Source organism: Microtus oregoni, unplaced genomic scaffold (genome assembly GCF_018167655.1).
Source record: "Microtus oregoni isolate MIOR12 unplaced genomic scaffold, Mior012 000047F_ref0000412, whole genome shotgun sequence".
Taxonomy (NCBI): Eukaryota; Metazoa; Chordata; class Mammalia; order Rodentia; family Cricetidae; genus Microtus; species Microtus oregoni.
In genome coordinates, this window is record NW_024543221.1 from 1746422 (window position 1) to 1818217 (window position 71796).

The 71796-nt window shown below is 44.7% G+C and overlaps 1 protein-coding gene and 1 long non-coding RNA gene across 6 annotated transcripts; both read left to right on the forward strand.

Annotated features, from left to right (window-relative positions):
• Positions 1-39612: 39612 nt before the first annotated feature.
• Zbtb18 (zinc finger and BTB domain containing 18) lies at positions 39613-48051 on the forward strand. 5 transcript variants are annotated; one of them, XM_041635299.1, is made up of 4 exons: positions 39613-39931; positions 42049-42131; positions 44400-45087; positions 45200-45342. In XM_041635299.1, the coding sequence occupies exons 2-4, from the start codon at positions 42119-42121 to the stop codon at positions 45207-45209; spliced, it is 711 nt and encodes a 236-aa protein (XP_041491233.1). In that variant the 5' UTR covers positions 39613-39931; positions 42049-42118; the 3' UTR covers positions 45210-45342. The 5 variants fall into 5 exon arrangements, with proteins under 5 accessions (XP_041491233.1, XP_041491228.1, XP_041491230.1 ...); XM_041635294.1 differs by having other exon boundaries at positions 39615-39931; positions 44400-48051; XM_041635296.1 differs by lacking the exon at positions 42049-42131 and having other exon boundaries at positions 39616-39931; positions 44400-48051.
• A 7486-nt stretch (positions 48052-55537) lies between these two features.
• LOC121435948 lies at positions 55538-58252 on the forward strand. The gene is made up of 3 exons (XR_005972628.1): positions 55538-56285; positions 57073-57400; positions 57906-58252. It is a non-coding gene; the product is annotated as an uncharacterized LOC121435948 (long non-coding RNA).
• The last annotated feature ends 13544 nt before the right edge of the window (positions 58253-71796 follow it).

Genomic DNA, 71796 nt, shown 5'->3' on the forward strand with positions numbered 1-71796 from the left:
TTTCTGATGATGCTGGCGGTTAGATACACGAAACTCTCCAAGGCAACTCTCCTGTCAAGTATTAAACTGTGATACTGGCTGACACACGCCTTCCCTCTCTTTAACAAGGTGATTCGTGGCTCCTGACATGTGCACAGGTAGTTGACGTCTACAGTGTGATTTGCTGGTTGTCATTCAGCTGACTGCTGTATTTATGATAGTTCTCAGATAGTAGATCACAGACTAGAATTCTTTTCTGGTGTAGAATGATTTTTTTTCCCTGTTTAATGGGGTTTAGTCATACACAGAGAAGGGTAGCTGCGAAGGTTTGTGTGGTATTCTCAGCGCTCTGTCACTAGTTCAAGAAACAGAAAATCCACCAAAGTGAGTACAGCTCTTTAAAATGTATTACCTCTCCCAGTGGCCAAAGTTGAAATAATTTTAAAAGCAAAATAATACAGGGTGGGAGATAATACAAAACATGATGTTGTGGGATAATCTTTTTGTACACTGTGGAGATGTGTCTCTGCCAAGGCTCCTTCTGATTGATTTAATGAAGAACAGAATGACCAATAACTAGGCAGGAGAGGATAGGCAGAACCTTTAGGAAGACAGAGGAACTCAGAATCCGAGGAGCAGAGATTTTGCCAGCAAGATATGGAGGAAGTTGGACATACAGTATGAAGCAGAGATAATGAGTCATGTGGCAGAATCTAGATTAGTATAAACTGGTTAATAAATTTTAAGAGATAGTTGGGAACAAGCCTAAGCAAGGCCAAACTTTCATAATTAATAAGAAGTCTCCATGCTATTTTTTAGGAACTGGTGGTCCAAAGAAAATCCAACTACAGCACAAAACAAATATTCATGAATTCATGATGATACAAATAGATGATTGAGTAAATGAATGAGAGAGAAAAGATAATTCTCCTTGGCAGAAGAATTCCAAACACTTTATGTCAATAGTCAACCTTCAAGGAGGTGAAATCCCAACTCAGCATTCTTCAAGTGTGGGTTGAGCATAGTAACTACCATTTCAAAAGGGCAGTGTGTGTGTGTGTGTGTATATATATATATATATATATATATATATATATATATATATATAGAGAGAGAGAGAGAGAGAGAGAGTAAATTCACAGTGAAAACCATGATAGACAGGGCTGTACTCTGAAGATCAAAGCCAATACCAACAGTGATAAATCACCTTGTAAGTGTGAACCTGTTAAGGTCTGATTCTTGTGTGTCCCTTAACTACTCATGTGTGAGAAGCTTGGTGCCCAGAGAGGAACTACTGGGAAGTGGTGAAGCTCAGCCAGAGGGCTTTAGGTTATTGGGATCATGTTTGCAAAGGTTAATGTGGGACTCTGTAGTCTTCTTGCTCTTTTTATTTTTTGACAATTGTATGCTAACTTGTGATGAGTCCCAAAAATCACAGAGCCAATTGATTTTTGTGGTATGTTTAATTGAACTATGACACCCCAAGACTATGTTAATAATAAAAGTTAACCTTGAAGGGGGTGGTGCCAGTGACTAGCTGACCAAAATTAGCCATAGAAAAGCCATAAATACAGATAGAGAAGATGCACAGGAAAGAGTAAGGAAGGACTTAGAGATTTCATAGTCTCTTTGATCTGGGAAGTGTGGAAAGAAGGTGCTTTTAAAAAGGCTATCACCTCCTCAAAAGAGAGAGCAGATGGACAGGAGCCAGCTGTTTTGAAAGATCAGCAATAACAGTGACTCAGATTCCCAATGTGGGCTCCCCCTAATCTGTTGGTGTCTCACTTTGGAGCAGATGGCCACAGTTTGTGTGACCCATGAAGACAAGACATTTCCCTACCAGAGGACTGTAGCTAAGACTCCAGGAGCCCTCAGACCAGACCTGGAGACCACAGGCCAGAATGTGTGACCTACATATCTAGAGTCCATTGCAGACAGGATCATCTCAAGAGCCTCTAAAAACCAGGGTTTCCCTAAGTCTCATACGGTGGCCTCTGAACCAACTGGGCTCTCCTGTCCCCTTTGAAGAGGCTGAGAAACTGAAGTACAGTGCAGAAAACCTCAGACCTGGGGTGAGAACACCTGGGTTAGGCACTCCAGAACCCTGAGCATCTAAAGTCCCTTGGATTCCTGAGGCATCAAAACTGCCGCTACATCTACGGCAATGATGAACAGAGTTGTGCCTTCAAAGTGGCAGATGGCCCTTTCCCACCTCAGAACCTATCCCAGGTCCAATTCTTATCATATAAATGACCAGAATCAGGTCAGAACGTGATGTGGTTAAAGATGTATCTGCCTTGGCAAGTGAGGAAGGGGGCTACATGCCAACAAAGCTGTGGAACTAGCTAATATGCACCCAGAAGCTGAAGAAGTGTGTGTAGAGTAGGACCTCGAGAGTACTTGGTTAAGGGGAAAATAGAGTGATGAAGTCTGAGAGGAAAGCTTGTCAATACAGTTCCCTTCTCCTTTGATACAGAGCTGCCTACCCTGCCAGGACCCTGGGAGACTGTGCTCTGGGGATATATTATCAGAACCACTAAATGATTGTTGTGTGAACTGGTGGAGAAAGAGCCCAAAAGGCTCAGATGAGTGCATGGGTGTGATTAGCTACCTCAGAAAATCCGCCCACTGACATGCGAAGCCTTAGGAAGATGAGCCAGAAGGTGAAAAAGAAATCCCATAACCATCTAGACCCCCATCACTTGATAAAGAGGAATTCAGTATTCCAGCCGTGTGAAGACATTGCCCCCGGTGCAGCATGGAAAATATTGATGTAAGAGCCTCAATGTTGAGTAACCTGGGATTGGCTGTCCTCTGCAGTACTTACTGATGGTGAACATGATGATATAGAATCCCACTCCCTGATGACGGTAAGCAGGGTAGGGCCCCAAATAATGAAGGTTAAATGTTGGGTTTAGCCCATCAGAATCAAGGTGGGTACAGATGGTTAACAGTGCTTGGTGCAGAAAAGATGGACACGGCAAGGGTATCGCTCTCTATGTATGTACTAAAAGAGATTAGGCTGAAGAGAGGGCTCGGTGGTCATAATTGACAGCTGCTCTTGCAGAGGAGCCAAGTTTAGTTCTCAGCACCCTTAATCAAGTAACTTAACCACCTGCAACTCTAGCTCCAGGGGGACCTAATCCCTCTGGCTTCTCAGGGACCGGTATATGAGAGAGAGAGAGAGAGAGAGAGAGAGAGAGAGAGAGAGAGAGAGAGAGAGGATAAATCATTTTTTTTTAGTTTTTTTTTTTAATCTTTTGTTTTTCAATACAGGGTTTCCTCTGTGTAGTCTTGACTGTCCTGGAGCTTGGTCTATAGAGCAGGCTGGCCTTGAAATCACAGATATCCACTGCCTCTGCCTTCCAAGTACTGAGATTAAAGAATAAGTCTTTTTAAAAGTCACAGGCCACAGGCAGCTGTCCAGTAACATCATATGCCTTTATCGAATGTCTATACTTGAGCCAGTTTCTAGACTTGGCATTTACTAACCAAAAAGAGAGCTTGCATCTTAGGAAGAAACACCCCGAGTCACCACAGCCACCACGTACGACAATGGTCTAGATAGCATTTCCCCGAGAGGACCTATGTGCCTTTACTCAGGTCACCACACAGAGGGCTGAGAGCATGCTTACAGGGCTTCAGGACTATTAGACATAAGTTCTGAGGTTTTCTTAATTTAACCCAGGATTTGGAGACCCTTTATGGTTCTCTTGCTGGAACAGGGCCTACAGGAGCCAGGTATTAAGTAGAAACCCAAGCCTGAATGGTTTATAACAGGCTCACAGGACCTTGGAACCCCAAAAAAGAGGCACTTACTTAGCCTGTGAATTTCCCTGGAATGGGTGTGGATGGCTGTTGGCAGAACCCATGAATGATTTTTGGTTTGTCAGTCTGCAGAGTCACACATCCAAATAAAGGGGGTTGAATGAGAAGACCTTGAGGGGGCTCTTTCCCCTGGCCCAAAGATTGAATGGCAATGAAAATAACACTGTACCCCAAGAAGAGCACTGAGTTACCCCATGGATGAAGACCTATGGGATGCAGGCGGAATCACACCAGTCATAACCCTGGTCTGATTCATCAGTCTTGGCCCCAGAGAAGCTGGACTCTGAAGGATGTTGGGTACTACAAGTCAAACTTGGGCAAGTTCTTGTCCTAATGACTGCTCTTACTACAGATATAGTGTGTAATTGTTTTGCAGAGCACAGAACAAAATGAGCTTGGGTCCAGAGAAGGTAGCCTTTTCCATCCCTTCCAGGGGCAAGTCCAGAAGCAGTCAGCCTTGGCATGAGTGGATGCTACTGTCCGTTTACCTCTTGGCCAGGTCCGGCGTTAACTCTTCTGCTGTCTGTCGTTCTTTGAGGACTAGTCTGTCTGTGTAAGGAGAAGACCCTGATTCACTGAGCTGCTGCATTGTGTTAACACGTCCAGATGAAGAAGGTGTGGTAAGTAATCAGAGACCTTGGTTAGACCCCATGGTGAGCACTCTGTGATTCAAGGTATCTGTGGTGGGAAAAGATGCCATGTGGAGTTTATGGCAATAAGAGACTCACAGTGAAGACCTCTGGGGTTCTGGAGCGAGGCCATGCCATCTGCAGCAGAGAATTATATACCATTTGAAAGAATAGCTCTTGGCATGCCAGTGGGCCCCGGTTGAGATGAAGTGCTTAACAAGGGATATCAAGTGACCATGTGGCCAAACTGTCCATGATAATATGAGATCTATCCAACCCATCAGCTCGTAAAGTCAGGTGGGCCTGGGAGCAACCATCATTAGACAGAAATGGTACATCCCCATTGAACAAAAGCAGGGCAAGTAGACACAAGAATGTTTCAGGTCCTCATGATCCCCATCATCTTCACCCCAGTTCCTCTTCTCTTCCTCAGTTCGTGTATATGATGCTCACCTGCAGGATAACAAGAGCTACACCATCCCTTTTGGACAACTGAGGAAAGGAAAAAGACTAGGCTTAGTTTATGCAGGAGTTAGTGAGTGCAAGCCCGAGATTTACACCCACTACCTAGTAATCCCTCCTAGGAGTGACTTTAAAGACAGGCAGAGGAGGGCTGGAGAGATAGCTCAGAGGTTAAGAGTGCTGACTGTTCTTTCAGAGGTCCTGAGTTCAATTCTCAGCAACCACATTGTCGCTTACAACCATCTGTAGTGAGATCTGGTTCCCTTTTCTGGCCTGCAGGCATAATGCAGGCAGAACAACTGTATACATAATAATAAAATAAATAATAATAAAATAAATCTTAAAATAAAAAGACAGACAAAGAAAAGTCTTCCCAACAGGAAGCATGAGACAAGTTCCTCAAGGAGGAGTTTATGAAGCAGCTTGGTGACAATAGGTTGCCAGCGAGGGACACCAACCTCTAGGACCTTAAATCAGCAACCATTTCATGATGCTATTTCCTCAACATGTAGGAAAGGAGGATCTGGCGACCGGAGCATAGGAGGGAGGCATAGTTCCACCCCTACTCTCGTGGATCTGCTAGGGGAATCTGCATTCCCACCCACTACCAACAGCTTTTGCAAGATTAGAAGTTTGGTTCCAGTGAGAATGTTTCCACCAGGGGGCAGAGCCAGAGTCACCTTCCACCTGGAGACTGAAGGGCTGACAGGCAAGGGGAAGAGGTGCCACCTCCCCAGGATCATCCAGAGGAGGTAGGACTGTTGGTACACACTGGGGAAAGGACTGTGTGCCCATGACCTGCGTTAGGATCCGTTGGTGTTCCTCTGGGAAATCTTGATAACAGACTAGTGCAGCTTACAGAGGCTGGGAAGCACAGGACGACAGGGACTGAATGAAGGACAAGGTTAGTCTAGCCTAGCAGGTGAGCTATGTTGGCCCAGGTGCCAGCTGGGGGAGAAGGCCATATGAGAGGGTGGGGGAGCTGGAGGGATGAGCAGCAGTTGTAGTCCCAAGACTAGCTCCTGCCCTTCATCACACTGGCCTCCCTGTCAGTTTCTCTGGTAGAAGAGGTGGCAAGAACCTTGCAGGCACGGTGCCCAGATGGGACAAAATTGTTATACAAACAAGTAGGTTGAAATTTATGACTGCAGTAGGCATAATAATTCAAGCTCCTCACTCAGGACCCAGCCTCTAGGATGTGGGTTGCAGTCAGTTCATGGATAGTCCCTCAGTCACAGGGAACTGTGCCCCCTCCCGTAGAGTCCAGCCAAGCCTAGGCCTCTCCTTTGTACATCCAACATTTAACTTATGGAGGGTAGGAGGAGTTAAGGTCAAGTCTTTTTGTCTCATTTCAGTCCCAGCATGAAGTGACACCCCCAATCACTAAGGCATCTGTGGCTGCTCTGAGAAACATTGGTTTTTTTTTTCTTCTGCACAGCCCTAGGCTCCACCCCCTTCAAGGTACTTCTCTGTAAGTGTGCTGCAGACATCTCTCTGCCTCTGAATGTTTCCAGGGAACCTTTGCCTGAAACTTGATCTGCCATAGAAACCCAATGAAGATAGAGCAATGGTGTTTGGTTCAGTCAGGACACCAGGACATGCTGCTTCCAGGCTGATTATACCTAAACTGGAACACTGTCATGAATAAAGACAAATTCAGTTTATCATTTTATAGAATCTTAGAGAACTCAGGCCCCAACTTCTTCATATCACATATACGCAAACCCTGCCCCCACCCACTCCATCTGTAGCAGAGTCCGTGAAGAGAAAAAAATGGTTTGGGTTTAACAGTTCATTTCCACTGCATCAAAAAACAAGATCTAGAAACAACAACAAAAAGAAGAAAGAAACAAAACAAAAGCAACCCTAAGAATCCCTAGCTAGGGCTGGAGAGATGGCTCAGAGGTTAAGAGAACTGACTGCTGTTCTAGAGGTCCTGAGTTCAATTCCCAGCAACCACATGATGGCTCACACCCATCTATAATGAGATCTGGTGCCCAGAACACTATATATGTAAAATAAATAAATTTTTTAAAAAAAAAAAAGAATCCCTAGCTAACCACACCATAAATGCGCATGACTCATGCATTTCTTTTTATAGAAGTTACTGAATTCCATATTAAACCCTGATCGTGGGTCAAGTAAAATCTCAGACAAGCAAATGGGCAGGTTCAGACTCCAGTCAACTTATGCCGAATTCATCTTTCTCTGATTTTTCCACCAAAACTAACTAACTGTTGGATAGAGCATCATTCCAATTTTCATACAAGGCTCAATAAAAATGGGTCTTTAAAATTTACCAAGAAGATCCAGTTTCAATTTTTTCCTTTTCCTGGGTAGTAAATATTTCAAATCTCCCATTTTTTTTTTCTTGACTAAACTTTGGGTTGCCTCCTGCCCCCTTTTCTGAGCAGTAAGGCCCAGGCATTCTAGCCTGCGGCCAGATAGAGCGAACATCTACAGATGGGCTGGTCTGCAGCTGGAGGCTCTAACTCTGCAGCGTTTATTTGAAATCTCCAAGCCAGCAGAGCAAGGCATCAGCACAGTGGGCACAATTCACAATGTTTTGGCTCTAGAGCAAATAGCGGTTGAACTTAGTTTTTTCATCTAAAATGGAATTTATGCAGATGTGCTTTGCACTAAATTCATTAAACAATTACATCCTGGTGCCGTTTTCACATTTTTGTAAAGGATCTGCATAAGCACTAATTAGATCTAAGACAATGTTACTGGGCAAATTACAGTGTGGATTGTTCGCCTTGTCTTGCTTTCCGCATCTGCTCCGAGATGATGATAATTTAGGTGCAAGCCATATAAATGTTGGGTTTTGTTCCATTTACTGGAAATATTTATTTGAAACATACTATAGATTAATTGATAATGTAACCATTTTTTTAAGAGCCTCTCGATGTTTTTCTCACGGGTGTTTCGGGGTAAAATTCAATCTGGGGCGGGGGGAGATACAGTAGCGGGAACTTCCCACAATTGCTAACCGGCATTTTCCTCTCCGTGAGGTTTGCTACTGAAAGGATCTTTGCATTTCATTTGGCTTCAAGTGCAGGCTGGGTTTGTTGAATTACAGCGAGGCCTTTCAGAGCGCAGCCTTGACGCAAAGGCATGCGGAGTCTCCTGGACAGCACCCAGTGGCAGCCTCCCACCTCTTCGCAGCCACTGGGCAGTAACTTCATATCTGAAGATCATTCGGTATCTTAGGGGATTCAGACCTCGGAATATGTTTTCTTTGTTCCATATTAAGCTTCTATTCCATATACCACTAGATGTAAAAGACTAACATTTAAACATGAAACCCACTCTCCAGAAAGTTAGGGCATTCCAACAGGGTTTCTATGGCAACTTTGAATGCACCAACTTAATTCAAGGCTTTCTCTAGCACAGAAGTCACTGCTCTCTAGTAGACAATTCCATAGCAGGCTCTGCATCCATTCTACTCACACCCAGAATGGCTTCAGCTCCAACCCACGGCATCTCCCTCCCTGGGAAGGAGGCCAACGCTGGGAATCGGCTTGGCTGCTGGGGTTCTAAACCCCACTCCTGTTGCTGGACTTTTCAAATGGTTACTTCTACGGTTTGATGGAGCCAGCCAGGGAAAGCCAAGTTCAGTGTGAACGCCAACAGAGATTACGAGGCAAAACTGAACTCTGAATGGAATCAAATTCAAAAGCCCAAGCCCAAGTCCAAGATACATAGAAATGCCCTTCTGCGTTCATGACACCTATTTATTAACACCCAGCATAGCAAGGACACGTGGGGCTCTCCAAAGGTAGCATCCAGGCTGGCTCACTCTAGCAGTCTGCTTACTGCTTTCTAGGTGAAGCTTTGCATTTCATCCTTGGCTTTCTTTCTTTTTTCTTTTCTTTTCTTTTTTTGTGGGGGAAGATTATAACCATAAGGGTGATAATAATTGCTTCTGCAGACTTAATTGTAAGGCTGAAAATGCTGTGCTGGTTAAATATGAGATTATATCCTCCTTGAAGGAGAAAATAATTTAGCACTGGGGCTTTGCAGTTTAAAGGTAATGTTGCACCTGTAGAAGAAAGCGGTGTTTGTTAATATTATTTATTTTCTTTTCTTGTGTGCAAGTGTGCATGCATATTCACATGCACGTGCGTGTGTGTGTGCACGTGTGCATATATACTATATACACTAAGTAGACTTACCTCCTAGGCCTTAGGAGTGCTGGGATTATCGGTGTGTACCATCACACCCAACCAAAATCTATCAATTGTTAATAGCTGTTCAGCTAAGCTCATGACACCCTCCCCACTCCACACTAGAATGCTGACCAGCTTGGTCTTGTCTAGGATAGTGCAGGCCATCATAGTTGCTGTGAGTTCATGAGCGCAGTCCTGCTGTGTCCAGAATCAATTATCATTCTGCCAGCCCTTCCTGACCTCTGGTTTTTATACTTCTACTCCCTCTTCTGTTGTGGTAAAACTTGGGGAGGGGGTGTGATCTAGACGGCCCAGTTGTGGTTAGCTGAGCACCCCACATAAACTTCCTGTGTACACGTTGGTCCTCTGTGAGTTTCTGCATTAACTGCTGTCCATTGCACAAAGAAACTTCCCTGATGAGATCAGAGATATGAACTCAGAGGGCAGTTTGATTCCATGTCATTTAGCAAAATAATAGTAAAAGAGTCATCCTTGGGACCTGTGAGACTTTCCAACTATGGGTTATTGACTAAGTTTATGTTACTGGGTATGCATTTCCTTCTGTGGAGTGGCCCTGACATCCAATCAGAAAGTGGTTGGTTACGCCCATAACGTTTGCTCCGCTAGTGTACTAGAGGGCATATATTGCCGGAACAATCATTATTGCAGTTCACAAGGTTTGAAGCTGAGAAAGACTGATGACTATTTTTCTCCTCCAGTCGTATGTATGGCACATTTGGGGGGGCGGGTATAGCCAGTAGATATGGAGCTTCCAGTTCCGTACTTGCTTAATTCTCTATGGTATGGCATAGTGAGGTATTGATAAAGCTCGGGCTGTATCTCCAAGGAGGGAAAACTCGAATGGTAGGTCCATCAGGATTATGTCTGACAAACCATACTGAAGAATCTTGTGGTCTACTCCTATGTGTCTGGTTAGAAAGTATGGTTCAGAGGCCCTGGAAGGCAGTCTGGCTGCTGCTGACTCGTTCAATCCAGAGTCATCCTGTGATCCGCTTATTCCGTTCCTAGGTATGTACTACAGCCTGACCACTTATATTTTAAACTGGTAAAAGCTCAATGTGGTTTGGAGGTTATTAGGTCACGACACCGCCGCCATTGCTGATGGGGTTGGTGGTCTTTTGAAGGTGTATCAGAGAGCTCCCTTTCCCTCCCCTCCATGAATAATGAGTCTCTATCAGAAAGCCAACAATCTTGTACTTGTTAGCCTCTAGGAGTTTGGGAATAAATTTCACTTGCCTACGGCCACCCAGCTTATGGGGTTGTGTTATAGCAGCCCAGGAGACTAAGGAAGGAAAATACTTGGTCACATAAGAAGTTGCACACAACATCAAAAGAACAAATAATCCAATAAAAAACTCTCAACAGAGGAATCTAAAATGGCTGAAAGACACTTAAGAAAATGCTCAACATCCTTAGTCATCAGAGAAGTGCAAATCAAAACAACTCTGAGATTCCATCTTATACCTGTAAGAATGACCAAGATCAAAAACACAGATGACAACTTATGCTGGAGAGGATGTGGGGTAAAGGGAACACTCCTGCATTGCTGGTGGGAGTGCAAGCTGGTACAGCCCCGTTGGATATCAGTATGGTGATTTCTCAGAAAAGTAGGAAACAACCTTCCTCAAGACCCAGCAATACCACTTTGGGGTATATACCCAAAGGATGCTCAATCTTACCACAAGAACCTGTGCTCAACTATGTTCATAGAAGCATAATTTATCATAGCCAGAACCTAGAAACAACCTAAATGTCCTTCGGCCAAAGAATGGATAAGGAAAATGTGGTACTTTTACACAGTGGAGTACTATATGGCAGAAAAAATAATGACATCTTGAAATCTGTGGACAAATAGATGGATGTAGAAAACATCATATTGGGTGAGGAAACCCAGACTTAGAAAGACAAATATCATATGTACTCACTCATAAGTGGCTTTTAGACATAAAGCAAAGAAAAACCAGTGTACAATTCATAATCCCAGAGAACCTAGACAAAAAAGAGGACCCTAAGAGAGACATACATGGATCTAATCTACATGGGAAGTAGAAAAAGACAAGATCTCCTGAGTAAATTGGGAGCATGAGGACCTTGGGAGAAGATTGAAGGGGAGGGGAGCAGAAGGGCAGCAGAGGGGAGCAGAGAAAAACATAGCTCAATAAAAACAATTTAAAAAAAAAGTTTTGTTGGCCCTCTATGAGTCCTATATCCAAAGATTAAACCAGCCAAAAGTGGAAAGCACTTTAAAAAACTTGGGTCTATAGATATTTTTCTTTTTTTCTAATCTACTAAAACACCTATATAATTAGTAATCTGGAAATCATTTTAAATATATAGATCCAGGGGCTGGAGATGTAGCTCAGCAGTTAGAAGAGTCTGTTAGTCTTCCAGAGGATTCTAGTTCTGATCTTACATAGTAAGCTTACATAGGCAGCTTACAACCACCTATAACTCCAGTCCAGGGACTCTGATGCTTCTTCTGGTCTCTCCGGGCATATACAGATGTGATACACACGCATACAAATAAAAATAAATCTCAGGGAAAAAAAAGAAAATAGGTCTACACAGATCCATAAAGTTAGCTCTTCAGACTCCAAAAAATAGTCAAATTATTTTTTTTTAAATCAGCTATAATGTCTCGTTTGGTTTTGTCCTGGAAATAATAAAGTTTCTTCTCATCCATTAGGAAGGACACTGCAGGGACAAAGAAAGTACAAATGCTGGCAAGGATACACAATATTGGGAGAAATACAAAGTGTTGCATTCATGCTGATAAGCAGTGTGGTAGTCTCTCCAAAAATTAAAAAAGGTCTATAAGCAGGGAAGCAGCTTGGTGAAGGTGTTTGCCTAACTTGCTTAAGGTTCTGCCTTGAAGTCCTAGAACTAGAGTTTTGAAAACTGTAATTACTGTACGATTTAAGCAACATTATTCGTAATAGACAAAAGTTGAAAGTGCCCCAAGCACCCATTGATGGGTAAATGAAAATGCAGTGAAGTGAACAATTACACATATCATACAATTTGGCCTTGAAAAAAGGAGATTGGGTCATGGCACAACATTGATGGTACCTGAACCTCAAGACACTAGGCCAAGTGAAATAATCCAGACACAAAAAGACAAACACTGTGTGATGCCATCTTTAAGAGGCATTACGTGGACAAATTTACAGACAGTATATAAAAGGATGGTTGCCAGGGGCTGAAGAGACACAGAGGGGAGTAGTTAACATAGTAAAGTTAATGTTATATGTATTTTATCATATATTTTTAAAAAAACAAAGCTTGCCTGTGTTGGTAACAGGATGTCTGAGAACCTGTAGACAGGATGGGGAAGAAGAACTGCCTTTGAGCTCCCAGGGACCTGGGCTGGATTCTGCCTTGCTGCATATCTGGCCTTATCCCGAGGCCAGCTTCTCCTGGGGTTCAGCTTCTCCTGGGGTTCAGCTTCTCCTGGGGTTCATTCTCTAAAACTCAGACTAAGACCCTGAGATGATAAGTGATAACTAAAGAAGGCTGTATCTATGCTGCGTGCCGTCTTAGTTAGGGTTTCTATTGCTGTGATGAAATGCCATGACCAAAAAACCAAGTTGGGGAGGAAAGGGTTTGGCTTACACATCAGCATTGCTGTTCATTGCTGAAAGAAGTCAAGACAGGAACTCAACCAGGGGAGGATCTGGAAGCAGGAGCTGATGCAGAGGCCATGGGGGTTGGGGTGGGGGTATCTGCTTACTGGCTTGCTTCCCATGGTGTTTTCAACCTATCTTATTATAGAACCCAGGACCAGCAGCCCAGGGATGGCACCACCCACCATGGGCTGAGCCTCCCCCATTGATCACTCATTGAGAAAATGCTCTACAGCTGGACTCATGGAGGCATTTCCTCAACCGAGGCTCCTTCCTCTGATGACTGTAGCTTGTGTCAAGCTGACACAGAAAACCAGCCAGTACACATGCTCATTTTCCTCTCCTATTAATGCTACTTTAGAGAAAGTATAGAAGAGCGGCCATAAGTAAAAATACCGTGTGACTTAAGAGGCCAGATAAAATATCAGAAACCCATTTAGAATCTGAATTTAACATAGTAAGAGAATGTTTAATACTTGTTTTATGTATGTCCCTAGCATTTCAAGTGTGTTGGGTAAGATTTGAAATATATGTATACAAAAATTTTATTTATCAAAAATTCAAATTTAGATGTATATTCCATATTTTTCCCATTATATAAAATCCTTACCCACAGCAGTGATGTTTTTATCATTCAAGTAAGTGACAAAGGTTGGCTTTATAGAGAAGGAAAGCCATTTTTCTCCAGTATTTCAGCAATTCGTTCTTGTACCAGTTCTCGAGCCCAGCCATTATCCTAGAGGAGTGATGGGCTTAGGGCTTGATGACTAAAACGACCACTCAAAACAGAACTGATAGATGAATCTTCTATTTTGCCTCCTAATTATGATTGGTTTGAAACAAACAAAAGCATGAATGGGTTAAGGACTTAATTTCCTTTCTGCCTCTTACTCCAGTAGCACTGTGAGCCAGCCTTCTCTCTGAGGTGAGCCAGCCTTCTCTCTGAGGTGAGCCCCCCTCTCATATTCATCCCTAGAAGAGTTTTATCAGTGAAGATGGTGGCCCTGAAGTACCCCAAAGAAGACAGGCGCTGAGTAAATTATAATAGTGGAAACAGTGTCTCGTCAAGTTCATAGGCTTGCTCTTCCTCAGAGCAGCTGAGATGCCCGAGGTGACTTAAACACTGCTGGCCCTCCTGCGTTCACCCCCTCGAGTCTCCTGCTGGGAACAGTGCAGTGTCATTAAAATCAAGTTCACCAAGGAAGACAATGGTCACAATCCCAGCAGAGGCCGGCAGAGACCCGGTGCCGGGCCTGTCTTGCGATGGCGTGCTGTGTGCCCGCAGATGTGTGCTGTGTGCTAGCTCCGACTCCTGAGCTTCTCCTGAAGAGCTGGTGTGGTTGTAGTAGGGTCAGCCTGCTCAGCTTCTTCTCCGAAGAGCCATCTCTGGGCTCTTTGTCGGCCAAGGAAGCTTGCCTCTTCCGCATTCTGCTTTGGAGCGCTGTGGCTTGGCATGCCCGTTCCGCTTCAGAACTAGATTAGAAATCCATTCTTGTCAGTAGTCATTGTAATTGCATATGCTATACCAGATACTGAGTTGGAATAGGAAAACAATCGTTTCTGGGCAAGGTGAGGCCTCCTGGGAGAGTGAAGGAAGCTGCGCAGGTTCACAGAGCTAGGTTCAGAGGCAGGGGAGGAGCTAAACCCAGGATTCTAACTTCCGGAGTCTATGGCGTACCCTTTACAGCACACTTCCCTATTAAACTGTGGATTTGTAGCAGCTTCACAAGAAAAGAAGAAAAGCACGTTAGAGTGTTGAAATACGGAGCGGGCGGGCTGTGTCCCGCCACCCGGCTAGCTTTACCCGAAATAATTATACTGAAACTGTATTCTTTTAAACATTGCCTGACCCATTAGTTTCAGTTTCTTATTGGCTAGCTTTTACATATTGATCTAACCCATTTCTATTAATCTGTGTAGCCCACGAGCTGGCTTACCAGGAATGATCTTAACCTGCGTCTGTCTGGAGTGGGAGAATCATGGCGACTCCCTGACTCAGCTTCTTTCTCCCAGCATTCCGTTCTGCTTACTCCACCTACCTAAGGGTTGGCCTATCAAATGGGTCTAGGCAGTTTCTTTATTAATAAGAAATCACTCCCACATCATTAGAGCTGGGGAGAAGGCGCAACCACGAGGACCTGAGTTCAGATCCCCACTAGTCATGGAAAGCCTGGCGGGTGGAAACAGCACACTGGTCCAGAACCGTGCAGTAGAGGAGGGCAGAGACAGGGAGACTGCTGGAGCTCATGAGCCAGACAGCCTAGCCAATCCATGAGTTCTTCGTTCAATGAGAGACCCTGTCTCAAAAACAAGATGGAGACTGAGTGTTGACCTCTAGCCTCCGTACACCTGTGCACAGGTGAGCACACGCACACACGCATACTCAGATACACACGCACACACGCACGTACGCACGGACACATTAAGAAAGAAAAAGAAGGAAGAAAAAAAAGAATGAAAATCATTTTAATTTTAAAAAACAAGGAATGAAATAAGGGTAGATGACATACAGCTGACTTCTTCCAGATGGTTAAACCATGCCTTGCAACATAAACTTCCTTCCGGTCTGCGTTCACTTTCCTCTCACTGGAGAGAAGATTCAGTGGAGTTTTCGCTTCAAGGAATTGACAATTACGTAGGGAGCTTGTTGCTCCAACAATTCCATATTTTAATAGGAGAATTTGAAATTAAGTAATGTTTATCAGGGTAAACTGAATGTCTAGAATTTAGGAATAATTTCCATTATAAAGCACTTCCTCACTCTTTTCCTGGGCATGAATAGACTTAAAATATGGTGATGAGTGGCATTGTTCACGCGCCTGCAGCTCGCAAGGAACACACAGCACTCTAAAATCACAGATTAATTGCTAATGAGAATATTGCTCTTGAAGAGTTATATTGTTCACAGGGAGAGCGATCGCGCCACAGAAAAGAAGGAAGCTTAGCCGGCACCATTTTGGATAAATAAGGAGAACCAGCATCTAGTCAAGACATAAGCCGCTTTGAATCTCCCCCCTTTTGGTTCCAGGTAGACTTTAATGGGATGAATTCAGGATGCAAGAGCCAAAGTTGTGGGGGTCAAGGAGATACTCCACCATCCTGAAGCTGAGTCCCAGGTGGTATAACTACCTGCTGTGGGTGCTGGGAAGAAAACTCAGACCCTCTGGGAAAGCATTGCTTGCTCTTAACTGTGGAGCCATCTCTCCGACCCCTGTGTACTTATATTTTTATCTTCCCTTTTTAGTGACAAAGGTTTGCTTAGAAGAACCTGCTGCTGCCTGCCCTAACCCGGGAGATGCTTAGCATCCTTTCAGGTACTGGGTATTACGCGGACCAGGATTGAAGACAGCAGAGCCTGTGGCACCTGACATTTTAGGAAGGACAGTGTGATAACAACACTGACAGAGAGGGAAAAATACATAGGGGAGATGTTGAGTCCTTTCTGCCTGGAGCTGTCCCCGCCTGGGTGACGACGATCTCTACAGTCTGTGATTTCTTGCCTCCTCTCAAAGTCCTAAGTGAAACAGATGTTCATTAATGGTCTAGGGCAGCATAGGCTATGTTATACTGTGGCTTAAAGGGGGGGCACCGCATCTCCGTGATTCCACACCACCATGGGCTGGTTCTCGTTTTGTGAGGTCTGAGGTAAGCTGGGTTCCCCTGCTAGGTGTCTGTCTTCCTACTGTAGCTCCTCCAGCCAAGCTGGTCTCATTTTTAACTCCCGTGGTGAGGGAGGATGCAGCTGAAGAAGCGAGGCTGCCTCACCTTCCCTTCAACCTGTGAGACTCGCAGGACTCCACCAAGGACAAAATGCAGTGAGCAACACTGGCACGCTGTAGTGAGAACCACTGATCCCGCAGTGAGTAAGTTCCTACCCTTTCTCTTCCAGAATGCCCCAGGAATTGTGCTCCAACTGCAAGCTTTGTTGGCATCTTTATTATTTACAAATGACAGGCAGGTAAGCTCCTTGGGACAGCGTGGTAGCTGTCCTGGCCACCCTGGTACCTGGCACAGCACAGAGCGGCAAGAAGGAAGAAGAAGCCTCGCTGAACAGTGGATGGACTAAGGAGCTGTCCCATGTGCTCAACTCCATCAGGGAGTTCTTGTGGCTCGCCTCTCCCAGCTTACCACACCCGAAAGGCGTTCTGCAGCCCCCACGTCCCTGCTGACTGGCTGCAGCTCCTTTTGATGAGAACAGGGGCCTGCGGTCCCACAGCTCACTGTGAGCAGTTAAGAAACACTAGGGATCGAGGAAGAAGCTATTGTGTCTTCAACAGAGTCGCTGCTATCTTCCTACCTGAGTCCCTTTCGAATTCCACCTGCTACGTTCCCTGATCAAGCCTTCAGCCAAACCCACGGATAAACAGCCCTTTGAATGTAAAGTCGTCCAGCCGCCATCTGGATGCATTGTGTTGCACGCATCTCCTTATTTTTCCCATAATCCTAATAGACCCGTTGCGCCCACACATCATCCCTCTCTTAGGTCTCTGGTGATGGTGCTTCCCTAACAAGATGTCTTAGTTATACCACCATAGTCCTGAAAATGGCCTTTTGGGGTGTTTTTTTGGGCTTTGGGCTTCTTAGAACACACCACCATGAATTTGGCTAGACTCATAAAAAAAAAAAAAACCCTTGTTTTGCCTGCTACTTGGTCATCAGATGGCAAAGTTGATGGTGTGTATTACTAAGGGAAAGGGGATCAAGCTAGAGATGAGATGCGTGTGTTTGCTGTGCTGCCAATCCTCTGCTGAGGCCTGAGACAGTGTTGGGGTTTCTGTGGACTCTTTAGCCATTAGTTACCTACTAATTGGAATATGGGGAGGACTCATTTCTTTTACTTCTCAGGGTAAATCTTTTGGCTTTGATTTTTTTTTTCCCTCTGGGCCTGGTGCCATGTAACAAAAACTTGGTGCACGCTCGGTCATATTTTCATCTGTGTGCAGGCTGCCCCCTTGGGGTTTGAACATTAGTATTTGCTGATTTTTTTCCTGTCATGAATATTGAAGTGCAGAAAGTTACATTTAGCCGTGGCAAGGCCTGGAGATGCAAGAGAGTATAATTTTTCAATAATGGGCCAAGTATGTATGAAAAGGTGGCGGTTGGCTTTATGTAGGCTATTTTTAAACTCCCGAAGGGAAAAAGGCATGCTCCGTTCTGGCTATTAAGATAAAGCAAACTAGACCCGAAAGCTCTGTTCATTTGTTTTGACTGATTTGTAGCTAAAGACTCAGTAGATGGAAATCGGTATTGTAGAACGTCAGCAGGCCAAATAAAAAATACCAAAGAACATTAATCCCAAGAGGCACCCCATCTATAGACTTCAGAACACTAGTTGTAAGAAAGGAGCCTAAAACCGGACAATCCCGTTTCACATTGTCTAATAGCCCCAGACCTGCAATCTGGTGTTTGATTGAAGTCTCTCCTTTACAAACATCTTCAGTTATAGACCAGGTTGCTCCTAACTGAATAGGGTCTACTTTTTGGGTTTCCCAAATGAAAAGAAACATTAACCCTATTTCACCATACTCTAGTCACTTGTTTACCAAGAGTGCATCAATCCTTTCCATGGTGCTATGTAAGTATCCTGACTGTAGGTACCATTTTCTGTTGGCTAACTGTCCACCGGCAGTTATTCAGTCTTTCTTTTTCTGAGTGCTCAGATGTTCACAGGAACTTGGGCCAAATGCTTAGGAACAGACTATGTTGTTAGGTGTGACAGCCCATTTTAAAGACACCAGGACTGTCCCTCCTGATGCAAGGTGGGGGCAGACTTCTGTAAGGAAGTGTTTTACTTGAGATCCCTTGACCACTGGCAAGCGAGAACATTGGCTGAGTCCTTTTGTATTCTATTAGCCAGCTTTTTGATGCTATAGCAAAATACCTGAGGTCTTCAACTTAAAAAGACAGAAGGCTTATTTTGGCTCACAGAATTATTTCAAAGGTTTCAGCCTGTGGCTTCTTGGCCCCACTGTGTTCAGTACTGCACAGCAAGGGCGTGTGGTGGAAAAGACGTGAAAACAAGCGAAACTGTTAGGATCCCAGAATCCTTTGCAAGGGCATCCCCCAATGACTAAACTTTCTCACACTAGGCTCCCATCTCCTAAGGGTTCCACCACCTTCCAACAATGGTCTTTATGGGACATTTACGATCCAGATCATAGCATATTAAACTAGTGACTAAGAACTTTGATAGCAGCAGCATTCATTCAGGGCAAGCACGATGCATTTTGTTCAACCACCAGGGCAAACCACTCCAGGGCAGAGTTTCTTGATTTTGAGTGAATAATAGACTCAACAGAGAGGCATTTGAAGGCACACACCTTTAACACTGTCCATAGCCTTTCCTCGAGTTCAGTTAATTTGGATTCACTTAAGTCTGAGGTGAGGTAGACAGCCCCCAGATGGTTCTACAAACATTCTAGGCCGTGACCTTGTGGTCTAAGTGACGTAGGTCCATTCTCTTATCTCCAAGCCTGAACTTGTCATTGAAGAAGTGACTGGGCTAGTTTTGGTTCCACAGCGCAGCACAGTGGGAGACTGGGGAAGTCTCTGTGGTTTTCCTCTAGATCCAGAGCCATGGTCAGACAGCCTAAAATGTCTTCTGCTCCCCACTCCTCCCCTGCCTCCTCTTCTTCCATCTCCTCCTCTAAGCCAGGAAGCTGGCAAGGTACTGGGTGGTTTCCTTGTAGTATGAGGAGTGGAATACTTACACTATATCATGTTGGAAGCATTCCCCTCATCCTCTTGACCAGGAGGACATCTTGGGTCTGCAGTACCTTGCAAACTCAAACATCTCACTGTTACACTAAGAACAAACACCACCCAAGACTCTTCCCTGCACTTCTTCCCAGCATTCAAAAAACGGTTGACTCGTCATTGAATGTCAGCCTTGTTATACAGGTGGTCTCCATACTCCAAAAATGGACTCCTTTGAAATATACACAAATATATTGAAGGTGTTTTTATTTTTAGCCTGGAACTCCTTCTGGTTTTATGAAAGTATTTTTGTACAGTGCATCTTGGGCCTTATATAAACAGCAATGCCTCAGATTCCTTTAGTTAACAGAAATATTTTAAATTCATTTTGTACTTCCAGAGACAGGGGGACCAAAGTATCACAACTTAATTTTATTTTAAATTTTAAAACTTTAAAATTTTGTTTAGGCAATAAGCAAACCAGTCAGATACCTCATAAACCTCAACACTCTAGAGGGGAGCTGAGCTTCAAAAAGTCACGGTGCTAAAGGAAATAATACCTTCTGAATAGTTCTGAACGTAGAGATCAATTTTTATTAAAGTTGGGAGTCTTGTCAGCTTTTCATCGTTGTGAATAAAAATATACCCGAGACAGTCAACTTATAAAAGAAGGATTTATCTTGGCTCCTGGTTTCAGACCCTGATCATTTGGCCCCAGGGCTTTTGGCAGAGATAACATCACAGAAGGGAGGTCTGAGAAGGAAACTGCTCACCACAGCAGCCAGGCAGCGGAAAGAGGGTAGAGGCTGGGATTCCTGCACTCCGAAGGCCTGCTTCAGCTAGGGACCAAGGCTGCAACATGGGACTTTGTGGGGGACACTGTATCCAAGCTACAATACCCCTCATGATAGAAGATAATGGGGAGAATGGTTTTGATGATGCAGGCCACTGACTCCATGGGGTGAAATGGAATCTTGGGCTCCATTCCTCTTGAATTTGTTGTTTTTCTTTTCTGTGTTATATTATCTGTGATTATTTTTGGTTTCGATCATATTTTTTCAAATGGACTTCCTGATAATTGTCCTACACTGGGTGGAAACAGTGATTCAACAAACACGATTTATTTTTCAGGGAATATAGAGATTGATCCATCCATCTATGTGTCCAGCCATTCATCCACCCACCCATCCACCTGTTTTCTTCCCTTCCTCTCTCCTTTCCTCCTCTCTTCCTCTTTCTCCCCTTTCTCCCTCCCTTCCGTTTCTGACACTGCTAAAATGCCTGATCTCATTTTTAGTCATCAGAAATCACTTAGTCACAATAGACTGCAAAACATAGAACACTGACAATAAGAGAAAATTTAAGCATCCTATCTGCCTCAATGGTGAATTACTGTCTTCAACAACCACTACTTAGATGTGTTTTTAACAAAAGCCCCAATGGAAGCTTACTTACTTAAAGTCTAAACTTCTATAGATAGAAGTTAGAAAGACATTCTCCCTCAACACTGGGGAAAAGCACATTTACAAGGGGGTGGAGCAGCGTCAGAGATGGGAAGAATAATGCCCAGTCATGTGGCTGAAGCCACACCCATCTTGGCAGTTCATTCTGAGAAATAGTAAGTTTTTACTTCAGAAGAGAGAAATGTTTGAGTCTGCGATGCTTCAGTATCAAGATGACCGGATAGAATACCATGACGCGATAGAATGTTCTACGCCTCTTGAGCGCGTGGTCCTCTGGAAATGAAGTTAAGTGGACTGGGGAGACAGCTAGGTGGACTGGGGAGATAGCTAGGTGGACTGGGGAGACAGCCAGATGGACTGGGGAGACAGATAGGTGGACTGGGGAGACAGCTAGGTGGACTGGGGAGACAGCCAGGTGGACTGGGGAGACAGCTAGGTGGACTGGGGAGACAGCTAGGTGGACTGGGGAGACAGCCAGGTGGACTGGGGAGACAGATAGGTGGACTGGGGAGACAGCTAGGTGGACTGGGGAGACAGCTAGGTGGACTGGGGAGACAGCTAGGTGGACTGGGGAGACAGCCAGGTGGACTGGGAGACAGCCAGGTGGGCAAAGGTCTTGCTGCACAACAACAGGTGGTTTCTGTAGGCTCACCAAGTCATAGGAGAAAGAGCAAGCTTCATATTCAGTGAGAGACACCAAACTAAGGTGGAGAGGGGATTGAGGAAGACATCCCAGTGTCAATCACTGGCCTTTACACAGGTGAGTGCACCTGCTCACACATGTGCGTGCACGCACGTGCTCACACACGAGAGAGAGAGAGAGAGAGAGAGAGAGAGAGAGAGAGAGAGAGAGAGTTAGAAAGAGGGCTACAGGAAACTACTTCCCACTTCTTTGCTGAGTAAGACATGGTTTATGGCTTAGGTTCTCTCTCCTCCCTGCCTTCTGGGAACACATTGCACCTACATTTCTTAGGTTCTCATATAGTGGGTTTTGTGTCCTGTGACTGAGCTCTGGCCCATGGAAGGTTGGCAGGAGTATAAGATGCCATTCTAGACCTGGACCTACACGAGTTCATTTTTATTTGGTGAGGCTTTGGGAGGCCATATGTGGACAACTATCTGGATGTTATTTATTTGGTGAGGCTTTGGGAGGCCATATGTGGACAACTATCTGGATGGCAAGACACAGCATCTTAGTCCCAAATACTTGCCTGGAACGGAGACTCCCACATCACACAGCTACTTCAGAAACTAGCCTTGGCCTATCGCAGCGCTGAGGTTAGGGGCGGGTTTTTCAACACCTATCTTATACACTGTTGCGGTTTGGATCTTCAATGTCTCCCAGAGGTCCATGTGTTGAAGACTAGCCACCCAGCTGAAGGTCCTATTGAGATGTGTGGCCTGGCGGGAAGAGGCGTGTCACTGGGGGATGCACCTTGAAGGGATGCCTGGATTCCAGTCCTTCACCCTCCTTATTTGCTTCCTGGCTGCCAGGAGCTGAGCAGCCGCCCCACTATGCTCTCAGTCCCTGTATTGGTGTGCTGCACTGCCCAAAAGCTAAGAAGTCAAGCTTGGATGGAAGCTAGAGCAAACCTTTGCTCTTCGTAAGAGGCTTGTGTAGGGTATTTGTCACGGCAGCGGGAAGCTCACTAACACACTTACGCTTGCTGATTTTTTTACATTCAGCACAAACATGTTTTCAAAGGAATATTAGATTTTTCTCTTTCAGTGTTCCTTTTGCTTTGATGAGATGGTCTTTCTGAAGGTAATGTATTTACGTGCACGCCACTTAAAGGTGGTGACCTTGTGGTGATAGGTACCCTGCCGTCCCTTGTGTTGTAGAAGTTATATACGAAGCCTCAACTAGAGATGCTTGGGCTGCCAGTGAAGAAATGCCAGATAACAAGGCCTTCAGCAAGGCACACATGATTTCTTTCTCTTCTGGATCAACTTTTATTTTTATTTTAAAGCTCATAAGAAGTACAAACAAAACAAACGTGGCCATACTCGATCCACCTAGATCTAAGTTGACATATTTGCTTTTATTTAACTTTTTATTTAACTTCTTTGTTATTTAATTTTAAAGTAAAAATTATATATGTTTAAGGAGTACAATGTGAAGTTTCTATTTGTTCTATTGTGATATGATTTCCATAGTCAGGTTAACTAACGTGTCTATCTCTTCTTACAGTTACATGTATATGTATGTGTGTATGTGCATATAAATGCATATATATAAGTATGTGTGTATGTATGTGAGTATATGTGTGTATAAGTGTACACGTATAATATGTAGGTGTGTATGTAAGTTTGTATATGTAATCGAGTATAGTGCGTATGTAAGTATACATATGTATATGTATAAAGTATGTGTATATATAAGTGTATGTGTGTGTATATATATGTATGTGTATGTATGTGAGTAGTTGTGTGTATATGTGTGTGTGTGTGTTGAGAGCACTTAAGATCTGCCCTATTAGTGGGTTCCAAGCATATCACACAGCACTGGGGGTTAAGAAGAGAGTTCAGATGATAAAGTGCTCACCGCACAATCATGAGGACTTGAATTTGATCCTCAGAACTGGTGTAAAAGTCTGGCCATGGTGGCGCGTGTGCTTGTAATCTCTGCACTGGGGAGGCAACAGAGGAGGATCCCCGGGGCTTGCTGCCCAGCTAGTCTAGCCCAGTTGGCGAGCTCCAGTCCAGTGAGAGACCTCGTTTCAGAGGAGATGGGCGGTTTTTCTGAAGGTAATTAAGAAAGGAAGGGTGTATTGGTTCTCCAGTTTGCAGGCATAATCCATCATGGTAGAGGAGTCATGGCAGCAGGCGCTTGAGGCAGCTCGCTGCATTGCATCCACGGTAAGGCAGAGAGGAGTCCTTAATTCAGCTTAGTGTCTTCTTTTTATTCAACCAGGACTTCAGCCGTGAAATGCTGCCATCCACAGTAGCTGGCTCGCTCCACCTCAGTTAATCTAATCTGGATAATCCCTTGCAGGGATGCCCAGAAACTTTCTCCTAGGTGAGTCTATACCCCATCTAGTTACATTCAATATAAGCTATCACAGACACATACATCTCATCATTGGAGTCCATTATATCAGCCCACGCTCCATCCACAACACTTAGATTCCAGACATTATATAGCAACACAACTAAAAGATTCCAAAAGGCATATTGACTATCTTTTAATGAGAACATAAAATGCTTCCACTTACATACCCAGAGCCTGCCATATGGACATCTAGCTGCAAAGGAAGCTGGGAAACTGTTTATTTGAAGGCATCATGTACTTGAGTTTTATCACTAAGGAAGAGAACTGCCGGGAGGGTAATGACCAAAAAAACTTACTCGAGTTAGTCACTGAAAATGTATTATTGTACAGAAAAGTTGGCTTGCACAAGCTGCTGTTTTAGATATGTGTCTGTATACATGTGCATACAGATATTTTCTTGTTTATAATTTTAGAGAATAAGCAGGATGAGGGTGTAGCTCCGTGACAGAGCTCTTGGCTTGGTGTGAACGAGGATCTGGCTTCCATCCTCAGAACCATAAAAGAAATAAGATGGAATGCAGATGGTTGCCATTTCCATCCGATTCTTAGCCCATCAGAATCCCTCGGTAGTCAGTGAATTGATCATCCTCCAGGGTGTAGCACAGACTTACACGCATCCTACAGTAAAGGAGGAAAGAGGCCACTTTACAACTTGTTCATCACCATGGAGAGAGAAAACTGCATGCATACATAGGCATATAACAACAGGCTGCAATTGTCTCAGTATCGACAAGGCTAGTGTTCAGGCCGCTATACTAATTTGTGGGTAGATACTCTCTTCTGAGCCTGTGTGTGTTTGTGAATGTTTTGGTATGCACAAAAACATGCTGTATTTTCCATTTCTGTATTGCCAGCTACCATACAGAATCAAGGAGAAAGTGGGGGAGAACAAAGACCAAATAACTCTCTCTAGATTAGTCAGATAATGGACACCTTTGTGGGTTTTTTTTTCTGTGTACTATAATTTACGGATACCGAGCATACACACCAGACTCATCCCCGCCCCGTTTCCTACAATATTAGTTTCATTCTGTCTGCATCCCACTGATGTATGTTTTTAAGTTGGATCTATTCTTAACACCATATTTTTCCTAATGACACAACATAGCTGTTTCATACTGAAGATCTGGGGTCTTGAGTATCCTCAGGGATGGGGTGTTGGGGACATCCAAAGCTTGACTCCTAACAAGCTAGAGTCGCTGAACTTCCTGCCAGATAGGGTCTAATTTCTCACTGGAGGCACATGCTGTTAATGTCATGACTGCTTTTACAAAAACAGAAACAGAGTGGGTGTACTGGCCACGGGGATGCAGCGAGGCTAGCTAACCTGATGTCAGATGTGGGTGGTCTGCCCCAGTTGCTTCCCTATGGTCTCACATCATCCGATGATCTGAGCAGAGGGACCATGTCAACCAGGCACAGTTGCAGAACACGGCCACTTCACTTACATTATACTCTCAGGAGACATCCCTCTCCAGGACAGCCTAGTGTCTAGTTAGAAAAACAGCATAAGGATACACATTGACCTGAATCTCAAATCCCCTCTCCGTAGGAGCACAGAGCATCAGCTGAAGTGGCCTGGGGAATGCAGAATTAGCGCCAGGGTGTTCGGTTGGCGCTGCAGGCATCCGTTGGTGGACCACCTTGCCCTGCCTTGCCTCTCGAAATGGCAGATGGGAACCTTCAAGGCAAAGATGCTGGGAAGGTTTTCCTCCATGTAAATTTCATCTTGCCACGGAATCAAACGCCAATCTTTATCGGAAGGCACTCGCTCATTTCCTCCGCGCCGCCCGAGTCATTTATTCGCAATCACGTTCGTATATTCTGGGCACTGCAAGTTGGTTCAGTTCACAAGGGGAAGGAAACAGATAAAGATTTTGTTAATGGATCTCTTTGTGCATAAAAAGAACTCCCATCTCCCCTCCCACATGGTGTCCTGAATTCCCCTCTTCCTCCTTTTCCAAGTTTTACTTTTTCTCAGAATGTCTGTGTGTGCCGTATGACAGTGATTTTCTCTGGTAATTGCCTTCTTCAATAAGAAACTTTACAATAGTGAACTCCCAAAACACTTACGTATAAATTAGAGATGCTTTAAGGCAAAAATCAAGTTGAAAGTTCTACATTGTGATTTTTGACATGAGAGAGAGAGAGAGAGAGAGAGAGAGAGAGACCCCTTTTTAAAATTTATTTATTATGTATATACTGTTCTGGGCACCAGATCTCATTATAGATGGGTGTGTTGCTGGGAATTGAACTCAGGACCTCTGGAACAGCAGTCAGGTTTCTTAACCTCTGAGCCATCTCTCCAGCCTGAGACCTCCTTTAACATGAGAAAAATTCTTGACTTCTGCCCAAATCATTTACATTTAAAGAATAATCCCCCCCACACACACCAAACCTCTGTGCACTTGGCTTTACCATACAGCATTCAGAGGAGATAAAGCATGGATTTATTTCAGCATCTTCACCTTGCAACAATGCTTCATTCTGCTTCATACAAAAGTCGGGTGGGAGTCTATGTAAATCTCAGCTGTGCAGTGAGCGTGCTCTTAGTGCTCTTGGGCTCATGAGCAGCCTGGGAACACAGGCGGGAGGGAGTCTGTGGCTTTAGACAGCAGTGGCCAGCAGGAGGTGAAGGCACACACCTTCTCGGAGCCCCCCCCCCCCCCGCCACCCCAAGAAAGGATCGTGGTAGCAGTAGCTTCATTTCCCTTGCAATGGTAACAACAAAATGATGCCACAGACAAAAACTGTCATGCCCCACCCACTCCATCTGTCCTTTGCTATGCACCCACAGCTCCCCTCATTCTACAAATTAATCTTTCACACATTTTTTAACAAAAAAAGTGTTAATGTTATAAAAGAAAAAAACAAGGAAAACAGAAAGGGCTGTGTGGAAAATAAATTAAATTTAAATTTGATGGCAGTTATGACTTTTTTTATTGACTATAGGAGCAAACAGTCACATCAAATTGGTGCCACTGGCATATAATTAAAACTACAGGGCACCCTTAATGATCTCTGACAATGATCGCCTCTGTGGTTTTTTTTAAATATAGCATGCACATTTTGTCCAATTTGGGTTCTTTTTTCCTGTTGCTTTTGTCCTCTTTCTGAGTGGGTATTATTCATGAACCGAGTCTTTATTATCTATTTGGCCATCTGCATAGCATTGGCCATAGTCCCCTGGATTGTAATTTTGGGTGAAAATAAGGACTATGGGAGATTGCAACCCTAAAAATAATAACGCTATGCTTCGAGCTCCAGCGTAAAAAAGCAGCATGAAGAAAAACATTCGGGGTGGAGGTGAGGTCTGAGGCCCATGCAAACCGTTTGGAAAAATGGAATCTGGGTGTTCATTTTGGGCAAAGAAACATCTCCGCTCATTGATGAGAAGCCCTGGTGAAAGGGATGCTTCTTCAGCTTCCAATATCTTTCAAAGAAAATAAAACTGTTTTCTCACAAGATCCTCTTATTTCAAAAAAATCTTCCTGTTTCAAAAGTTCGCACACCTCCTAGGGGAGTGGCCACCCCCAATACTACCGGGGTCCCTTTCAGCTCATGATCAAGGCATTAGGTAGTGAATGCTCGTGTTTGCCCAGAGCAGGTCCCTTGTCTTCAGTTTAGTGAAGGGAGATTTTCTAGAAGTAACGTGTTAAAACTCATGATTTCCCATTTAAAAACAAACAAATAAAAGATTGTGGGGTCTGTAACTTAGCTCTAGGTAGAGCACTTGTCCTGTGTTCACAAGGCCTTTGGTCCCGTCCCCTAAAATGCAGTATGTATGCATGGACGTGTGTATGTATATACACATGTATTGGTGAAAAATTAATTACTGAAAACTGGTAAAACTACTGTTTCTAAAATGCTGCCTAATCTTATTTGATTCTCTCTCCATCTGTTTTCCCCTCTTTGACCTTTTCTTTCTGAAATTCTCCTCTAATCAGGGTTAAATTACCTCTCTGTCTACATCTCAGATTTTCTTGCAGTCACTGGGAAGCCATCAAGGTCAGCTGATTGAAAGATGAATAGGTATTCCCAAAGAAACATCTTCCTAAGAAGAGTAAATGCATGGGGCTATGATATATGTATGGCAGTAGCATTTTTGGTCTCAGAGGCAAAGGCAAAATATTCTTGCTTTTAATATTTCTTGTGTTCTTTTCCCTTCTTAGCTGAGTCCTATTAAACTAGAGGAATATACAATTAAAACAATGGTTACACACACACACACACACACACACACACACACACTGCTTGGGCTTACTACCAAAGGACAATGAAATCCTTCAATTATCTCATTACTTAGAAAATGAATTATTTACTTGCACTTAATAATGGCTTAAAATAACTTTCTCTGTTGTATTTATCATTCTCTCTAAATTGGCTTATATATGTAGATAGTAACAGCCTACATGGCATAAAATCTTCAAATTTGAGACGTTTAAGCTAGTGGCTCTCACATCCATACTGATTTACCTAAAAATACTGCAGTGGCCCTCAGATCAAGAGTGACAATCCAGCTTCAAAAACGGTTGCTGTGCACTGGCTCATGGTGAGTAAAACTTAGACCATATTATTTGGTTGACTTTCATAAATAAATAAACTATTATGACATTAACTCAATTTTCACAGACAAAGAATACTGTCTTTAAAAATAATTAAGAAGCTAAGCATGGTGGTTACATGCCTTTAATCCAAGAACTGGGGAGGTAGAGGCTGGTGGATCTCTGTGAATTCAAGGCCAGCCTGGTCTGCAAAGCGAGTTCTAGGACAGCCAGGGCTATTACACAGAGAAACCTTATCTCAACCCCCTACTACCAAAAAAAAAAAAAAAAATTAAAAGTTGGGCCAGATGTAGTGGGAAATAATTTCTGTGTTTGGGAGGCAGAGGCAGTTGGCTCTCTGTGAGCTCAAGGCCAGTCTGGCCTACGTAGCAAGTTCCAGGCAAATGAGCCCTTGTTTCAAAAGAGAAACAAATAAATAAAATATAAAAACATAAAAATGAAGAATTAATATCCTCAAGACCAATTTGATTATAGTCCAGAAATATAAAACTCTTTAGCACATTGGATGCCATGCAGTGTCTCCATGAAATATGAGGAAAATAAGACTATGTTATTTTATATGCTTGTTGTAAGCCATACTGTTGAAACTCAATTAAATTAGTATTGGAATTACTGATATTTTCAAATATTATCCAGAGCTCATGTCTAGTATGTGTGAGAACCTGAGTTCAGTGCCTACAACTGAGGGCAAAGAGTAGGCTTTCATTTAAGATTTTATATTTCAAATTTGTTTCTCCAAAGCCCCAAATTCTTCCTTAACAGCAAATCCATGGTTTTAAGCACTTACACTCAAGGTTAAAATGTTTACTCTCTTATGAAAATAAAGTGATTTAAAGTTATGAGTTTAAAAATATTTTAGAGATATGATATAATAGAAATGCTTTTTAATAATATTAAAATACACTCCACGTCTGTGAAATGGTTGGGCCAGTGTCTTTTGCCTCGGCCTTTCCTTAGACATGATCCTGCCGTTCCCCTAATGTATTACCCTATGCTAAATTCTAGAGTTGAGTAGCGAAGCGGAATGGGAGGACTGGGTAACTAGAGTGCTTGATCTAAGTGTGTTCCTTCTAGCCCCAGACTGCTGATCTCAGGAGCTGCGCAAGAAGAGTCTCAATCACATTTCTGACCAGATCCCTCCTTATGGCTGTGAGAGTTTAATTTTCATTTAAACAACAATAAATACAGGCACAGGGTTTGAAATGAATTATGTAAGCCCTTTGGCCATGGCTGCTCCGTTCTGCCACCGAATGAGCTGCTGTTTTCGCTTTGTTTTATGGGTTTCGTGTAGCCTGTGTTATTATATCTGCCAAATAAAAGCCAGCAAACCATGCAAATGAAAATATAATCTTTTATCTGTCATGGTCATAGGAAACACCCAGACAGCATTTTTTTAGCCTCTGCTGTGCTTCATTCTCTATTCTCGGGACCCTCTGGTCTCGGCAACAGCTACAGAGAGGAAAGCATCTTCATTTTAACCCACCACCAACGTATGTTTTCATCTGAGAAGTCAGGAATCATTTATTCTGCTATATTTTTAGCTTGTCTGTCTGGTTCAATGGAGACTGTGGGCTTTTCCCTTAAATATAGGAACTCGATAGATGAGTTCTTTATAAAATACTGCAGATTCTGGTTTCATAAAAACAATAAAGATTTTTTATGTGCTTATTGTTTTGTTGTTTTTTGTAAAGAAACAGAATCTCACTCTGTTGGCCAGGAAAAGCCTCTTGCATTGGCCTCCCCTGTGGTGGCTGGGTCATCTGGTGGGGGTTTCTTTTCATTTTTGAATGTCTTGCATGTAATGACTCCATGACAATGAGGAGCTAGCTCTTAGACTTACCAATGTTGATTTAGAAACTTGGAAAGTCACTTAGCCATTCCCTTTGGACAATCTCCAGGTGAGGAAAAAAAACACCCCTACACCTAAGTTCTGAGAGCTAATTCATCTATAAAGATGAAGGGCTTTTCCCCCTTGGGAGTCTTACTGATTTTGCCTAGACTGACCTCCAAGAGCTGAGCTTAAGTGATCTTCCCGCCTGGGCCTCCTGAGCCCAGGGAACTCAGTTCCTAAGTACAGAGACGCTATGGTCCTACACATCTCTACCACACACACAACAGCACACTCACGAAAGTAGAAATGGAAGAAACTGGTGGTGGCAGCGCACACCTTTAATCCTGGCAGAGGTAGGCGGATCTCTGTGAGTTTGAGGCCAGTTCATCTACCAAGCTAGTTCCAAGACAGCCAGGGCTATACAAAGAAACCCTGTCTCAAAAGAGGAAGAAGACAACCCACTTCATGAAGTTGTTCTGTGGCATGCACACACATCATACACACAGTCATAGTTTTGTTTTTGTTTTTAAAGTCGAGAATTTCATACATGAATGGGTGCACTCCTCCCTACCCCTCTAACTCCTCCTGCACCCAAACACCCCTCCAGAACTCAAGTTTTGTTTTTTTTTTAAGAATGCAAATTGACTGTGTGAGGTCAAGAATGACTGTAATTTTAGTACCTGGGAGGCTGAGGCTGCCCTTGGCTGCAGAGTGAAACAAGAAAGAAAGAAAGAAAGAAAGAAAGAAAGAAAGAAAGAAAGAAAGAGGAGGGAGGGAAGGAGGGAAGAAAGAAAGAGAAAGAAAGAAAGAAAGAAGGAAAGGGGGCAGGGAGGGGGAGAGGAAGGTGAGGAAGGAAGAAATGAAAGAATGAAGGAAAGAAGGAAGGGAGGAAGGAAAGGAGGGAGGAAGGGAAGAAGGGAAGTAGGGAGGGAGAGGGAAGAAGGGAGAAAGGGAGGGACAGAAATTGGATACATATTTTACAAAGTAAGTCCTGCTTCTCACTTGTCCCAAGCTCTGCAGTTTGAAGTAGGTTTCGACTGTGTAAAATACTGCTTTTCCCAAGAACCTCCAGAAAAATGAAAAGGTTTATTTCTCCACGTGCTCTTTTTTCCCCCTTCTTCTTGAAAATATTTCTTGAATGCTTATTTCGTGTCAAGTAGCATCCTACATGCTAAGGGCACAAATGTTCAAACCACGGGAAACCCTACGAAGAAGACAAGGAAGCAGACTAGGCACTGGATGTGGAGTGGGGTTCTGTGGGAGAGCACAGCTCAGCTCGCACAGGCCCTAGCACGGAATCAAACTGAAAATAAAAAGTAGAAAAGTATCCTGGACTGTACAAAACTTCCTAGATTGTGTTATCAAAGTAGTTCCACATTCTCTATTTTTAAAATATTTAAAGATTTGATTTTTTGATTATATGTTTGTGTGTACGTGCACATGAGTCCAGATGACTTCAGAGGCAGGGAGAGAAGAGCAGGTTCTGTGGAGCTGGAGAGGCAGACCTCTGGAAGAGCAGCAACTGCTAAGCCATCTCTAGCCCAGTGGTTCACTACCTTCCTAAGGCTGTGACCCTTTAATACAGTTCCTAGTGTTGTGGCGAGCCCCAATCACAAAATTATTTTCATTGCTACTTAATAACTGTAATTTTGCTAGTGTTATGAATCATAATGTAAATATCTGTGTTTTCTGATGGTCTTAGGTGGCCCCTGTAAAAGGATCCTTTAATCCCCAAAGGGTTCAAGGCCCACAGGTTGAGAACCGCTGCTTCAGCCTCTGCATAATTTTTCTTTCCCAAAGCTAATTGATGCACCTAACATGAACCCTTGAGTCAAATGTTCAGCTTTGCACACAGCAGTAATTCTACAGGACCAGGAGAACGTGGGTTCATATTTGTTTCTCTGACACATTGCAAGCACCCAGTTAATAATTTTGGAATGTATCTTTATCATTTTTCTTCTCTGCCTGGTTGAGTCAGTCCATGAAGGATCAAAATAAGACAGACCAGAGAGAGCCTTCCTACCCTGTTTGGAATGCAGATGGGCAGACACTATTTCTGTCTTTTGCTCAGCAACTGACATTGAACAATTGCATCAGTATCCCTAGTCCCAGACCCTGTATCATAGGGATTCAGTGACTGTCGAATTAATGAATTTATTTTAATGTATGATTAGTTAAAAAGTCCAGCTAGGCGTGGTGGCGAACGCCTTTAATTCCAGCACTCAGGAGGCAGAGACAGAGGATTTCTAAGAGTTTGAGGCTAGCCTGGTCTACAAAGAGAGTTCCAGGACAGCTAGGGCTGTTACACAGAGAAACCTTGTTCTGAAAAACAAAAACAAAAAAGTTCATATTCATCATTGAAAAGTCAACACGGGTCCATATTTTACCAGTAGGGTCACGCTAAACCCATCATCACTGTGCTAAAGCAACAATCACTAAACCTATTGTAAGAAAATCTAGATTGTACTAAGCAGGTCTCACCCGAAAGATCAACCTAACAAATGAGCAAAGCGTGCAAGTGCATGCGAACCAGGAAAAGTTCAATACAAAGTGTATTCTAGTCTTGCAACCTCACAAAACATTATTTAAAGGCAATTAGCAGATCAGAAAAAATAGTGGAGATAATGAGCAGAGTCCTGGAGGGAGTGTTGGTGTCTGTTTTATGTTGCTGTGGCCATTGCTTCTCTGTACTCTTCCTCGGTGTATGGACCACCACCCACCTCCTCTTGGGATCTTGCCGTTTCTCCATCTCTTCAGGTAACCTACAGTCACCAACTTCTTCCTCTTCTTTAAAGCCCTCCCTTCCCTCCCCCCCCCCCCCACCCCGTGAGGCTATTCCCTCTTACACTGCTCTTCTGGACCTGCATTTGTCTGTCTATCCTTGTTCCCTGGTCTCTTGTGGCTGGTTGCTCTGTCTAGGGACATGTGGTCTCTGCAACTATCTATCCCCTACTTCAAGTGCAAAGGTATGGCTTGGCATTGTAGACTGGTTGTTGGGTTTATTTGTTTTGTTGTTTGTCTGAGAGGGTCTCTGCTTAGTCATGGTTGACCTGGAGCTCGCTTTGTAGTTCTTGCTAGCCTTGAACTTTGATTCTCTCGCCTGTCTTCTGAGTGCGGGGAGTACTGGCTTGCCCACCAAGCCTGATTGCTTGTGATTTTTTTCACCCAGTGTTCCTTGTTGAGTATGATCTGGATGATCAGCCTCAACGCTACAAAGTAACTTCTGAGCAATGGGTTCTCAGTACAAGTTGTGCCAGACATTGACACACACACACAAATCTCCAAAGAGGGATTTAAAATCTGTTTTCTCTGAGTTCATACTGAAGAACCACTTTTCCTATTGTCTCCCATAAAGTCATTACTGTAGATTCAATTTAAGATGCTTATTTTTTTTACTGAGTTTAATTTAGATACACATTTGCATTGTAAAATGGGTTCTTTAAAAATAATCATTTTAGTCTTAAGCATAAATGCTGTTTCTTTGTAAAGGAAGGAACTTCCTGAACTGCATGTGATCGCTAAGGGCAAAGTAAATTCTGGAGTGAGACTTAACCTTCTGTCTGCTCCTATTACAGAGACTAGTTTGAATTTGGTATGAATCAAGACTTCTGTGTTAAATGTTTAGAACTTCTTTATCACCAAAGATTTTAATTAAAAGGTTTCTTCTTATGATGATTGGAATTGCTACACATTTAACAGACATTAACATATTAGTCACTGAAATAAGAATCGTGATGACTTTTATACAAAATAGATAAAAAGGGGTGAGATTAATCCATGTATTGTTGGCACCTAGCACAGGGCAGTAATTCTACAGGACCCAGGAGAATGTGGGTCCATATTTGTTTCTCTGATGCATTGCAAGCGCTCAATCAATAACTTTGGAATGTATCTTTATCATTTTGTCTTCTCTGCCTGTGTGAGCTCATGAAGGATCGAAATAAGGCAGACTTGAGAGAGTCTTGACCCTGTTTGGAATGCAGATGGGGAGACACTTTTTCTGTCATTTATACAGCACCCGAAGTAGAACAAATGTGAGGTCCCCCCACCCCATGTCCCATGCCCTTCGCTCTCCCAACTCCACTCCTCCCTACTTCCCCCACCCCATGGCTGCCTTCCCTCTAAAGTGAAGGAAACACCTGACTAGCTTCTTCTGTGTTCATTTGTACACTGTATTCGACCCAACCCAACAGAAGTGGCCACATGTAATCATGAACACTAGCATTTACATCTTTAGAATTTTTATTCTTTTTTTTCAAAACAAATCACTTTTATTTATTACACACTTCATGGGATTCCAGAAAAAGTGATCTCCTTAGTCGCTAAGGTCACATCAGCTCTTTCCTGCTGCAATTTACTCACTTGGAAAAGTTATGCAAGCAAGATTATTACAAATAATCCAGATGAAATGAATTCACCTTTTAGTGATCCAAATTAATGTGCCTTCAACATTTCAACATCTGGTTTCAGGAGGCTCCGTGTAATCTTCAAGGAGGGTAGCCCTGCCTGTACCAGCTTATTTTGTTTAGGTTGACACTGAATAAATGCTAAGTTATTACACTCCCATTAAGAAATGGTAGGCAGGCTCTTTTTTAGCAAGGAAGAAATCCATCTTGGGATAGAATTAGGGATGCGGATGGGTGGTACAGTGCTTGCCTAGCATATGTAAGTCCCTGAGTGCCATCGCCAGTGTAACTGAGAGGGCTGTGGGGGGGGGGGGGGAGGTGGCCTTGTATGGTATATGAAGCAAACGATGGGGACACATGATGCAAGAACAAGGCTGACTATTAAAGCCTCACTGTATGCACATAAGGCATAAAATAATTTATGAAAGAGAAAAGAAACTGAGACAAGGGATTGTCGGCTGAAAAGCTACCAAAATATATTTGCTTTCTTCCTGAAGTCTCTGAAGTAAGCAGTCCTGGTCCCAAGCAAGTCTGAACTATGGGCCCCCTTCAGCCACTTCAGCAGAACTCCACTTCACAGTGGGCAGCTGAGAACTCCAGGAGAAACCATTGGGAAGATGGCATTGCTTGCTCCACTTGCCCTCACCCCTCAGCTGTTCTGAATTACGGGTGTAGTTCACTCTGCTCTCAGATCAGAGGTGATCCCACTGTCCTTACACTCTGTGCCAGGATCTTTCCCCAAGAGTTTCTCTTGCTGTTTCTGGCTTTGGGGCTGACCATCTAAAGGAATTATCTCCAAAGCTGGACAATGAGTTCAAGACTTTAATGTGTACCTTCCTAACCACACATGCCATAGCCTGGGAAGTGATTTGGTTTATGTGCTCTACAGAATCATAAATGTGTGCCTGTGTGTTTAAGTGTATCAAAATATTTTTTATTGGCTGAATATGGCCAATATTTAATCCCAGGACTAAGGAGGTAGAGGCAGAAGTTCTCTGTGAGTTCATGGCCAACCTTGACTGGTAAGAGCTACATAGTGAGACCCTAACTTTAAAAAGAGACATTATTTATTTTGTATGTGTGTGAATGCAGGTGAGTTCATGCCATACTATGTATGTGGAGGTTAGGAAACAACTTTCAGGAGTTGGGTAATCACCTTCCAGATTAAGGTAAAGTCTGTCCTGTTTTTGCTGCTCTACCGCCTACCAGGCTAGCCAGCCCTGAAGCCGGGTGATTTTCTAGCCTCTCACTACTGGAGTTCTGAAGCTACAGATGCTCTCCACCCTGCAGGCTTTTTAAAAGAGGGTCCCCGGGCTTACGCAGTCAGTGCTTCTATCCAATGAGTCACCTTACTGGCAGGCACCAAGTGTAGTTTGCACTGAAACACACACACACACACACACACACACACACGAGAGAGAGAGAGAGAGAGAGAGAGAGAGAGAGAGAGAGAGAGAGTGACCGACCCATTTAGGAGTACACTCCCTGTTCACCACTGTGGTGTGGCTTGCAGTTCATCTACTTTTCAAACTCCTCACTGCAGCTCAGCTGTGTTTCTGTGCCTAGTCCTCTCTTCAGACCATACCAACCTGCTCTTTCCTAAGTCATAAGAGGGGTTGGGGTGGGGAGATGGGCACCTGGAAGGCTGAGGCAGGATTACAAATTCCAAGCAGCCTGGGCTACATAGTGGTATCTGTCTCAAAAAGAAACAGGAAGCTCAGAGAGTCTCACCCATGCTATGTATGGAAAGCAGTGAATTTAACAGAAGTTTGAACCAACTTTTTATTTCAGTGTGCCTTTTCTCTACAGAGCTATAGATGAAAATCAGAGCCAAGCATGGTACTAGGCAATACAGGAAGTGCTTATCTAAAATAAATAAATAATCAGGTTGAATTCTAGCCATACTTTGATACCTGTAACAGTTGTTACACACCTTAGGTTATCTGACATTTTACTCTTTGCTTCTAAGCTTTTTTTTTTAGTAAAAATTCCAACTATACATGAAATCAATAAGCTTATGAATCCAACGGTTAAAATTTACTTTTATACCTTTCAACATGACTATGTTACCAGCAGTAAAATCAATGATGTTTTTGTCAAAGCTCTAACTTGTGATTTACATCTAAAACCCAGACACTCATTTTATGGAGCTGCTCATCAAATCAAATTTTAATTGATCCGTCATTGTTTATTCTGTTAGACTATTACTATTTGACACGTATGCCATGAAAACTTAAAACTTGTTCCCTAGCAAGAAATCTCTTGTATCATTTTTTTTTAAATATCAGAATTCCCAGAAAAGCTTGAATCAGAATTGTGCCGCAATGCCACTCCTCCAGAGAGAAAGCAATGGCGTGTTTTCTCCAATAGATGAGTGTTGGGATTTTCTATTTGTTCTCCCAGTGTGAGGTGGGCGTTGGGGGTAGTCTGTTAGGTTTAAAACAGTGGACTCTGTCAAGTCTCTCTGTTTCATGCTTAATTTGTTTAGACTATCGAATGTGGGTGGGGCAGACCTCAGCTTCAGAAACATACCGAGGGAGTTATTTGGGACTCTACCTTTCATGGGTCTGATGGATGCAGAATACCAACAGTAGCCCTTCTGTATAGGCACCCCGGGTACCAATCGTACTTTGTATGTTGATGTTTTCAACCAGAACTGAAAGTACCATTTGCGAAATAAGTTTTTCGGACAGTTTAAATGAAGTGGGGGGGGGGGGGAGCAGAGAAAATACAATTGTACCAGAGACCTTGGATAAGACTGTCACAGCAATAAGGGGTGACAGACTGGCTTCCTTAAATATCCATTTTGTCTGTATTTCCTGGACATACTTTTCAGTTCTCAAAATGGATACTAATTATAGCTTGGAAGAAAAACTGCCCCAAGTAAACCAAGAGATATTTATGACTTTCGACCCACCAGTATCTTCTGTCACCTCTGGGACCATCAGCTCCACTAGCAGGTACCTTCTAGAAACCCGCCCTCAGAGCTGTGATTTTTCTCTGGGGACCATAAAACTGTGTGGAAGTTTTGGTGGATAATCCGAAAGTCCCAGTTTTCTTATAAATTTGTGGTTTGCTATCCTGGCATTATCAGTTACTTTACATATTTCCTTATTGTTAAATTTTAATTGGTGAGAAATGACTTTATGAATAAAAACGTCTTTTTTTTCCTTTAAACCTCATGAATTCTCCACAAAACATATATATTCCTTTTTATGTTTTTTAAAGTGTGTTTCATTCACCAAGAATACCTGTAGCTGGGTGTGGTGGCACACGCCTTTGACCCCAGAGCTTGGGAGGCAAAAGCGGGCAGCTCTCTTTGAGTTCAAGGCCAGACTGATCTACAAAGTTCCAGGACAGTAGAGAGACCATGTCTCAAAAACCCAAACCACCCCAAACCAAACCAAACATCACTTGTAAACTCATCTATCTTGAAACAGATTGGGATTGGGTTGGGATCTGTAACAGTTGTGATCCCGCCTGAAAACCATCATGAGAACGTAAGAGGGTTGAGGAAAGAGAGAAACCATTGCCGTTTCTAAGAGAATATCAAAGTTCTAGGAATTCTGTGTACTTTAGGTATGTGTTTCTTCACTAGCAATTCAATGTCTGATTTGTCCACACAATAACTTTCAACTTCTTGACGTGGAAGAAAGAGAAAGCAGATTTGCTCAGCTGCAAGGAGTCCCGGCGAGTTGGTTAGCAACAGGGCTTGCGGGTTTGGGTCCACTTAGCACAGAGTAAACACATTTCATTTAGACAATTACTAGTGTGTTGGCTTCCTCGCTATGAAGTTTTCTGTTTTATTGTCTTGAATCATCTTTCCCCCCCATTTATCACCCAACTTTACTTGTGTGCTATTCTTGCCTTCCATTGTCTTGAGAGCAGAACCTTTCTACATTTCCTCCTCGATCGACACAGGTTAACTACAAAGAACAGGTTACAGACGGAGGAAGTTTATCCGGAGGGAGGGAGGGAAGCGCCACACAAAACATCTCCCCCTCTGGGAGGTAAAGCCGTGGCTCGTTAAGTACCAATTAAGAAACGGGCTAAAGCGTCTCTAAGTATCAATCTCACTGGAAAGCTCCAAGACTGCTCTCGGGGCAATGTCTTTGCTTGTCACCGAGAGTGCGGACGGGACTCGGGGACCGTGAAGAGAAACGCAGCTGCAACTTGCACGGAGGACGCTGGGAAAAGGCGCCTCTCGCAGCCGCTCGAAGCGAGCGGCCCCCGTGCACCTGGCGGCCGACACCGCAGGCCGGAGGCGGCGCGTCCCCGCGGGTGCGAGCCAAGAGTGCACCGCAGGGGGGCCAGATCCAGCCGCCCCAGGCCGGCTCTGGCCAGCTGCGGCCCCGCGCGCTTGGTCTCCCCGGGACACCTGCCCCGTGTAAAAGTATACTTATGGCCGTCGCGGGGCACGCGGACTCACTCACTCCACACCCCCTGAACGCGCTCGTCTCCAGCCTGGAAACAGGCCCCTCCCCGCGCAGCTGTCGCCGCCGCCTGCGGGCTCCTTTCACTTTCTCACGGCCAAGTCACCCAGAGGGGCGCCGCTGCCGCCGCCGCCGCCGCCGCGGCCCGCGGACTCCGCCCCCCCCGGAAAGACCACGCCCACCCAACAGTCGCCGGCCGGGATTGGCGCGCGCAGGCGGCAGCTCCTGCCCGCCACTATCATTCGTCGAGCCGCCCCGTCTGTTCCGCCGCTCCTCCGCCCCCCCCGGAACGCCGCTCTCCTATTGGGCGACGCTGAGACCGGGGGCGGGCCGGGAGCCGGGGCCCGCCGCTTTCGCTCAATCGCAGAGCGGCCGGCGCGGGGCGGCCCGGCCGGGCGGGGCCACATCTGGGCCGCGCCGCCGCGTGCGTGCGTGTGCGTCGTCCGCCCCCCGCCCGCGCCCCGCCCGCCCCGCCCCCCGGCCCGGCGCCGCGCTCGCCCGCCCGCCCGCTCCCGCCCGTGCGTCTGGCAGGCTGCGGCCGCCGCTGGGCTGCTGCCATGGGGAGCCGTTGAAAGAGTGGGGCCCTGTGGCTCGGCCGCGCGCCTCAGGCTGCCAGCGCGGGCGGGGGGCGGCGGGGGCGCGCGGGGCCCGGGCCGGGGCCGGCGGGCGGGCGGGGGCCGGCGGAGGACGCCCACAAGTCCAGCGGCGGCGGCAGAGGAGGAGGAGGAGGAGGAGGACGCGGCGGGGACGCGGCGACTCGGGCCGCTCCGTGTGAGTCCCCGCGCCCGCCCTGCCCCGCTGCCGGCCGTGGGCTCCCGCCGGGCGGAGTTAGTTAGTGCGGCGGAGGGCGGGCGAGCGGTGCGGTGCGGGCTCGCCTCGCCTGGCCGCGCTCCCCGGCCGGTGCAGCTGCGGCGCGGGGCGGACTCGGTGCAGCTGCGGCGGCGCCTCCCGGTGCGGAGGGCGGGCGGGCGGGCGGGGGAGGGGTCCGGGCCGCCGCAGCTGCAGCGCCCGGGACGGCCGCGGCTCCGGGGCCGGTGCAGCTGCAGGGCCGGGGGAGGGGGAGGGTGCGGCGCCCGGGTTGCGGTTGCCGGGAGGCCCCGGGGGCTGGCGCGCGGCGGCGGGGGAGCGGTCGCCGCGCCGCTTCTTGTGACTTTTCTTTTGTTGTTTCCGCGACCCGGGTCTGTTTTCTCGGCCGTTGTGGAAGGTGTTTTCCTGCTGCACCGGCTCTGTGCCCTGCACCTCCTTCCCGGTGGTTTCACCCTTCCTCTTTCCCTGAGTGCTTTATGCACGGCGAACTGCCCGAAGATTTGCATCCCCCCCACCCAAACCTCACACACACCCGGGGCACCCTGCCCCCACCTCCGAGAAACAAAACCCCAAACCTCACAGAACCTCCGTGTGGGTCCGCGGTAGGGAGACTTGGACGGGTTGGTCCGTGGAGTGGATGTCTCCGGGCCATTGCGGTGCTTGGGGCTCATTAGACTGTCAGTCACCCCCACCACCACCCCACTGGGTAAACGGGGTGATTAATGTCGGATATATTGGAATGGGGCGAGGGCATCTGCGGAGAAGAGGGCGTGTGTGTGGCAGGGAAGTAATGTATTGCACAGTGAGCCTCCAGAACGAGTTCAGAATTATGTCATTCACCGCGAAGTTAGAGAAAGTTAGGTTTGTGAGTCGTGAGCGAGGGCAGAACAGAGTTGGGGTTTTGTTCTTCAGCTCCTTGCCTCGGTTTTCTAAAGCGAGCCTAAGTGGTTGTCGCCCGGGTTGGGACGTTTACGGTTCAGGCCCCAATTTCTGTTGTTGTTGTTGTTTTTTAACTCCTCGACCTCCCAAGTCTGTAGAGATGAGTCTTGACATTCCTAGCTGTCGTAGCACCTTGCAGGGATCGGTTGGCCCAGCCCCGGTTACATTAACATTTCATCAGCCATTAGAAAAGACCCACAAACTCCAGACGAGAAAGTTCCCACCCCTCCGGGTGATTACAGCCCCTTCCCCCAGAGTGATAGAGACCAAGGGCAAGACAAAGTGACGCCTTTTCTGAGCAGAAAACGAGAAGTGGTCACACAGTCATCCTAAGAGACTGTAGCAGGTTGTTTCGGTTTATTAATTTGCCTTATTGGACTGAAATACTTTCCAGGATTTTAGAAAGTGCAGTTTCAGTTTGTTGATGCTGAGGATGGAAATTTGCATTCACGATGGCAGTGTGAATTATTTTCCTGGGAGGTAGTTGCTGATAAGTTGCTAAGTAAGAGTGAAATAATAAGGTGAGCCACGCTGAAGTAATAGTTTTTAATAAGTCTGCCAACATTTTGGAGATGTCTACCATTTATCTCAGCAGGGGGAAAAACATGCTGTAATAACGTTGAAATGGGACTGGGATGTCAAATGGGTTGGTTTAAAAATACCCCTAAGCTGCCTTTGAAACTAGACGTTGGAGTTGAATAAAAGTGAATGTGGGTTTCCTGAATAGCACCGAGCTTGAGTGTGCTGTCATATGTAAGCCAGTCCACCAACTCGAGGCAGAAGTGTTGCGATTCCATAAATACAGTAGGACTCCATATGCTGAGTTTTTCAATTTCTTCTGTTCGAAAGTTTGGGGGGGAAAAGGAAGACTTTGAAGTATTTTGTTTATACTAACAGAAGAGAAAAGTTCTCCTAAGAAAAAGCTGGTGGCAGGAGTGTAGAGGAGTAGCATATGGCATTAAAGGAGCACAGCTGGAGGTAGCATTTCCATCTGAACATGATGTCAGAGCAGCTGACAGCCTGCCATCCCTCAGCCTTTTATTCTAACACACAGACAGGGAGTTAGTGTGTGCGGATCTGTGCTGGGGAAGGTATCTCATTCCTCTCCAACATCATCTCCACTTTGCATCTGTCTCTCTTAGTCTGCTTTTTTCCACCGATGTAACAGACCTGGAGCCAGCAAGACTCCGAGGGAAGGACTTAATCAAGTTTATGTGTCCTAAAGGTAGGAGTAGCAAGAGATTAGATTGAGCATCTTTCTGTTTGGGTGTTTTATTTAATTTTTTTTTTAAAAATCGCATTACTTTTCTAATCCACTTTTTGAATAATATGTGAAATTGAGCCTGAAGTGATGGTCTTCCTGAAGCTGAAAGTCTTGGACTCGCTTGGTTTAAATTTTTATTTCTTTTCTTTGAGCAAGGAAATAACTTTAATACACAGAAATATTTTAAGTTTTCAGATGGCAAGAAAGGCTTTGGAATATGGCTTTCTGAGCTCACTTTGGATTAAGATGCCTTTTGTTGTTCACTGCTGTTTGGATTCCTTTTGCTTGAGGGGGGCAGAAACAGTAAACTGTCTGGAATCCAGCTTTCAAACTTATATGAGAAGATTATTCTGGTTAAGAAGCTAGGTTGTTGTGTAATTAATTCCACTGTGAAACTTTATTCTTCCAAACATTCGGCAAGCATTGCTGAAAGCAGCATACAGCTGTAGTGCTTTTGAAACCGGAGGGTTTTTGTTGTTGGTTTTTTGTTTTTTAAGGGGGGGGGGGTGGAGAAAAAGAAAGGAAGACAACTTTTGTCCCTAAGAGAATAGTTTGACCAGTTTCCTCATTTCTCTTTCAAATATATATTTAAGAGATCTTTTATTTCAGCATAACAATAATTATTTGCAGGAGTTTCTGTGTTAGCGACTAATTTAGAACTTGTAGATTCGAGCTGCCTGAATTGGCCAGACAGCTGTAATCGCACTCCTCTATTCTTAATCTCTTTATCTGGGCAGCAGCTGCCATATGGCCACAGTCAGCTGGATCAGATGCTTGTAAGCTTCCTTCTTCGTCCCTCTCTGTCCTCTCAGCCTCCTAATTTGATCACGGCTACCTTGTGAGCTGCCCTCCAATCTTTATTTTTAGCCCTCTTCAGGATTAGGATTGATGTTAGCTGTGGGGCACTTAAAGTGATTGTATTGTAAATCTTGGTTTATTCTATTGGTGGTGTCTTTCGGAAGGTATCCGAGGTTAGGATGAAAGTTCCACTGTCTTAGCATCGTGTGGACAAGGAGGGAAGCCAGTTCTAAATATTAACTCCATCTCCACCCTCAGATGCACTTGCTGAGGTGAATGGCTGGGAGCCTTCCTTCTGCTCACAGGATGGGGAAGTGGGCTCTCTTTATCTTCAGCCGCGACAGTTGAATTTTGACCCGATCTTTGCCTTCCCTCCTTCACTACCCTCCCTTGCCAGAAAACAAGGCAAAGATGCATAATTGAAAGAACAGAGCTACTGGGAAAGCAAAATATATCAAGTTATTATTGAAACAAAGTATTTTCTGTTGGTGAGGTAAGGCAGAGCCAGGGGTGGAAAAAGTGTTCTGTTTTTCTAGAAAGGCTTTTAAAAAAACTGAATTTTGAACCTATGAAGTTTTTGCACCTCATTTTATAGTGGGAAAAGTTCGATTAATTTTAATATGGAGTTTGTTTTGCCCTGTAGCAGATCAAAGTTTCTGTGAGAATTTTCAGAGTTAACAGCCTCTCTAGTTGCTAATAATATTGTTCTACAAAGAAACAGCCCCCCCCAATTCATTTTAAAAATGTTTGGATTTGTTCATAGTAAAGATGATCTTTCCCATCTGTCGGTGCAGTTCCGTCTGATCTCCTGCGTGTGCAGTACCTGCAAATCTTACGGCACCAACATCTGTTCTTATACACAGGCTTTTGTTGTTGTAACACTCTGACTTTAAAAGTAAGTTGTTTGCTGATTTCTGGACTAATTATGCGATTTCATCTTTTCCCCCTCAATTCAGCCAAATGTGTATGGGTGTTCAGTCTGTGCTTTCTAAGTCATCAGGTATGAAAAGTGATAAAATACAAAGAATAATTGGGCAAGTTTTCCTGACTCTTACAGAATTTGTGCGGAACTTTGCTTTGTTACTATCCGTTCTTTCCCTGTGAAGGCAAAGCTGTCTTGTAGGTTTTGTGGGATGTCATTTGATGAGTAGTTGGTTAAATTTCCTCTGGAAGTGGTCTGAATTCTTGTTCTCAGTAATAGGCTATAGCTAAAGGAAGTCTTTAAACTTGACCAGGAGTTCTGAGAAGGGCGAGGGAGTCCTTGGCAAGTGCATTTAGGTCGCCTGTGTGACTTGGGAGTCCTTTGGGGTGTGAGCCTGATTTAAAATTCATAGACGTAGAACTCTCCACTACTAAGATGGATTTTTTTGAAGTGGGGTCTAGAGGCTAAACTCCTAAGCAGGCTCTAATGAGAACCTCCTCTTTCCCCAGGTTATGAAGACAGTATGGAGTTTCCAGACCACAGCAGACATTTGCTGCAGTGTCTGAGCGAGCAGAGACATCAGGGCTTTCTTTGTGACTGCACCGTTCTGGTGGGAGATGCCCAGTTCCGGGCGCACCGAGCTGTACTGGCTTCATGCAGCATGTATTTCCACCTCTTTTACAAGGACCAGCTGGACAAAAGAGACATTGTTCATCTGAACAGCGACATTGTGACAGCCCCCGCTTTCGCTCTCCTGCTTGAATTCATGTATGAAGGGAAACTCCAGTTCAAAGACTTGCCCATTGAGGACGTGCTAGCAGCTGCCAGTTATCTCCACATGTATGACATTGTCAAAGTCTGCAAAAAGAAGCTGAAAGAGAAAGCCACCACAGAGGCAGACAGCACCAAAAAAGAAGAAGACGCTTCAAGTTGTTCGGACAAAGTCGAGAGCCTCTCAGACGGCAGCAGCCACATGGCAGGTGACCTGCCCAGTGATGAAGATGAAGGCGAAGATGAGAAATTGAATATTCTACCCAGCAAAAGGGACTTGGCAGCTGAGCCTGGGAACATGTGGATGCGATTGCCCTCAGACTCAGCAGGCATCCCCCAGGCTGGCGGAGAGGCCGAGCCACACGCCACAGCAGCTGGAAAAACAGTAGCCAGCCCCTGCAGCTCAACAGAGTCTTTGTCCCAGAGGTCTGTCACCTCCGTGAGGGATTCTGCAGATGTTGACTGTGTGCTGGACCTGTCTGTCAAGTCCAGCCTTTCAGGAGTTGAAAATCTGAACAGCTCTTATTTCTCTTCACAGGACGTGCTGAGAAGCAACCTGGTGCAGGTGAAGGTGGAGAAAGAGGCGTCCTGTGATGACAGTGATGTTGGCACTAATGACTATGACATGGAACATAGCACTGTGAAAGAGAGTGTGAGCACTAACAACAGGGTACAGTATGAGCCGGCCCACCTGGCTCCGCTGAGGGAGGATTCGGTCTTGAGGGAGCTGGATCGGGAGGACAAAGCCAGCGACGATGAGATGATGACCCCAGAGAGCGAGCGGGTCCAGGTGGAAGGGGGCATGGAGAGCAGTCTGCTTCCCTATGTCTCCAATATCCTGAGCCCCGCAGGCCAGATCTTCATGTGCCCCCTGTGCAACAAAGTCTTCCCCAGCCCCCACATCCTGCAGATCCACCTGAGCACGCACTTCCGCGAGCAGGATGGCATCCGCAGCAAGCCTGCCGCCGATGTCAATGTGCCCACGTGCTCCCTGTGTGGGAAGACTTTCTCCTGCATGTACACCCTCAAGCGCCACGAGAGGACTCACTCTGGGGAGAAGCCCTACACGTGCACCCAATGCGGCAAGAGTTTCCAGTACTCACACAACCTGAGCCGCCATGCCGTGGTGCACACCCGCGAGAAGCCCCACGCCTGCAAGTGGTGTGAGCGCAGGTTCACGCAGTCGGGAGACCTGTACAGACACATCCGCAAGTTCCACTGTGAGTTGGTGAACTCCTTGTCGGTCAAAAGTGAAGCACTGAGCTTGCCCACTGTCAGAGACTGGACCTTAGAAGATAGCTCTCAAGAACTTTGGAAATAATTTTATATATATATATAAATAATATATATATATACATATATATACATAGATCTCTATATAGTTGTGGTACGGTCTAAAAGCAGTCTTGTTTCCTGGAACTGAAAAGTTGGGATCTTAACTTGTTTTTGCACTTTAGAATAATAGCATGAGAATCTCACTAATTTAGCATTCTGATAAAAGAAACTTTAGAGCAAGTCAGAAGTAGAGAGATGTCTTTCCTTTGAGGGGTAGGCCAAGTCAGCCAATAAATCCTCCTCAACAAATGGTTCTGTCTCAAAATGCTTTCATATGGCTTAATTTTGTAAACACTGCATTGTCTTGAGCGCTTTTCTTGTGCCCCACATTGTTTTGTTTTGTTTTCAGAGTAGAAATTCCCTCCAGTTTTATTAGCCTCTTTATATGTCTCAAATTGCATGAATATTTTCTGGCTGTTGGAAACCTGAATGCTTTTAGACCCAAATGGAAAATTTCTGAAATGCTGGATTATCTATTTTTAAACAAGCAGTTGACTTAAAACTTTCTGTGGCAACTTCTGGTTTTCTGACAGTTCCCAGTGAGAGATTCTGACAGTACACTGGGTCGCTGGGACTGTCTCTGTGAAGGCTTGCTTGAGACGAAAAAGGATATTGCAGCTTCAGCAGTGTTGAACTGTGTGTTTAAAATGTGAATTACTGTTCTTGTATACTGTAATTGATTACACGGGCTGGGGGGGTGTCAGAGAACTTGACAGGTTGTGTTGATGCTCTTAGTTGAGTCTTGAAAAGTAAATATTAACGCTACAGAAATGCATGAGTTTCAATATATTTTTTGTCTTTGTTTGCATTGTATAACTTTAACGAGTGAGTTTAAAATTATTTAATTTCCTTAGAAAAATAGCACCATTTGGGAAAAAAACTGGTGTTACGAAGAACGTAAATGCACTGTTTTTATTTTTATTTTATATAATTTAAATTGACTTTTCCCACTGTCTTTAAGTTGAAACTGTTAAGCTGAATAAAAACTTAAGCTGCAAATTGATAACTTCGCTACATTACAAGGAACATATAAATGTTTACAAACGGCTTAAAGATTTGCATGTGCAGTGTGCATTTATAACACACTTGGAGTTGCACAGAACCCATGCCAGCTCAGAGTTTAGGTGCGCACATGTACCCAGCTGAGCGTCTTTAGAATAACTACTGCACAAATTGACAATAGGTCATAGGTCATTCTCTCTCTCTCTCTCCTTTTGGCTTCCCTTTTCTTTTTCTCCCCTCTTTCCTTTCCTTCCCCCTACCCCCTAACTCATGAAAAGATTCTATGGACTGAAAAAGCCCCAGGCTGAAAGGACTGAACTGCCTTGATTGACGTGGGGAAGGGGGTCAGTAGAGTATGTGTATCGGCAGCAGAGGCTGCAGCCCACCGTGTGGTTTTACTGACCAGCACGCAGGGGAGAAGCATTTTGCACAGTGTTTGTTTTCCTGTCTTGCACTTACAAATAAGGTCTATGGGAGTAGCATGGAAAATGTTTGTTGTTTTTCCCTTTTTCTTTTTTAATTGCTTTTGTTTAAAATTTGATCGCCTTAACTACTGTAAACATAGCCTATTTTTGTGCTTAAGATACTGAATGGAAAACTCCATTGTGTGTTGCTGGACTGTTTTGGAAATATTTGGTCAAATGTATGTTAATTTGGCTGTAATGGCATTTAAAGCAAACAAACAAACAAAAAAAGCTGTGAAAATGGCCTTGGAGCATTATCTTTAGTTACTTGAAGAGTTTCTAGGTTTTTTTTTTTAAATACAGTTTATGTTAAAATAATCTTTATTAATTTAGAGAAGACAATCAATGTCTGTGAGAGAACGGACTTTTTTGGAATTTTTTTGTGGTCATTGTGAGTGATTGCTTTTTCTTTTTCTTAGTTTCATATTCTTCCTTTGTTCTAAATCTTAGACTGACATCTAGCTTTGACAATCATAGTATGTTTTATTTCCTGAGGGGGAATAACTTATAATGCTGTTTAGTTTTGTACTCTTGGTGTGTTGGTGAATTTTTAAACTGTGTGCTAACTGCAATAAATTATATGAACTGAGAATTCTCTGTGTGGTTTTTGTATTATGATCGCATAACAGATTCTGAAGTCTGTATAGTGCATGGCGTCTTCATTTTAACATCAGTTTTATTCAGGTTATGAAGTTACTAGAATGCTTCAGGGTCAGTCCCCCAAACGGAAATGTGCACGGGCTCACCACTGAAGGAGACACTAAGTGTGCATTTCCACAGTGTAGAAAGACTGTTGAGGAAATTCCTTAGGAAACCGTGAATACAAACAACTTCAAGTGGCAAGGTAGTCTTTTCATGATAAGTAACAACTATTAACCCATAGACAATGCAAGTCACTTTCCATGCATGGTTTTACCCTAAGTTGATTGGTCAAATCCATTCTCCCATGTTCTGGCTTAAGTGGAAAATTGAAGGAGACCGGATGTCTCAATTTGGAACACTGCTTGGCTAATGAGTGGAAGTCTAGGCAATTGAATTAGGAGGCATTCGGTGGTTCAAGATTAGCTGCGTATGTCCGTTTTTCTTACCAGCACTCAAAAGATCTTAGTGTTTAAGTTCTAATTTTAAAACATTTAAGCAATGCATCATTAGGAAGAACAAACTCTTTGTCATTCCCCTACCCCAATTTGCCTGTCTTGTTGGGTAAGGGCTGCTTGGCCTGCAGAATCGACAGAACACATGTATATAGGATTTTGGGGGATTGTCATACTGGCCGTAGATTGCAGTGGGCCCAGGTCCTGAAGTTGTATAAATACCAAATCTTAAACTGCCCATAACTCCCAATCTTAAAGACAAATATGGAAATAATAGTTTTACATAACTACTGTCTTGAGATACGATTACACCAAAAAGCTCATGGTAAGGTTAATATGGGGGATCCAGAGTGTGAAACGCACCCTTTAGAAGGTCTTTGAATGGCTTTGGCTGTACGTCCACAAAGATTTTATCATAAAATATGAGCCATAATTTGCAGTTTGGAGTGTTAACATTAATTTTTTTAACTGAAAAAAAACAACTCACAGTTGGTTTTAAAAGACCAAACATCTCACATGAAGGGGACATTTTCATTTGGCCTCTACACAATCCCTTGAGCAGCTAGCAAGTGAGGAGAGATATCTTTCATTTTCCTGTACATTAAAAGCTTCCCGAAGATGCTGGGGGTTGCCATACCTTTCAGTTCCATTGACTGTCTTAAGTGAGAACCATCTTCGTACATCCTTCACGGGATGCACTCCTCAGTACAGCGTTCTGATTGTGATTTGGGAATAACTTGTTAAAATACCGTAGAGCGGGCACAGAGAGCTATTACACAAATGGTCACATTTGGCATGTGACACGCAAGAATCTCTTGTTTATTCGCCGCACTGAAGAAAGACAGTTGTCATGTAATCCAGTTGGAAACCTGTAAAATCGGGCTCTCCTTTGACATCTGGCTCTTTCCTAAAATGCGTGGTAAAAATATGGTTTCACTTACTTTGGAAAACATCTGTTTCTTTCAGATAATCAATTATGCCCTGGATTGCTGCAGGCCCAGCATTGTGTGCTAGGTGTACCCTGGAGAATAGTCGACAAGTGGAAGATGCTAAGGGTGCCGGTTGGGGATTTCCTTCCTAGTTAATTATGCTATCAGATTAATAGGTGAATCAGGTAGAGCTTACCCTTAACAGACTTTACATGAGTCTCTAAAAACAGCTTTTTGGGAGGTTAGAAAAAGGTGAATATTTGAACTCAAATTAATAATTAATATTAAAAATGCTTGTTTTCTGAAGTAAATTTTAGTTTTAAACTACTATAAAAGAAATAGCTGGGTTTTTTTTTAACCTAATAAGCAAATCTACTTTAAAAGTCTTGAACTTCCTAGTCTTACAGATAAAACACATATACATTTAAAAAAAAAAAACTTGGGAAATCCCAGTTTTAAAAAATCCAATATAAATTTTCTAAATATCTTAGGATCTCAAAATTTCCTGCACTGTTTGGCTATTTTATTCCTAAAAAGTTTAGAAATTTGAGTTCTAACCTAACAATGGAAATCTCACATACCTCTGGGTAGAAAATTTTTAATTGTAGGTAATAATATAAATTTTGATTATTATTTATTGCAATGTTTGAGGTTGCTGATAAGGTTAGGGAATGAAGTATGAGTTTTGAGGTTAGGGACAAAAAAAGCTGTGTCATTTTCATTAAAGTCCTCTGCCATGAAAAACTGGAGCTAATGTCTTCTTAAGAATAAATCATGGTTTTGTTTTTTAAAAGCAAATGGCTTTTAGGAATTTTATTTTGGCTAGAGTCCAACTTTATTACACTGACAGGATTTTGTCCCTTATGTTAGAATTTTTTTTTTTTTTTTTTTACCTTTTGCCTGCGGAATCCTGGCAAAATCTCTGTGATCCCTTGGTCTAGACACGCAGTCGCTTATTGGACGTATTCAGCTTAGCCCAGTTAGAGATGTGTTCTGTCTCTAGCTGTCCCCACCTTGCTCATCAGCCTTATCGAATGACATCTTAGGGACAACATTGAGAGCTTTCAGAAATGCATTTTAAGAGAAACTTCAGAAATTAAGCTTTTGGCATTTTTGCAAACCGATACCTATTAAAATAAAATCCTCACCTATTGATTTTTGTGATTTCTTGTGGAAGAAACTGAACTCCAAATTTGTGTGCTACTATAAACAGGAAGGTTGGCTATGTAGAAATGGATCAACAAATAGCAATAGTTTGAACAGTTTTCTTTAAAAATCCAAATTATCATGCCTCTGCTTATGCTAAATAAGTTGTAATTAATTCTCCATGTAATTCAGACATATAGAACAGTTTCCTTAGGACATTCAAGCCCTTGAAAGAGATCAATTTTTTTGTTGTTGTTGTTTATTTGGTTGGTTGGTTTTGAACCTGGAAGAGGGGCTGGGGGAGAGGGACGGAGTATCCAATTACCTGTCCTAATTCTATTCTGATATTTCTAATTTCATTTCAGTTTCTAGCCTTTTGTGGGATGATACTTTAGTTAGAAGGATAGCCTTTACAATATCTTTTAAAACCAAAGATTGTCTTGAATTTGTGGTCAGTTATTCCCCCAACAAGCTAGGTCCTTCTCTAAGCTTTAGGCATGAATTTACTATTAGGTTCTAGGAAGTTGTCTCTTTTGGAATGGAGACGGCAAAACAAAACAAAAACAGAAACCATTTGGCTTCACAATGTAGCACATTCAGGCAGGAATAGTCTGAATAAGTGTGTGCAGGGTGGCTTTGAGAGTCTCTGGTCACTCAGAGAATCCGTTCACTGAAACCACCCGCATACAGTTTGTTATGATCTATGTGGTTAATCATTACATCAGGTGGCCTTTGTTAAGTGTCAGTGTGCATGCTTTAAACGTCTTTGTCCCAGATATTCCAGTTTGTCTAAAGTGTGCTTGTTCTTCATATGACATGGAGCATGGAAGAATGTATCTTAATATCGGCACGCATGTGTGCGAGTAGATTAAATCTGTTTTAATATTGAAAATGTGTGGATGCCATTGAACTTGAAGGAGTAGCGTGACTTTATTTATGTGTCATGCCAGACCAGAGCTAACTTTTGATATGTGACAGAATTTGCAAGATATGTATCAATCATGCATGTATGAATACATTTACTCAAACCTATAAAAAGGATATATACATTTCATTGAAATGCAGGTCACCTTAAAATCTGAGATTATTAATGACGCAAACATTTTTTGTTTCTGATGATCTGAGATGAGCTTTGATCAGAGTAAAAACATTTAAACTTTTCTTTCAAATCTCTTTAAAATTTTTTAAGAGATTGAAAATATACATGTGCTTTTTTTTTTAAACCACAGCACATATGTGGCTTGGTAATACGGAAACATTTGTTTACTAGACAGCAATGCCTTTTAAGCACAATAGTACAATAATTAAAATACTGAAGGAATTTAAAATCTATGGCCGGTGAGCTGAAGCTGAAGCAACCATAGAAGTTACTATTATCTATGTATATTCAGTTAAAAAAAATCCACTTTCTAATTTACAGTAATTTTTCTGTCACTTAAAATTCTTTTCAAATAGAAGAAATTGAAGAAAAAAAGAGAAAAAAGAAAAAAAAACAAACCATATCTCAAAAAAGTCAGATTTGTAAAGTTATTTCTACCTGGCTTTGACAAAGAAGGTTCTAGATTCACGTACGGCAGGAGGGAGAAACAACATAGGTTTATAGCCAATGTGCAGTCACAGGACAGGAGTCTCTCATGTAAAACTTAAGATCTCTTCCAGATCCTCAAGATCTTTGCAAGTGAATAATCTAAGAGAAGCTGATGTCTGCTGGGTGGGTGTTTCCTCAGGGCTGGCTGTTGCTGAAGCACAAACTGGAATTCTTACCTCGTATTCTGCTTTTTAGTGTTCTCCGTGTCCTTTTATTTACTACAAGAGGATCAAGTTTATTCACCGAGTGATTTTGACACCGTGATACAACTGAAATTTCCAGCCAAGTTGTTTTCATGTCTTTCTACCATTTTGTGAAAAAAAAGAAAGAAAGAAATTTGAAATGAAAACTCCAATTTAAATTGGCCTATTTACCGCCCTGGGTACCAGTTAGCTATGTGTTAATATACCCAGGCAGGGGGCCTGAGCCTGAAGACAAGGGAGCTGAGGCATTTCTGGGGCTCCTTACAAAAAATGACATCAAACTGGATGAAAACCCTCTGCAAAAGGCAGAGAAGTTAGAGGATACGTCGGGGCACAAAGAACTTTTGCTTTTCATAGTACGTGTGAAGTCTAGAAAAATGTGCTGATTTCTCACGTTCTATTTATATGTTATTTTCCTTGAGGGATGCCTTGAAGTGGTGCTAGAACCACTTCTGTGCAAAGGGGGAGGGAGGGGAAGCTTGTCTTCCTTTGTTCAGTTTGTTATGCAAAGGTGCTTATCCTGCAGTAAAAATGATGCCGTAGTGAAGATACGACAGGCGTTCTGTGGGCTTGACCAGCGTGGCAAGGTTTTAAAGGATTGACGTGTTGCTTAAAAGTCAGTCAAATCAGACCCTCAGAGAATGAAGCCATCAACCCTCATGTTGTTTTTATTTATTAGTACATATATTTTTAATCTCTCCAAAAATAACAAGCTTTATAAGCAAGAAACAAATCAAAACTTAAATCTACCCTCTAGGCTGAATATTTGCATTTCGGATTGATTGTCTTAAAAATAATAAATGAGTTTTGTTGCTCAAATTAAGAAAACCTAAGGATTGAGTGGCTCAGAAATTCTCCACGCTGTCAGGGTCTGTGGTGTTTGTCTGATAGTCTCTCCTCACAGGTTGCTGCCATGCATAGGGACTAACCTAGAATCATCAACACTTGAAGCTGGCAGGGATAGAAGTGACTTCCAAGTCATTCACTCTGATGAGAAAAAGGTCCAGGCAAGGCGGAGGAGAGAGAAGCAGATTTGGGTCTTTGCAAAATACCTCACACATTCCCCGAACCTTAGGTGGGTAGCATGTTAAAGATGGATGTCTGCTCTCTTTAGAGGCACGAGATGGTCAAATCCCTTGCTTTAGGTTTGTCTCAGATCAAGGCTGCATCTGAGCCTCCATCCTGCTAGGTCACCTTTGTGATCAAACGCTGACAGTAAGGTCCTCACAGTTACCTTCCCCCTGGTCTGCTAGAAACACTTACTGTGGGAATCTAGACCGGAATGCTGTCTTTCCCTCCACTTTGGCCCACTCATTGGTGGTACCCTGCTGGGGTCTGAAAGGAAACCTGAAAGCATCCTCCCAACTTACACTGCTCCCAGCTAGGCAAGAGTTGCTTGAGCCACCCCCCCCCCCACCCCCCCCCAAAAAAAAACCCATATCATTTGTTCAGTCACAATGAGGCAGTGCTCAATGCAGGCGGATCCAGGCAGGGAATGGCTAGGGTGCTCCTGGGCACGGGGAGGCGAAGGAGAAGCTTGGTCAGGTGCTGAGGTTCCTGTCTTCGGGAGCCTCAAAACTCCTCTTCTGCCCAAGCGGGAGCTCGGTGTTTTCCCTTACTGGCCCCATCTTCTCAGACTGTCCCTCACCCCTCTCATCGTCGTCTACTGGAAAGAGGCTGTGAAGGAAAAGCAGAAAGACATAGTTATGCCACAGGAGGGTCCCACTCGGCCGCATTCATTTCTTCATTTCTAAGAGCAGAGTGACAATACCCATCACCTCTTCCCTGCACCGTGTAAGCAGGAATGCATACGTCACCGAGCTCTCCGAGGGAAGATGCGAGGTCAGTTCGAGGTCAGTTTTAGGGAACAATACTACTACAAAAATAAGTTGTTTTTACGAAAGATTTTTTTCTATCACAAAGGCTTCCTAGAAATGTGGGTATTTTAATTTTTTTAATGTAGATCTTTCTTTCTTCCTCCCTTTTTTTTTCTTTTTCTTTTTTCTTTTCTTCTTTTAATTTATTTCCAGACAGGGTTACTCTGGAACCTGGCTGTCCTGGAACTTGCTTTGTAGACCAGGCTGGCCTGAAACTCATAGAGATCCACCTGCCTCTGCCTCCTAAGTGCTGGGGTTAAAGGTGTGCACCACCATCCGGCTTTAGATTTTTTTAAAAAAAAAAAAAATTAAATTCATCAAGGACTAATAATCTCAACTTCATTTATGTTTCCCAGCATGCCCTCACGGAAAGCAATTTCTACAGGCTGTGTGAAAGGAAGGGTCATACTCGTGAAAAGCTTACACACTCTCAGGTAGGCTTGTGGGTGAGAATGCATGTGCAATCCTTCTCTCATTGATGCCACACTTTTGGTTCCTCCTGACAAGTTTCTCTGTGCCCGTTTTGTTGAATCCAGGCTGCCCCATCCATATCACTTCCTTTGGGGATAAAGGGAGGATGAAGGTACAGCATCATCGACTTCTCAGAGAAAATCTGCTGTGTCAAGCCTGCACTGGATACTGACTTCCCCCCATTCCTAATGATGAAGAAATCAAGATCAAAGAGCTATGACTGATGTTTCCTGGAGTATCGTTAAGTATAAAAACTGGAATGACGGATCAACAGAATGACAAAAGACAAGCACACAACTCCCTGTAACCAGGGGGCGGTGGCACAGGCCGGGCCAGAGCCCAGAGCATCTCCGTGTCACTGATGTGCCCCATGTGTTGTTACAGCCACACCGTGGTGCTGTGCAAACGGGTGTGCGTGCATCCGTCCACTGGGAGGACGGTGCATCTGGGTGAAGTCCACAGAACAGCGGAATACCACTGCGCGTTGTGTTTATCCCGACACTTTAAATACTAAGATATGCTCCAACGTGTGTGTGCCTGTGTGTGTATTTGTGCGCGCGCGCGCGCGTGTGTGTGTGTGTGTGTGTGTGTGTGTGTAGCAGGGCCAAGCACCGGGTGGCTGCAGCGCCCCTATTCAGCCTGTCCACATCCCTCTTTGATGCCGTGCCACCCCACAAAAACAGTAGGACCATAGTCAATCTATTTTTTCCCTTCTTTCCCCCCTTGTTATCATGACACAGTTTTCCCTTTTAATCTTATAATTTTCATCAGTTTTTGTAAAAGGCGGTGAGCATAACAATACGTGTTTGGTAAAAACAGTTATTTGTTGCTATGTTGAATCAGAAATTAGAAAGAATTTAAAAAGAAAAAAAAACAACAACCAAAAACAAACAAGCACACACACTCACACACACACACACTCACACACATCCCGGGGGGGAGAAACACACACACAAAACCCTTGCCTCTGCATGATGCCATAGACAAGAGTCCAAAGGACATTAGCTGCTCCGTTGCACACATTGGAGAGAGAGTTCGCTGTGGGCTCTGTCTCTCTAATAGACTGGCGATTTGGTAAAAGGTTTTAGAGGGTTTTGTTTAACCATTTCTGCATGTGTTTTTAATGAGCTCATGATGCTTCGTAACAAAGGCCAGGTTGTGAGGTTTGCAGCCTTTTTTCGGACCTGATCCCTTCCCGCTGACCTGCAGAGTGAGCACCTGTGCTCCTTGCCTGGCTCACCTATGGGAGTCAAGGTGGTGGGGCCATCTCCGGGCCTGTCTTCATGCCAGGGATGAATCATGCGGTAGGCAGGGCGGAAGGAGTCTCTTTGTTGACAGCTCTCCATCTGGACTTTGGATACGGCCGGCCGTTCATGGAGAGCCTGGGTGAGCTGGAAAGGGCTGCTCGAATCAGCCCCTCCATGAAGGCCCCGGGGCAGTAAAACACCTGCAAAGGAACTGCCTGGCATTTCAGTTGCAAAAGCAGAGGAGCGTCCCCCACAACCCCAGTTCCAGGTACACAGGCTTGTGAATGTGTGAGACGCCTGCTCGGACAAGTGGGTATTTAATAGGCAATAGGATCATTTACAGCCTCCTTCAGATAATCCGACTGGAGTACACCTGAATAAATACATCAATCTCAGGTGGCTGAGCACTAACCCCTTGGAGTTTAATAATTAAAATAAACAGAACTATTGTGATGAGTTCCAGTTTTGTCATGTGTAAATGTAAGCTATCCCACACAGGATGGCGTTTCGTGATTCATACAGGAATATGATGGATAAATGATACATTTTCCATAGCTTTTTAAGAAAAAAAAAGAGATTATCTTAGTCATGGGGTAAAGTTATATGATACATTGTACCATTCAGTCTGATTCTGGGCCAGGACAGATTTTTTTTCTGTCTTTTTTTTTTCTTTTTTCTTTCTTCTTTTTTTTTTGTGAAAGATTACTTCTTGGCAAACTAGATATGCAAACGCCAGAATACAGTAAAACCACATTTAATTGGACCTACTTGCCAACTTCTTGAACACAGCTTGGATTATCCCACTGGAGGCTGCTTCTGTTAAAAGCTGGGGGAGGAGGAAGTGGCATACTGACAAGGCCTCCGATAATTTTTTTTTTCACTCGAAGTACAATTATGCAATGAGCCAAGTTTGGAAGTATTTTACTATGTTTAATAATTATTATTAAAGATATTGTAAAACATATGCATTTGTTAAGTGGAGTGTAATGGGAGTAAAACTCATGTCATAAATTTCACTTCGGATTTATTTTTCTATTTTGTGTTTTATTTGACAGCCTTCCAACTTGAGTCTAGCCCAAAGCCTGCCCTCTAATACATATCATACTTGATATTAAAGTGAGAAGAGGGTGATTTGTGGGAGCTGCGTGAGAACCGTGTTCCCCTCAGGGCCAGCCTATGTGGAGTCGACCCCTCTGTTCAGGTAACAACTGACGTGAAAACCAGTCGCAGGGAGAATGGCCGGGAAGGAGAGAGCCTTACCACGCGCTTCCAACAGCAGCTCTGAACCCGCATGTCCTGCGCATGCCTACTGTTCAAAAGGAGATGGAGCTGAGGGCAGGGTGCCTATCTCTTCGTGTGCCTGTGACTCTCGGAGGAGCCATGGTATGATGCCACTACGAGCAGCGGTGCCAATCCCAGTCCCTTACCTGGGAAGCTGGCATTGGTCTGTTGTACTTCTTGAGCTTAAAGCAAATTTGTATTATCTGCACAATGTCATTTTTTTTTAAAAAAAAAAAAAAAAAGGAGAAAATGCCCCTGAATTCCCACTTCTTGACATTGTACAGAGGCGCTATCTCTAATGATTAGCAAGCCGCTCTGGGGTGTTTGTGCCCGAACTCCACCTGCGCTGTGAAATCCCCATGATTTTTCTCACATTCCCACTCAAGCTGCCGAGCAACTGGGCCCTCTCTTCTCCGCGTGGCTGTGTCAGTGTGACTTCTGTGCGCCATGCTACTTGGTTGTTTCCTCGTGCTCCACCACAACCAATGATGGGTGTGGGAGGAAGTTGGCAGGGCACAGGAGGGCAGGGTCCCTGCGTCCATCCCCCTCCCATTCACTGGGCTCCCTTTTTTCCCAGTGGGGTGACACGCCTGCTCTGTTTTCTTAGGTATCCTTTAAACGTATCCCCAGGGCTCCTGGAAACCTCCTGCAGCTCTAAGGTTTCGCGGCGGGACTGCAGCAATATAAGGCTTGCGTGTGCTAAGAGGATGTGAGGACTTCTGAACCGCAGCTCTGGCCCCCAAGTGCCCTGCAGCTTTCTCTGGAGGGGCGCCCTTGATTTCTGAAGCATCCACAGCCTTGCCTCAGGCAGGACTGACCAGGAGCTGAAAAGAGAAGGCTTGGAAGGTCTCTGGAAAGGTCTTGCTTCTAAAAACCAGAAACCTGGAGGGAGGAAGTTGACAAGAAATCTGCCCTCTTGTTCTTTGCTGACTAAACCATGTTGTCTTGTACTAGTGCCTGTATCGTTTCATCTTTAAAATAAACCTTTTGAGCCAGATATACCTCTGAGGTTCTTTCCAGCCCCAAGTTCTCGGGCATCTTTTACCTATTTATCTGAAATGCTGATTGAACTTGAACAGGGAAATATTTTCCAATTAGGGTAGAGATGGTGGCTAACATACTGTTAGGCTTCTGAGGCTTGTGTGATCAAAGGCGTGCTTGCTCCGATAATGGCGGGCAGGGGGAGGGCTGGGGAGGGTCTCTCTTGGCTGCTGGGGTTTTAACTCAGGTTTACACATGTCAGCCATGTGCTAAGCATATGCTTTCTGGTCTGTGGTCAAGCCCAGTGGGTTTAGGGTTAATTTTTATTTTTTAACAGGCAAAACCCTAGAGATTCTAAATAAACACACAGCAAGAACTTATTTCGTTGGTTTGTTTTATCTTGTTGACACTAAGTATCCAACGCTTAAAAAAAGTGGATGGAGACAGAATCGGCCACGTTGTACATTTCGTTATGGGTTATTTTAAGCAGAACACATAGCAAGTTCGCCTCGCTAAGCGGTTTCTCCCTGTTCGTTCTGCAAAGGGATTTTCTGTCTCAGTTTCTCCGCCGAGCTTTCTTTGAACAGCTCTGCGCCACCTTGCACCACAGGGCCTTGCCTATGAAAAGGCTAATTCTGATCCCTAAGCAGCCGTCAAAGGAAAGCATGCTAAAGACTGCTGCCCTCCGATATGGGTTGTGGGACTTCAACAAGTGCCAAAAAGACACCTGTCGATCTAGAGATCAGAGGCCACATTAAATCAGACAGATTATCAAAAGAGAACATACTGTTCTTGCAGATAAGCTTTAAAATTAGAGAAAAGCAGATTCTCATTCTCTCTCTCTCTCTCTCTCTCTCTCTCTCTCTCTGTGTGTGTGTGTGTGTGTGTGTGTGTGTTGTGTATGTTCATGCAGGCCATATATCGACCTGGGTGTTATTTCTCAGGAGCCGTCCATCTTGCTTTTGATTCTTTTGTTGTTATTGTTCTGGGAAACAGGCCATCCTGGAACTCACTACTGGTGCAGGCTGGCTGGCCTCAAATGTACAGCGATTCACCTGCCTCAATCTTCTAAATGCTAGGATTCCAGGTCTGAGTCACCAAGATCAGCTCTGTTGGGGGCCGGGTCTCTTTCTAGAAGCTGAGCTTGCTGGTTAAGTTACAGGCTGGCCTCAAAGATCTGCCTGCCTGTCTCTACTTTCCCAGGGCTGGAAGGGCTTGTTATCATGCTGGATTTTTTCTTTTTAATGTGGATTCTGGGATTAAACTCCGGTCCTCATGCTTCTTCGGCGCGTACTTTATTCACCGAGCTATCTCTCCAACCAGATCCTAAGAAGACTAAATTTTTAGTTAAGAATCTCACTACACACCCGTATTTCTACTGTTCTTAATCCACTCCAGGTGGAAGAAAATTCTCCCAGAGTTTTCTGTGGAGAAACCATTCAGAAGAATGAGTGCAGATTACTTTGTGTGGGAGTCTAATTAAAATATTTTCATTTTTCTCTTTTCCATTCTGAAGTCACCAAGTAAAATGATTGAGAAATTCAAGCTTGATGCAGAAGCAGGATTGAAGCAGGGATGTGTTCTCCTACTAGTTAAAACTCTTGGGATGGCAAAGGAGAGAAATCCAACTTGAGGTAGTTGAAGCCAAAAAGGAATTTTTGTCAGAAGGCTACGTGGATTTGGTGGGATCCAAAAGTGGAATATAGCTGGGCCTGGGGAGCAGCTAGACCGCGCAGCTCAGTGGCTGTCTGGATTCGCTCTCCTTCTCTTGCCTCTGCTTCTCTTTCTGCTGATTGGCATTTTCTATTCCTCAGTCCACATGGTGGAACAGGGCTGCCAACTGCTTCTGCATTTACATGTCTTCATTTTCAGACACTCAGGGGGAGACTGACTTCTTTTTGTCAGTTGCAGTTCCCAAATCTTGGGGAGGACTCTGATTGGTCAGCTCGGATCAGGTGCCCACCTCTCCACCAATGGCCAGGGCCAAGAGTGCATCCCATTGTGCCAACAGGCAGACTCCTGCGGTGCCATATGCATGTTGAGGGGCCTGCATGTTCAGGGGGCCGGGGACAGAGGAATAGTTCCCAGGAGCCAGAGACACGGTTCCCAGAAATGAGGCCGATCTAGTCTGACAGAACAATAGGGGCCCATCATGTTTCTGGACGGAATTTAAAGGGAAACTATGAAAAGATATTTATTTGGAAGTGAGAATAATATGTTCTCCCTTGGGGTGTAACAGCAGCTAATTTCCAACCCACGGTCAAGCGCTAAGTGAAATAATGTATGTTTGATAAAGCACTGTGAAAAAATTAATTTTCGTGTCAACTCCCTGCCTTATCATTTCATAATTTTTGGAGCATTTCCACGTGCATGCCTGCGACGTCCTTACCTGGCTCATTCTGCAGAGTCCATGGAACCCAACCGCAGACATTGGTCTCCTTTACTGACCCCTGACCCATGTGCCTTATGAACCCCAGCGGTGGGTAGTCAGACAGAGCTGAGCAGAGAGAGGGCACAGCCTCTCAACTTGTCTGGGGCCCAGAAGAGAGGGTCTGTGTCCACAAAGCTCTGCCCTGGCACCAGTGAGAAAGGTGTGTTCTCCACCTAGGGACGCGGAAGCCCAGCGAGGGGCTCGGAATACTGAGGTTGAGCTAATGCCAGCGAAGTCCTCGCCGTCTGAGAGCGCAGCACACTGCTCACAGTCAGGGTGTTAGCTACTGAGCTCCTGGAAAGAAAGACCGAGCCCCGAGGAGACCCACTGTCCAGTGACCAGGAAAACGAGCCACACAAATTGGAAGACAGGCACAGGTATACCAGTCCCTAGATGCTCTTGGTCCTGTCTTAGGGTTTCTATTGCTGTGCAGAGACACCATGACTGCACCGACTCTTACAAAGGAAAGCATTTAATTTGGCCTGGCTTACAGCTCAAGGGGTTCTAATCTATTGTCATCATGGAGGGGAGGGTGATAGGACACAGGCAGACATGGTGCTAGACAGGTCGCGGAGAGTTCCACATCCGGACTGGCAGACAGCAGCAAGAGACTGCCACGCTGGGCTTGGTTGGAGCACCTAAGACTTCAAAGCTCACCCCCAGTGACACATTTCCTCCAACAAGCCACACCTACTCCAACAAGGCCACACCTCCTAATAGAGCCATTCCCTATGAGCCTTTGGGGGCCATTTTCTGTCAAACCACCACAGGTCTGATCTCTAAAGATGCAAAAGGTGAACCCTGAAGGTCAAGATGGAGAAGCAGTGACGTCAGCATTGCAAGTCTTCAAGTCTGGCTTGTAGGTTAAGACAGACATCCCAGCAGCTCCCTTCGAGTGAGACCCCAAGAATTGACACTGTTTAAATAGTGGAAGCTTTGTCTTAGTTAAGACCCTTGCTGTCTCGGGTGACAGAAAACAGACTCAGATACGACTCAGAAACGAACGGGATTTATTAACTCATGTAACTGAGGAGTCCAGAGGTGATGATGGTCTTGGTGGCAACCAGGATAGGGAGAGATGCACAAGACTTGGGTGATGGCATCCCTCTCATTCCCTCCTTCCTCCTTCCCCACATTTCTTGGGTTTATTCCCATAATTCCAGCTGAAAATAGGCTTTCTTTTTATGATGAGATAATCAAACATGGACAAAGATAGACATACCCCAACAGGTAGGGGGTGGCACCCTCTGAATGTCTGTGTTTCACTGCTAAGGAAGAGCTACCTAGGCCTCCCTTAGACAATGTGCTCCCTGGTCACCTGAGAAGGGGACCCATGCTTAGGCCAGCTTGGGGACCACACATGAGCTTTAGTTCAGGTCTTCGAGAGGTAGAAGTAGAACTAGAAAGTTCTGAAGGTCGGAACAAAGAAGACTTTACAAGAAAGTCTCACTGAGTTCTTGCTCTAGGAAAGGAACTTTGGAGTAGGAAGGCAGGAGCCTTGGGAGGTCATAGAACGCATGGCTCTTTCGCTTTGCTTCAAGACAGGGTCTCATGAACCCCAGGTTGGCCTCAAACGTCCACAGGATCTGGGTGCTAAGATGAAGATGTGTCTTTTAGTGAGCTACCATACAGCCCATGACAGACAGGCGAATAGAGAGTGTGCTCTGGACTGTTGGACAGGGCCAGCTCTTAGGGCCTCTGGAGTCAGGAAATCACAATTATTCACATGTACACGCTATCTTGTGGAAGTAGATAGTAAGGTGGCAACAGAATACCTATGCTGCTGGAGATCACGGCTGGGTCCAGGGCAGAGGAGAGGGAGCTGGCTATGGTCTCACCAGAGCAAGGATTGGACAATGTGGTTAGCTCTATGGTCACATTCCCCTTCCACTGGTTTAATGTCCCCACCATATAGTTCTTTTAATTGGTTATGATTATGATTATTTTATGTGTCAGATCCCCTGGAACTGGAGTTACAGTCAACAGACCTGGGGTAGTGGGGCAGCAGGGTGGCTGACATGGAGGGACAGGAGCTGTAGGTAGAAAGTACCATTCTGATCTGAATCCCCAAACTGCTTTTCCTGAGAAGACATCTCTGGGAGATGGGGAAAAGGTTGGGAAAATCTGGGTTCAAGTCCCAGGGCTTCCTGCCATTTCACAGATCTTTTGGAAGAGCTAAATGACAATAGGACTAGGCTATGGGTCTCTGACTTGGCACCTTGTGGGCACCCAGATGTGCTAGCTCCCCCTCCTTCTTCTTGCTTGGCCTGTCCCCTTTCCGGCTGGTACTTCCCCACGGCTCAACTGTGCCCAGCACTTACTTCTCTTTCCCACTCCACCTGCAGCCTCGGTCTCTTGGGACCTGTCCTCAGAGAGACCCTCTCCACTGACCTGGAACCTTCAGCAAATGTCTCCTTTTGGTGCCTGGTAACTGGTACGGCTGGCTGTAAAGGCAGCAAGCTGTGAGGTGGGTGGTCTGAGCACCTAGACTTTGAGTACTTGCTTAGCTTGTTCCTGCGGTGGTGGCTTCATCCTCTCTTTTTCGCACCCAGCAAACATCCCAAGGCAGCTGACACTGTCTAGCTCTGGAAAAGGCAAGCTCAACTGTGGCTTCCTCTTGATACATTTCATTCATTCCTCTTTGTAGCCTGCTGTCTTTGGTAACACATTCCCCTTCCACTGGTTTAATGTCCCCACCATATAGTTCTTTTAATTGGTTATGATTATGATTATTTTATGTGTCAGATCCCCTGGAACTGGAGTTACAGACAGTTGTGAGCTGCCATGTGGGTGCTGGGAATTGAACCCAGGTCCTCTGGAAGAGCAGCCAGTTCTCCTAACCACTGAGCCATTTCTCCAGTCCCAGTCCCACCATATAGTTCTTAACTGGCTGACTTTCACCCACAATCTCACAAATATGCTAACTTATTGTATCAATCCTTGCCATGATGTTTGAAGCTTCATCTAGAAGAAGCTTTGAACCAACCAAATTTTGCCTCGATTTGATAGCCCAGAAATTCAGATTGAAATGCCCATAGGGGGTTTTCAAAGCCACAAAGAAGGGCTTCAACTCAGTTAAATCACCATTTATACCGGTAAGGAAAATGAGGCTCAGAGAGGTGGTGACTGGCCCAGAGCAGCACAGCTGGGTTGTAGTGAAGATAGAAGACATGTTTTCTTCCACACATACTTCCGGCATCTTGGTGCTGCTCAGAGGGGTAAAGGAGATGGTTGAACCCACATCACCCATGGCTCAGGAAAAGGCTCATTTCCACCTCGTGTTGGATGGAGAAAACTACAGTATAGTTCTTCTGACTGTGCATACGCCCTGGGGTACGTATGCCTTCTAATAGGAGCTAGGCTTCCCCAGTGCCACGTAGACAAAACCTGGCCAGCGGCTCAGCCCCACTGCACCCCCTCTTTGCACTGAGGACTCAGTTTACATTTAATTGACATCCTGAGCTAGGGGTAGAGGGTGCTTGCTTTCCCTGGCACTGTGGATCTGAGGTTCATGGAGTAGGTTTCGATCTAAGAAGGAAACGGCTTTTTACTCGCTGAAGTCTTTCTGAACTGTGCGTCAGGCTCTACGCATTTACCACAGACTCGGTTGTTCTCAGAAGTACATATTTGCCCAGGTCTCAAGGAGGTGGGCCTGGTGGTGGGGATCAGGCATCTTCCATGCAGGCTCCCAATCTCCAGGAGGGCGCTCACAGCCTAGATGCTGTAGCAGAACCCCCCACCTCTCCATCCCCCTTTCTTGGAGTTGAGGGGGAGGTGAGAAGGGGCTTGGCTCCGGGCCTGGCACACAGCGATCCTCCGGGAAGGTGCCAGCTATTACTACAGCTGCTGTCGGTATTACTGTCACAGCTTCCACACCTTCTGCACCACCCACAGGCTGCTTCCTGCCAGCGCTGCGACCTGGAGAGAAGAGAGCTAGATGGGAGCGAGATGGGAGCTAAGAGCCATGGAGTGTAGAGGTCATTGCCCTCCCAGGCCTGGCCTGGAGAGACACCCTGCTGCCCTCCCCAGCCTCCCTCGTTCCCTCTGGGCAATCATTCCCATACACCGTGGCATTCGTTGCCCGGAACCTGAGTGTCTGTTCTCACTCACTCTGGGACTGCGAGAACTACAGCCACTTGGGCATTTGACAGCTACCCTTAAATTCCTACATCAGCTTCAGAACCTCAGAACGGTGATGCAGAGCAAGCAAGGATGAGGTGACAGGCCCAAGGTCACTGCAAAGTGATGGGCTGAGTTCTGTCCAGCCCCAGAGCTGGTACTGTGTCTGTTTGCTTAGGAATACCTGCTGCCTGTCACCAGACATAGCCACCAATACTTTGCCATCCTTAGGGGAGTGGATGTTTTTCCTTTGCAATTCTTAGATTCTGAGCTTTCCAGATACTTTCCAATGAGCCTGCGTTACTTCTGTAAGTGGAGATAGTGTTGGTGGTCACTAACAGTATACTAGCTGTCTTAGGGTTTCTATTGCTGTGAAGAGACACCATGACCACTGCAACTCTTTTTTCTTTTTACCCCTTGAGACTGGGTTTCTCTGTAGCTTTGCAACCTATTCTGGAAATTGCTTTGTAGACCAGGCTGGCCTCAAACTCACAGAGATCCACCTGTCTCTGCCTCCTGAGTGCTGGGATTAAAGGTGTGCAATACCACCACCACCCAGTAAAACCTTGTAAAGGAAAAACATTTAATTGGGGTGGCTTACATTTTTAGAGGTTCAGTCCATTATCATCTTGGTGTGACATGGTGGTGTGCAGGCAGACATGGTGCTGGAGAAGTAGCTAGGTGTCCTATATCAAAGCCCGCCTCCACAGTGACATACTTCGTCCAACACTACACCTACTACATTTATACTCTGTGTAACCATGGGTAAGACTTCTTACAGTTACTGTCCTCTCTTGGATTTTCTTCCTCTTTTTCCTGCACCCTCCCCTGTCTCTCTCTTTTTTTTCTCCACTTATTTTGTTTGTTCTTTTGAGACATGGCAAGCTATATGTAGCTCTGACTGGCCTAGAACTCATGACAATCCTCCTGTCTCTGATTTTATAATCTAGCCCCATCTCCTGTTCTTCCTCTGCTTCCTGACTGCTGATAAAATATGGCCAAGCTGTCTGCTGCTCATACCACCGTTCTTTGTCCACTAGAAAAGAGCCCCTCCAACTGTGAGCCTGAATTTGCCCGTCCTTTCTCAAGGAGAAGTGACTAAGACCAAGAAGGCCATGCACACAGTTCATGCCGATGGTGGGTTAAGGTGGATCCCTTAGGAGTGGGGCTTAGTAGGAAGAAGTTAGCCACTGTGGGTGCAACCTTGAAAGGCGACTATAGGATCCTAGCTCCTGGTCCCTCCACTGTCTCACAGTTATTTGAGCTGCCAAGCATTCCCGCCATGATGTGCTGACCACTCCCCCCCCCCATAGGTGCCAAAGCCATGGGACCACAGACTGGAGATTTCAAAACTGTGAGCCAACAACAACAAAACAAAACAAAAAAACAACAACAAAAACCCTTCCCTTCGTAGAAGTTGATGATCTCAAGTGTTCGTGTTATAGGTCTAGAAAGCTGATAGGACTCCCAATGGGTGTCTACCTTTCTGTATTTAATTGCTTGCACAGCCCTGACCTCTTTCTCATTGTTATATATATATATATATATATATATATATATATATATATGTAAATAAATATGTATATTTATATATTCCACCTCCAAATACAGAGATGTATCCTATGTATCCTGATCACATGAGGTCTGGAGGTTACCTGATTTAGAACAAAAGAATGCAAAAAAAATTATTACTTGGGGAAACCTCACACAAATACTTGGAGATGTGAATTCATCTTTGTGATCCCTCCTAGGACCTTGGCAAGGACCCATGGTAGCGTGGAGCCCTGAAGGCTCACCTGCACGGGCCTTAGAGTACGCCCTCTCCAGTGTTGCAAGCCGATCCAAAGTTCAATTTGATCAATACCAGGAAGTAAAATCAAATAAAGGCAAAAGGCTCAACCAAACTGGAAACTCCTTCCATGAATCCTCTTGGGTCAAGAGGCAGAGAAGGAAGCTCTGACTTCTCCTCTGATGTGAAGGCGAGAGCCTCTATTGCCAGGCTGGGAGGAAGTCAGTAAGTAATGTGGACGCCCTGGCCTCGTCCCTTCCTCACAACTGCTGAAGAAATGAAAAGATGCGTGGACCTTTAGAGTCCTCTACAAAATCTAGGCTTGAGTTTTGCATACAACTGGGCATTCCACAGTTTGCTGACTGAATGGGCGGGTGGATGAGTCATTTGGTCAAGAAGGAAGTTCATCCTTGGGAGACAGCTTGGGACTCCACCTAAATGAGCTTTCCAGTGGGGGGCTGTTCATTCTTAGTCCTTCACGGGTGGCAGTCAACAGAAAGGCAGGAAGGAGGCGCATCTGGCTCAGGAAGTGGAGATCAGCTGGGGTGGTGGGAAGCTGTAGGACAGCGTGGTCAAGGAAGCCCTGCTTAGGCTAGCTGGGATATGTTGGCATGCGTCCAAACCAGACAAAGCCATCAAACGGTATGCAGGAAGCTGTGTCTGATGACCACGTCATGTAATAATGGTGGGGCTCTCGTGTTATTCTTGACTATATTGCTTCTTGGGGAGCAGTCATTTCATAGACCTAATCTTGGGGAAGGCACCTTTCTGTTTGTTTCTCAAAGGACTATTATAAAGATTAAATGCAAAAGAAATTATGTAAAAATGTATTGTAAACTATAAACATCACATAAAGGTTGTACGTTATGGTCACTATTTTCACCATTTGGGCTCATTCTTCTTCCTCTCCTTCTAGGACTCACCCCACCCCCCACATTCTACTTTAGAGACTTTGTGTCCCCCCAGCTCACCTGACATGTCATTACTCCTCAAACATATGTGCTCCTTGACTCCAGTGACCAGTGTTACCAAGGTTATCTGTACCATATGGTATCTATTCAGATCCTGAACACCTCGGTAAGCTTTCTACTATTGTAACAAAACACCAGCACTGGCTTGAAAGGAGGAATGGTTTCTTTGAGCTCTTGATTTCAGAGGCTTCTGAACCTTATGAGCTGGGCTAATTGCTCTTAGGGAAGTGTGTGGTATAAGGCAAGCCTGCTCCCGTTACTGCAACAGGAGGAAAGAGGTCCTTCAAGCCCTACCTCCAAGCAGACCCCCCTCTTAAAGTCCCCACCATTCAGCAGTGTCTAGCTCGGGAACAATTCTAAACACGGAGAAAGGGTCTAAATACAAACTATGGCACCAAGATCATTGGGAATGGAAAAAATAACGCCCGACTTACTTTCGTCCTGCAGTCTTGAGAATAATTCCTGGCATATAGTGGAGCTTGGAAAAGTGCTTGTTGGGTAAAGAATGCTCACTTGTGATGGAGAAACGGCTCCTGTTTCATTTTCTCTGTGTTCTTTGGTTGTACGGTTTTCTCGAGGGAAGCAAAGTTAGGACTACCTAAGCCACTAATGACCGTCCTTTATTCCTCCTAGGACAGTGAGACCATGCTCAATAAATCTCTAAAAGAGTGACCCATTTCCCTCTAGGTTCCCTTCGAAGAAAAGAAAATTCCTATTTTTATGTAGCCTTAGAAGTGCCCTGGCTATCACTCGATGCGGGAAGCAGCTTTAGGCATCAATCAGGTTTCTGAAGATATGACTGCAGGTCCACGTGGTACCTATAGCGCTTTCCTCTCTAGAATCTAGGTTGCTTGTCTATGTGTAGGATGATAATTGTTCTGTCCAGCCTCCTTAAGGGGCTGCAGTCAAGATCAGTAGAGTAAGGCTGTATTGCCCAGCCGTGCAAACTGAAGCTTCCTCATCATAGTGCTTTGGAGACAGGTCCATGGTAGACACAGAAAGCATTTATTGATAAGTTTTAGTAAAAGGACCACAAAAGGCAATTGTAGGAAATTGTACAGTAATAGAAGACTTGGGGGGGGTGACTTTTGCAAAGGGTGTTGTAATGATAGTATATGGGATCATTCATGTAGCATGATGGGGCACACTACTAAGGAGGGAATTCCAGAACTTGTGCTACTAGGCTCATCCCTTCTTCATCTTCCAGAGAAGCCAGAACGTCATGTCATGGCACGTGGCTCTAGGCTCATCGCCTCCATATTCAACAACCCCTGGAAACCGTGTTCTTTCTCCAGATGTGCTCACTCCCACCTTAAGGAAATCAAACAAACAAAAACCTCCCTCGACCCCATCAAGCCTCTGTCTACTTCTTCCTTTTACAATTCAGCAGCTTTTTGTTTTGTTTTGGTTTTAGAGACAGGGTTTCCCTTTCTAACAGCTCTAGCTGTACTGGAACTAGCTCTATAGACCAGGCTGGCCTTGAACCTTGAACTCACAGAGATCCACCTGCCTCCTCTGCTTCCCAAGTGCTGGGATTAAAGGCTTGTGCCGCCACCACCGCCTGGCAAAATTCAGCATCTTGATTGGGCTGGGTCTGCACTGTCTCCAGGACCTCATGTCTGTTCTTGGTTCTTGCCTATCTCATCTCTATCACTGTTATCCCTGATCTTTCTGTCTTTCTTTCTGTCTGTCTGATCTTTCTTTCTTCATGTCTTTGCTTGTTTCCTTCCTTTCTTTCTTCCTTCCTTCCTTCCTTCCTTTCTCTTTCTTTCTCTCTCTCTCTTTTTCTATTTCATCTCTTAGAAGAACCATGGTGTTCACATTTCTAAGTCCCACCAGCATATGTCCATCGTCCTCTTATTTATGACAACCACACTTTTCTTCTCAAAATGTGTCAGTGGGTGAGTCCTTGGGGTGCATGTGACAACACGGTCTCTTGCTTCTTCATCTTCCTGTGGCTGTGCGTCCTCACACTCTCTCATGGTTTGGTTCTTCATCTTCCTGTGGCTGTGCGTCCTCACGCTCTCTCATGGTTTGGGTTGCATTCCTAAAACAGACTTGAGCCCTGCTACCTGACAACATGAACTCGTTTGGAAATGGAATCTTTATAGATATAATCCAGTTAAAATGGGGTCATTCTTACAGTCCAGCATCTGTAAGAAGAGGGACATTTGGAGGAAGTGATGATGGAGGCTGTAGCTAGTGGAGCCCCAGAATCCAGGCAGAGGCAAAGCAGAGTCCTGTCCTGAGTGTTTAGGGAAAGCACAGTCACGGCTCCAGCTGGGGTTCGGACTCCCTGCTTCTGTCACTGTGGGAGAACAAATTTCTCTTGTGTAAGGCCCCAAGTTTGTGGCAATTTGTTAAACCAGCCTTGGATAGAGTCTCCTCTCAGGATCAGCTGACAATGGATGTGGATTGTCATGGGCTATGTTGGTTTGTGAAGGGTTCATTTTGGCTTACAGCACCAGAGGGTTCAGTTTCTGGACAGCGGTGAGAGACTGCATTATAGAACCGGATCTGTCTATCTCATGGTCCTCAGGAACCAGAGAGAGGGAGGGGGAGAGGAAGGAGCCAAGGTAAGGCCCAAGGACGTGCCTCCAGTAACCTATATCCTCCAAGTAGGCCCCATCTCCCCAGTTTTCCAGTACCTCACAATATAGTGCCACCAGATGGGACCAAGGCTTCAGCACTCAGCCTGTAGGGCATGTTCTGGTCAAACTACTGACCTAATGTTTCTCTGCACACCTTCCTCATAGGCAACTCCCTCCACCTGCCCTCCAGAAGCAGCTTCTCTCAGGGGCAAATCCCATGCTAGTCCCATTGAGACCTTCCCCACAGGGAAGGCTTCTGTATCAGAGGATGCTGGCCTCCCTCCCTCTTGGCCCCCTCCTTCCTGGGCCAGCTTCTAATTGTAAGCTCTTATCCTCTGTTCTAGAGCCTTCTCTGACTGCAGTAAGTAGTTTGGGGTCAGGCCAGAATGCTGTAGATTTAATGCTGCCTGGAGCAGCCCTGTTAAGACAGTGGAGTTGGAGACATATGACCCGGCGTCCTTGCCCTTCCTATGGCCTTAGCCGTCTTCTGGAGGTCCCAATGGACCAGACCTCACTTGCCTGTCCTACCCTGCTCACTAACTGACTCCATCCTGACCTTTCCTTCCTGTCTCACACCCTACTCTTTTACCGTGTTCCCCAATCAAGATTGCCTGCCCAGAGTTTGCTTGCACGGATCTCCGTTGTCTTGGGGTCTGTTTGGAATAAGGGAGGGTGCATTTAAATACTTCATCTCATCCAAGCTGCCAGACTGTGGTGGGCTCTCCAGTGGTTCTTTCTGACAGAACACAAGACTCAGCCGCTCAGACACAAGGGCAGCTGGTACACATTTTTGTGTGGTTATTTCCAGTCAGTGGTGTTAGAACAAGGGTCAGCAAAGACAGCTTTCTGGCCAAATTCAGCCATGACTGTCCTTCTCTATGTTGTCTGTGGCTCCTTGTCGGTGACAGCAGCAGAGTCAAATAGTTCCCACAGAGGACTGATGGCGTACAAAGCTAAAATTGTCACCATCTGGCCCTTTACAGAAAAAGCTTATGAGCCCCAGTGTAGGCTGAAAGCTTGTATCAGTTAGCTTTGGCTGCATAAGAAACTGCCCCCAATATATAATTGTTTAGAACAACTACAATTTTTTGAGCTTACAATTCTATGAGTTAGTATGATGTATTTTCAGATCTAGGCCTAGTTAGCCAGCTTCAGTAGGATCTCTGATGTGTCTGGTAGATCGGCTAGTAATATTTTTTTTTCTTCTTCTTCCTTTGAGACAGGATCTTTCTGTGTAGCACTAGATGTCCTGGGACTCACCACTCACTATGTGGATCAGATGGGCCTCAATTTCATAAAGATCTGCCTGCCTCTTATCTCCCAGAGTGCTGGGATTAAAGGTGTGTGTGTGCCACCACGCCTGGTAGTGTTCTTCATGAAAATAGTCTTGCTTGTTCTTTCAAATCTATCTATCTATCTATCTATCTATCTATCTATCTATCTATCATCTATCTATCATCTATCTATCTATCTATCTATCTATCTATCTATCTATCTATCTATGTTGATGGTAGTTGGCCAGTGAGACAGTAGCAATCAGACCATGGGGCTAGCTTGGCTTTCTCATGTGGTCTTGGTGGCTTTGTGAGCAGCCAGACAGGACAATATGCAGCATG